General features: G+C 37.0%; 4 protein-coding genes and 1 non-coding gene across 16 annotated transcripts; 3 read left to right on the top strand and 2 right to left on the bottom strand.

Annotated features, from left to right (window-relative positions):
* Positions 1-11,943: 11,943 nt before the first annotated feature.
* On the bottom strand, positions 11,944-20,731 carry spata18 (spermatogenesis associated 18). Its single transcript, XM_067382959.1, has 12 exons — positions 20,645-20,731; positions 18,872-18,977; positions 18,638-18,753; positions 18,383-18,501; positions 17,768-17,863; positions 16,892-17,026; positions 16,577-16,808; positions 16,250-16,408; positions 15,268-15,443; positions 14,931-15,054; positions 14,667-14,732; positions 11,944-12,414 (listed from the first exon to the last, which is right to left on the bottom strand). Exons 1-12 carry the CDS (start codon positions 20,729-20,731, stop codon positions 12,358-12,360), a joined length of 1,473 nt encoding a protein of 490 aa, XP_067239060.1. The 3' UTR covers positions 11,944-12,357.
* Positions 20,732-22,911: 2,180 nt separating this feature from the next.
* Positions 22,912-28,945, top strand: sgcb (sarcoglycan, beta (dystrophin-associated glycoprotein)). The gene is made up of 6 exons (XM_067383689.1): positions 22,912-23,163; positions 24,503-24,712; positions 25,755-25,940; positions 26,043-26,234; positions 26,419-26,550; positions 27,438-28,945. The coding sequence occupies exons 1-6, from the start codon at positions 23,149-23,151 to the stop codon at positions 27,642-27,644; spliced, it is 942 nt and encodes a 313-aa protein (XP_067239790.1). The 5' UTR covers positions 22,912-23,148; the 3' UTR covers positions 27,645-28,945.
* Positions 28,946-29,289: 344 nt separating this feature from the next.
* On the top strand, positions 29,290-40,792 carry LOC137018894 (uncharacterized). Its single transcript, XM_067383688.1, has 5 exons — positions 29,290-29,512; positions 29,833-30,264; positions 32,751-32,920; positions 33,137-33,479; positions 33,637-40,792. The coding sequence occupies exons 2-5, from the start codon at positions 29,844-29,846 to the stop codon at positions 40,680-40,682; spliced, it is 7,980 nt and encodes a 2,659-aa protein (XP_067239789.1). The 5' UTR covers positions 29,290-29,512; positions 29,833-29,843; the 3' UTR covers positions 40,683-40,792.
* Positions 40,793-40,929: 137 nt separating this feature from the next.
* On the bottom strand, positions 40,930-56,759 carry dcun1d4 (DCN1, defective in cullin neddylation 1, domain containing 4 (S. cerevisiae)). 12 transcript variants are annotated; one of them, XM_067383696.1, is made up of 13 exons: positions 56,681-56,743; positions 53,813-54,013; positions 52,685-52,755; positions 51,543-51,656; positions 51,403-51,442; positions 46,635-46,722; positions 46,128-46,216; positions 45,395-45,465; positions 45,203-45,294; positions 44,993-45,101; positions 44,062-44,166; positions 43,450-43,552; positions 40,930-43,312 (listed from the first exon to the last, which is right to left on the bottom strand). In XM_067383696.1, the coding sequence occupies exons 4-13, from the start codon at positions 51,561-51,563 to the stop codon at positions 43,257-43,259; spliced, it is 774 nt and encodes a 257-aa protein (XP_067239797.1). In that variant the 5' UTR covers positions 51,564-51,656; positions 52,685-52,755; positions 53,813-54,013; positions 56,681-56,743; the 3' UTR covers positions 40,930-43,256. The 12 variants fall into 12 exon arrangements, with proteins under 12 accessions (XP_067239797.1, XP_067239795.1, XP_067239796.1 ...); XM_067383694.1 differs by lacking the exon at positions 56,681-56,743 and adding an exon at positions 56,376-56,674; XM_067383695.1 differs by lacking the exon at positions 56,681-56,743 and adding an exon at positions 56,549-56,673.
* A 3,028-nt stretch (positions 56,760-59,787) lies between these two features.
* LOC137019535 (U5 spliceosomal RNA) lies at positions 59,788-59,902 on the top strand. Its single transcript, XR_010895079.1, has one exon. It is a non-coding gene; the product is annotated as a U5 spliceosomal RNA (small nuclear RNA).
* The last annotated feature ends 1,046 nt before the right edge of the window (positions 59,903-60,948 follow it).

The following is a 60,948-nucleotide window of genomic DNA, read 5'->3' on the forward strand; positions in this document are numbered from 1 at the left end:
ACAGAACGACCGGTTGCAATCAAGGGAAAGATGAATGCGGCCAAGTACAGGGATATCCTGGACGAAAACCTTCTCCAGTGTGCTCAGGACTTCAGACTGGGCCGAAGGTTTACCTTCCAACAAAGCAATGACCCTAAGCACACAGCTAAAATAACGAAGGAGTGGCTTCACAACAACTCTGTGACTGTTCTTGAATGGCCCAGCCAGAGCCCTGACTTAAACCCAATTGAGCATCTCTGGAGAGACCTAAAATGGCTGTCCACCAACGTTTACCATCCAACCTGACAGAACTGGAGAGGATCTGCAAGGGGGAATGGCAGAGGATCCCCAAATCCAGGTGTGAAAAACTTGTTGCATCTTTTCCAAAAAGACTCATGGCTGTATTAGATCAAAAGGGTGCTTCTACTAAATACTGAGCAAAGGGTCTGAATACTTAGGACCATGTGATATTTCAGTTTTTCTTTTTTAATAAATCTGCAAAAATGTCAACAATTCTGTGTTTTTCTGTCAATATGGGGTGCTGTGTGTACATTAATGAGGAAAAAAAAATGAACTTAAATGATTTTAGCAAATATAACAAGGAGTGAAAAATTTAAGGGGGTCTGAATACTTTCCGTACCCACTGTACACACACATATATATATAAATACATATCTGACCTCTTATAGGTGAGTATAAACATCATGTTTATTAGCCTATATTATTGTCACTTAAGAAATTACCAACATGAAATCATAATTTAAAGATTCTTTTATTCCTTTAGTTATTGGATTTTTTCTTTTTGCCCTATAACATTCTGACTTTATCCCCTCTGTCCTCTCCTGCCTTCATGATTTTTATCCCTTCATGATTTTTATATCACTTGTGATTTATATTATGAGGTGCAGTCACCTGTAACTGTAGTGTGTAGTGATATATGAATGTGTTAAAGCTGGACAGTGGAGTTCAGCCAGTTTTCAGACTCCCATCATGGCCAGCCAGAACACAACTCACTCAACACAGCTCACAAAACACATCAAATGCCCCTTTGAGAGTTTGAGATAAAGTAGATAGAGAGGGAGTTAAGTGCTTGAGTGCTAACTTTTTTCGAGTTAAAGGGATAGTTCACCCAAAAGTGAAAATTATCCCATGATTTACTCACTCTCAAGCCATCCTAGGTGTATATGACTATCTTCTTTCAGGTGAACACAATCTTGAGATACATTTAAAAATATCCTTAGTCCTCCAAGGTTTATAATGGCAGTGAATGGGGGGCCGCCTTTTGAAGTCACGGTCGTCCACCAGAAGCTACACTGTAAACCCTAATGCTCAAAATACTTAATTCGTTTGAGTAGGACAAACTTAAATTAAACAAATTAGTTCAGTTAAATTAACTGTTATGAGTATTTAAAACTTCTTTTACTTTTGAGTTCACAGCACTGACATATTTCAAGTAAACTAAACTGTTTTAGTTGCAGCAGATTTCTAGTTCCCAGCATGCTTTGCATCAGACTGTCTAAATGTTGAAATAAAGTGTTATTTTGTGTGTTTTTGCATAAGATTAACATAGGGAGACATAAGTTAGTGTTTAATGTTGTGTTATGTTGGGATTGACAGGGGGTTCTGTTATGTTAGTTTTGTAAGGTTACCATTCTGGTGAAGAGTAGACCGTGTGGTTAGGTTGAGGATGGGCTGCAAAATTTTTAAGACCACATATACTTTTATGTTTAAAACATATATATGTTTTTTGATTACATACATGCAAGTGTATATTGACAGTCTCTTTTATAGTTATAATAGCATGTGTTTTTTGCTAACTAACTAATTTAACCAAGATTTGAATGTGATGTTTATGTAAATTAACTATATGTACTTGAGTAGGGCGAGGCTGAGAACTGTGGGAGTGAAGGAATGCCAGTGATGTGATTGTTAATGAGAGACACCTGTGCACCACACTAGCATTGCTCCACTTCCATGGCTCTCGGCCCCGCCCCACTTGTCACAAAAAAATTAAGTTCTACTAACTTAAAAAAAATAAGTTAGTTAACTTAAATGTTTCGAGGTAATAAGTTTCCTCAAATGTTTTGAGTATTCTGAACTTATTGAGTTTTACAGTGTAGTTATTTGAATTTATAAAGTTTTAAATATGGATATTTTTCTTACAAAAATGCATCACTTCACTTCAGAAGTTCTTTATTAACCCACTGGAGCCATATGGATTACTTTTTTTTTTAAAGTATGGATGCATTATTTTCGACTTCAAAATGCGGCCCCCCATTCACTACCATTATAAAGCTTGGAGGACTAAGGATATATGTAATGATAAATGTATATGATATATGTATATGATAAATGTATCTCTGATTGTGTTCGTCTGAAAGAAAATAGTCATATACACCTAGGATGGCTTGAGGGTGAGTAAATCATGAGATAATTTTCATTTTTGGGTGAACTATCCATTCAAGAATTAAACATTGAATGAGTTCAGAAAATGCTTTAATATGATATAATGTTATAATTACGGGAAATGAAAGGAAGTATCTATCGTAAGTGTATCAATGGATCATACATTTTATTCTCATGCTGGCCAGAGAGGCCCATCACATCAGAAAGAAGCATTGTCAAACCAAATCTGAGAGAAAATGTGTGTGGAAAAATGTGTAAAATGTTCTAGTGGCTGAGAGGCCACTCTAAAGGCAGGAATGGGTCTCAAGTGGCCGTTAGTTTGTGTTTTAAGAGGTGACTATAGATCTTTAAAGACTTTGAAGCTCTGAATGCTGCACTTGGCCTCAGGTCTGAATGGGTTTATCACATGCTGAACCACAAACATCCAACCCCCCAGCTTCAAACGCCATCCACTGTTAGTACCACACCACTGACCAGCCATTCACCACAACTAACCTGTAGCTTCAATCATGAGGTCATGATGACCTTTGAGCATCTCACAGAATCAAAAATTAAATGTTACATGCCTATTTTTGCATTATTTATATTTCAAATTATAATACGTTGTGGAAAACTGAATGAGTTCATATTATTGCTCTACAGCTTTTGTAAGGAAGGTTAAAATAACCAAAAAGAAAGAACAGATTGAATGTAATTTAAGCTGTTCTTGTTATTTTCGCTTAGTCGTTTTTGTTATTGGGATTTTGAGCTGCACGAATTTTATATATTTCAGACTCTCTAGAAAGACTAAGGTCATTTGTAACATATTGAACAATATTGATTTGAAAAACTATTGTCTGATAAATCTAAAAATGCGTCAGTGGAATCAGTCAACCGCTATTTTTCAGGCATTTGATTAAAGGCTGGTGCAGTGCTTTCATCTCTTTGGCAGGAAGAATAGATGAAAGGAGACCTGTAGATGGATGCCCGGTTGAACCGTTATTTGCAGGGTAGTGGAAGGACGTCCCTAAACACACTTATATACTTTCCCCCCCTCCTTCAATACAGTGTTGGGAAAGCAGAGTGAGTTACAGGCCCCTGCAGAGCGTACCTCCAGTGAACAAGCAGGAGGTCTCTGCGGTTACGTTCTCCTGTCTCTCAAACCACAGCACAACTGGATAAACATTCCACTGGATGTGTAACGGACCATCCAGGCCTGATAAGCCCAAGACACCACTGACCCACACCAAGCTTTTCCATCCGACCCCTATCAAAGCAGTTCACCCTAGTTCAACTCAGCAGACTATAGTTGGACTTTTGGGTGAAGGAATACTTTGGGCTGCGGTTTTCATCATGGAGATCCCAAACATTCCTCCTGGAAGGATATTTCTATGGATCCTCATGGAAAAGGCAGAAACACAAACAAAGAAGATAAAAGTGTCAGTTTCAGGCTAGCACATGCGTGAGTGTGATCACCTGAACAGCCCTCACCTAACTCCAGGGGAAGGATCATCTATCTATCTTACTATAAACACTGGATTGTGACATGTAACATTAAGAAATGTTCAACATTTTCAAACCATTCCAGAATAAACTGTGGTTTGAAGCATCTAACGGTCACACTTCCCCACATCTCTTTGGCTTGTAGACTAAAGTATTTAGCCAAATGCACGATCCAAAACCTACAGAAAACCTGCCAAGTTAAACAACATAACATAAAATCAATTTCTGCTGGTGTCACTATGCAAAATCCTAGTTAATGGGCATGTTTTGGACTTTTTTTTTTTTAAGCAATAGGCAAACACTGGATATAATGAATCTGTAAGACTAATGGTTCTGCACATGCCTGGAGACATAACTACTTAAATCGATCAACACAAGCCAGATGTGAGAGGATGATATGAACTCTGCCTCACTGAACCACTGGACTTCAATTTCCTTTTATTTTAAAATAATAAAATGTTTTTATCATTTATTATTATTATTATTATTATAAAACCTTTTGGCAGTCTGATTCCTTCAGTCTACTTTTTATGTACTCAGAAATATACTTAAAATTGCATTTAAGTATACTTGACTTATACTGACAGAAAAGTCTAAGTATATTTAGCCTATTGTACTCAATCTTTTGATCGAGATATACTTAAAAGTATAATTAAGTATTCTAAGTATACTTGGCTTGCAGTTGTGTTTACTCTTTTGATTGAGTAGCCAATTAATACTTTTTCCACATAGTTTTACATACTGTCAGATAAACTTAACATTGTTTGAAAATTGATTTATAAAGAAAACTTACAAGTACTTGCAGTAGGCCTATAAAATTTAAACTAGTAGTTTACTGAGAGTGGACTTCAAACTGTACTTAAAAAAATTGCTACAATTATTTAACTAGTAAACTATCAGTATACCTATAAGATGACTTGTAGTATAGTTGCAGTACAGATGAAAAACATAGTGTAAACTAGTTGTGTACTCAAAGTTTACTACTATTATACTTAAAGTATACTTAAAAGTATAGGCTACTTTTATACTCTAAAAAGTGGGCCAATTTTTCCAAAGTTGTATTGAAATAGTATGCTTACAAGTATAGTACTAGTACATTGATTTACTACATAAAGTATACTTTGAAGAGTTCATTTGCAAAAACCGATAAATGCCATTTAATTAAAAAAAAAAAAAATGAACTAAGTGTTGTGCATTATTCTCCATATATAGCACGTTCTGTACCCTAAATCCATTTTGTCAGAAAAGCCGGTTTTGCCTACTTTCAGGCATCGCAAGTTCACGTTTTACAGCAGAAGCCGACAAGCGCCCTTGTTTGTGTACAGACAGAAACCGATAAGTCCGTTTTAGCGAATCAGCGCGCAGTATTCAGGTCAGGTGACAAGGCTTCTAGTCACTTAAAAAAGACGCGCTAGCTGAGGGAAGTTTTATCAAAGCTTACTAAAAGTGATCGAGAATTTATGTTTTCGACTCCTGTAAGTCCTTGTACACCATACACGACTTACATGCTGAAAAAATGGTTGTCCTTTTGCTTGTGTGTGTGTGCGCGCGCGCACGTGCGTGTGTGGATGAGTGCGTGTGTGTGTACCGTGTGTACTTGTGTGCCGATCTGTGTGTGTGTGTGTGTTTGAGAGAGAGAGAGTGAGAGAGAGAGCGTGCGTGTGTGTGTGTGTGTGTGTGTGCGCGTGGGTGGGTGGGTGTGTGTGTGCGTTTGTGTGCACATGTGTGTTTGAGAGTGTTTTAAATGCAATTACTTGGGTTTTATTTAACTATGAAACATGAAATGTGGAGTTATCTGCTTTTTCTAAAAAACAAACTTTTAATATATATATAAAACATACTTTCAATGAATTTAAATTTTTTAATTTACCTGTATTTTTTAGAGTTATCATTACTTAATCAAAACAGCCCAACTACAGTTTGATTGTTATAACTTGGAATGCACAATAAAAAAAACATGATTTGTGAGAATTCATAAAAATGGAGTTATCTGTTTTTGCAAATAAACTCTTCAGATATACTTGATGAAAAGTATACTTAATAAAATGAATTTGGAATATATTATTTTTGTAAGGGTTAGTGAAACTTAAAATTTAACTAAAATGTTGACTAAGCTAACTCATAAAATTTGATATCATAAATATCATATTAATTCAAATATTTTACAATTAGCTACTAGCTAGCAATAGCACTTGCATGTGCTAATATAACTAACAAGAGACTATTACTTAAAGAAAAAATATATATTCTCCCTATATTAATGTCAAAAATGCAGAAAATAACACTTAAGGTGCTAAAGAGGATCTTTTCGTCGACTGAGAAACCAAAGTGAGTTTTTGAAATGAGCGCATGCGTAAGAACAGCCCCCCTCCTTCACAGCTCATTTCGACGGAACGCCTCCCAAAACTCGTGCAGGAGTATTGGAACACGAGTGTTTACCACCGGCATTCGCTGTGTCGTGTTAGTGGATTCATTATGTCGGACTCACCGCAGGTGACTCATAATCTGCAGTTGTTACTCCTGTCTCCTGACAAAAACATTGCATGCAGCGCCTGTGGAGTGTGGAAAGTTACTGGAGCGTGCAGCCGCGCTCGTCTCTCACAAGGAACGTCACGGCAGTGATTGACAAGCCAGAGGGCCAATCGTTTATGCGATGATCGCGTAAACGATTGGCTGATTTTTTTAAGGCCCTACCTCGTGCACAGATGATGTATATTAATATTATTCCTTTCAGTTCACCTAATAAATAGTCTTTTATCAGTTAGTAAAGACAGTTTCAAGTAATATTGCAAAAATGTATAAAACAAAAAATCCTCTTTAGCACCTTTAATTTAAACATATATTCTCTTATGCAGTCTGACACAAAGCATGCTGGGAACTATAACTCTGCTGCATTCATTCAGAGTAAGTTCAGCTTATATAATCAGTTATTGAGTTAACTTTTTCTATTAAGTACAATGAACTTTCAGTTATCTTTGAGTGAAATAAACTCATTTCATCTTTAGCCATACTGAATGCTAGTGTGCTATTTCAGACATACATGTAGGTCTATAAAATCATTGCTTAACCTAAAAGTGATTTTCTTGAGGTTAGATTGATAATGATGAAGGACTATTTACTATCTGCAGTAAACACGTTCTGTGCCCTGTTACTCACCCTGAAGCATTACTGCATCAGTCTTCATGCTATTCTCTTTCTCTAAGTCTCTCCTGGCAAAAGCCCAAGAGATGTTGCCAAGCTTGACCGAACAATTCTGCTCATTAGCATGTGGCGATTTCCTGTCTTAATTAGCAGTTGTGAATAATGATTCCACACTACTGCTGGCATCACCATCAAGATTTATTGAACTCAGGAAAGCAAGCAATGAAAACGGTCCAGCATTCTGAAACAGAACACTGCAATCAGCTACAATCTATTAATGTGCAGTGTTTCAAAGCAACACCACATATAGAGAAATGCAGAGAAACTAGAAGATATTATTCAAAAGATTTATGCTGTTTCTTCCTTGAAGTCTCCTGCTCTCTCTGTCATTCTCAGTCCGTTTGAGGATGAGCCTCTAATTCAATTACACACTCTCATACACATTCATGTGTAACTGACTGAAGGGCCTTGAACTTGGAGACTCAAGGAAAAGCCTCAAACATTCATTCCCTCTCCACCCTTCTATTTCTTGTTCTTTTACTTTACAGAGCACAACCTATTATTTATCATAATTCTGTGACTATTTCAGTCTCATTCTACAAACTTGACTCCCAAGGTTGATGCAGAGTTTCTCAGCCTTAAAGCAAGATCTCCACCTAGTGGCTTAAACTGATTTACTATAACCCATAGTGCATCAACACTCTAAATGATCTTAATAAAGCAAAAACAGAGTAGAATTATATATAGAATTATACTGTATTTATATTATAACACCAGACTAACCCAGTCTTTTTGTTTAAAGGGTTAGTTCACCCAAAAATTAAAATAATGTCATTTATTACTCACCCTCATGTTGTTCCACACCCATAAAACCTTTAAAATTAAGATATTTTTGCTGAAATACGATGGCACAGGGAGGCCTCCATTGACAGCAATGTTACCAAACCTCTCAAGATCCAGAAAGGTACTGAAAACATATTTACAGTGGTTCTACCTCAAAGCTGCAATTTTTGCATAAAAAGTATTCTTGTCGCTTTATAATATTAAAGGTACAATTTGTAATATTTTTACCGCTTGAGGTCGCTAGAAGCCTATTCAAAACAAAGGCGTAGTTAGATGACGCCAAGTTTTAGAGCGGAAACTTGGGACATGTGGTCTCCATCTCAACGGACGGTGCAAAAGAATAGGGATTGGAGTCTGGAAGAACTCATGTCCGTGGATGCGATTATTAACGTTACTGTAGTATGAAGGACCGAGTGTTGCGGGAGCTGAACCAGGAGCTGGAGCGATTGATCAACACACGAGCAGCGGGACTTTTATTATGACACAGTCGTCGGCGCCGCTTCCGCTTTTCCGGTCATGAGTTTATGGGAGCTGTCCTTGTCGACTGAACCAGCGGCAGATGGTAAACAGTAATTATGTTCCATAAATAAGTAACACAATCCACCATAAAACGTGCAAGAAGTAAATAAGGAACTGCTTGAAGCAAGCTAGTGGTTTGCTGGACACTAGACACTACTTCCGCATTTGTCCACGGCACTGTTGTCATGTGGTTTCTACGTCAGTAAAGGCGGTAACAAAGGTAACTGACGTCATTGACAGGCGACTGCACTGCCCCGTGTCACTGTTTACAATGGGAATTTCCTCATGATTTACAAGTAGTTGAAAACATTAGAGATATTGTTTGTAATCAGCTGGACAAAATATATAACACTAGCCTAGTGGCTTTTGGATATTTTACTGCAAAAATTTTACATATTGTACCTTTAAGGTTGAACCACTGTAGTCACATAAACTTTTAAAATATGTTTTGAATTTCTGGATCTTGATAGGTTCAGTGACATTGCTGACAATAGAGGCCTCACCGAGCCATCGGATTTCATCAAAAATATCTTAATGTGTGTTCTGAAGATGAACGAAGGTCTTACAGGTGTAGGGTGAGTAATAAATGACATAATTTTCATTTTTGGGTGAACTAACCCTTTAAACAAAAAAGATAGTTTTTGAAAACACAATTTACATGCGAACCCCATAAAGGTATCAGTGTTATTTTATGACCAGTTGCAGAAATCCAATAGGGTCACTTAGTTTTTCCTTGCTATTTTTATATTTATAATCGTCCAGTGTTTATTCAAACCAGTGATACTTTGAATGATGAAGAGCATTTTAGCATATACTGCTCTTTATGCATGCAGGCTTTAGATTTCTAACCTTGGTCAGCTGGAGGTCTCAGATCTCAGTCTGCTTTAATGCAACCAGAGAAACAGAGGAGAGTCCAGGCAGCAACTGTGCTCAAAATAACTCCAGGTATTTCCATGACACTGAGCAAAATACAGCATGTTTATTTCAGGAAAATGGTAAGTAGCCCCTGAGTATTCATGCTGCGCCTGCCCATATTACATGGTCCCTGCTTTATAATTTGCTGGTATGACTTGGCCTTGCAGTCATTCTGCAATTATATTGCTCGCCGTTCTCTCATCCTGTCTTACCCTATAACAGCAGGAGGTTATCCAATGCCATAGTAACTATAATGCAGCTTTTATTTGCAGTCAGCAAACGGCTGTGCAGTGTGTCTTGGTAGCTTGAACTCTCTCTCTCTCTCTATGTGTGTGTGTGTGTAGGTCTCACAATCCACTCTCATGTAACCAAATATGGCCTGCCTATTTATTTTACTCCTCTCTTGAAAATGTCCTGTTTTCCTATTTATTCCTATTTCCTATTTTCCTATTTATATTGCAGCTGAAAATACTTAAAGTATTTAGCCAAATGCATGATCCAAAACCCACAGAAAACCTGCCAAGTTAAACAACATAACATAAAATGCAAAATCCTAGGAATGAATTTTTTAAAGGTGCACTCAGTAATGTTTTGTTTATGTTGTGCCATCTTTTGAAATTACCTGGTAGTAAGTTTAGTGCACATATTATTGCCAGTGTAATTGCAGAAATGCACAGCCAGTCATAATTCATGTTATATATGTCAGTTATATAAGTTACTAAAATAAAAAATAAAAATAATAAAATATAAAAACAAAAGCTAATTCAGTAAAGTATTAATAAATACTTTAATAGTATATAATACTAAAATAACAGTGTTTAAATGTTTTACTAATATGGCTGGAGTCTCTGAGAGTGTACTTTTTTTAAAGTTTTTTAACTGATTTTCCAAAAGAACTATTCATTTAGGCCTACATGTAAATTATGGAGAGTGCGTCCAGAACCAAAACACGTGCTGAATTCAGAGCCCCATATTAACATACTCTAACTATTTATGCCAGAGAAAGATATGGTAAAAGTTAGTTTACTGGTATGGGGGTCGAATTCAGCACATTCATATTATCCGTATCCTCCTCAATTTAGTAGAATGTGAGTGTCCTCTAGTGGTGACACGTGGAAGAGGGTAGACAGAATAATGTGTTTGAACTACAGTAGGTGTCCTTTGTGCTCACATTACTCTCATCTTTCTTGTAACTTTGACTTCCATTATATAATCCATTATTAGTACTCAAGGAAAACTAAGTAATATTTTATTAATGGTTTGACAACTGCTTGAGTCATTTTTGTGTTTTATTTGAACACTCAGACAAATGATTTTACTGTATGAAAATAACTAAATTTTCACTTAAGCCATAAGTTAAATGTCTGGTTCCTGATGATTCATGCTCACACCTTTTTTGTTTGTTAAAACAAATTTAATAAATGATTTGAGTTAACAGAAAAAGTACTTTACTTGATACAGACCTCATAAACATGAGACAATTTGCAGACTGAGCACCTTAAAACTATGAAATTGAGGTTTTGAACAGCTTAGCATTCCACAAATTCAAAACGCTGCAGTTTGATACACCGGCCATTCTTCAGTATTGAAGAAAAACATTAGCACCAACATTAGGAAATAATAATTAAACTGACATTTACACTGGCCTTAAAGTGGAAATGCATTCAATAGTCTGTAAAAAATGATTTTAGAGTCTACAGATTACGTACTAGAAGAAACAAATCAATGACAGTTCAGCAGAAACACTTCACGAACAGCACTTAAGAGTGATGACAGAAATACAGTTATCAATACAATTAATTTTCTTAAAAGTGCTGGTGTGCAGGTGTGACTGAGAAGACAACAGATTTTCTCTTTGATCCTAATTCCTACTGTAGAGGTAAAAATCCAAATCACATAAATATATGAAAACGCATACAAAAAAATAGAAAGAATAGCACCTTAGTGGACCTAGAGCACCTTAACAAGTGTATTTTGCTTCAAACACTATCGTTCAAAAGTTTAGTGTCTGTAATTTTTCTAAAATGCTTTTAAAAGAATTCTCTTATGCTCACCAAGGCTGCATCCATGTGATAAAATATAGTAAAAACAGTAATATTGTCAAACTAAAATACAATTTAAAACAACTGTCTATTATAACTGTTTTCTATTTTAATGTATTTTAAAATGTAATTTATTTCTGTGATGGCAAAGCTGAATTTTCAGCATCATTACTCCAGTCTTCAGTGTCACATGATCCTTCAGAAATCATTCTAATATGATGATTTGCTGCTCAAGAAAAATGTCTTATTATTGTCAATGTTGATTGAACAGTTGAGCTGCTTAATATTTTTGTGGAATCTGTAATATTTTTTTAGAAATAGAACGATTTATTTGAAACAGAAATCTTTTGTAACATTATAAATGTCTTCACTGTCACTTTTGATCAATTTAATGCATCCTTGCTGAATAGAAATATTCATTAAAAAAATCTTACTGACCACAAACTTTTAAACGTGTAATGTGAAATGGTCCTATTAGACTCGGTGAGTGAAATATTAATGTTTAGAGAGCTGTTCTCTTCACAAATCATTATAATCAAAGTCCTTTTAAGGCAAGTCTGCAGTGACACAATGACTTTACCAATTGGCTATTGGCTCTTTTATTTAAAAGGCGGGACTTGTTCTGCCATATTGCGCGTTGCACTTTCTCCCATTCATGGTAATATGAGTGCACTGTCTTTCTATATATAATATCTTTGTTATAATGTATGCATGGGGCTGATCTAATACAATTAAGGTTTAACTGGTTAATCATATTGGGCCACTAGCTGTCAAGTGCAGTCCACACAGAAAATGTTAGTGTGGAGGTTTTTCTTTTGTAAATAGTGCTTTCTGTTTAAACATGACAAATGACTCCATTCTCAATAAGTATTGAGCCATTTGTAAAGGTAATTGTTTTTCACTTTAGTTTCTAGTTCATCCCACACATAGAAAAGATTATGTTAAAGCTGAAAAAAATATTTTTATGTTTTGATTATTCTGCTTTTGTTTGGTCCTGTATCCAGTGTGAAGTGAGGTCAGGTATCAAACTTTAAAGTCGACTACTTGAGAGACGTCCAGGGGAAGGGCTTCGACTACGACTGGGCATCTGACAAACAGACAGAGAGAGAAGAATGCAGCTTAAAATCACTCACACAATGACTCTTATTAAAAAGCAGAAATAATTTTTAGAGAAATCCACAGAGAACAATGGAAGAATTTGTAAAGAAATTGTACTAACCCTCAGACTCAGTGAGGAAGCGTGTGTAAGAGAGATATGAAGAAAACTTAATTCTTAAACTAATATACTACATTGTGGACCATATTGTTTTCCTTGTTTACTTTTGAGAATGTTAAAGAAATAGTTCACAATTCTGTCATCATTTACTCGAATTCCAAGCCTGTATGATTTACTTTGCTCTGAGATTTCAAAAGAAGTAGCAGAATGTCTGAGCTGTTCTCTTGCAAACAATGAAACTGCATGAGTACCAGCAGTTGTCAAGCTTCAAAGAGCAAAAACACACCATAAAAGTACTACAAAAATGGTTCATATACACTTAAAGGCCATTTTATTAGGCACAGCTGTTCAACTGCTCGTTAAAGCAAATATCTAATCAGCCAATCACATGGCAGCAACCATGTAAACATGAGCTGCGTCTGAGTGACTCTGTAGGCAGCATTTGCAAACAAAGGTACCTCATGAAAAGGAAAAGGAAAGGTTCTGAAGTAGCAAAATAGAGCAAAGTTTTAGTGATAACTAAGAAAATATTTAATTACTAGTAATTTATATGGTAATTTCTCACTAGAAATTACATCAAAAGTAGAAAACTTTGGTTAAAAACATACATATACACGCAAACTGACCCCCAACCGCAACTTTCAGACACCATATTTATTTTTTTGTCACAGAATGGGAAAAAAAAAAAAAATTAGCGAAGGATACATTTATGCTACCTTCAAAAATCAATTAGATGAAGGTATCTCAGGAGACAGAAAGCAAAGCTAACATTGGATTCGGATGTGCCTTGATGCCTTCCTACCTTGGAATGCATTCTCCGAAGGCAGCATTTTTAAGCTTTTGGACGATCTTCTGAAGTGCAAACTGGGAATCAGAATAGGGATGAAAGGCGATTTAAGTGATTTTGAACATGGTTGTTGGTGCCAGACGAGCTGGTCTTGGTATTCAGAAACTGATCTACTGGGATTTTCATGCACAACCATCTCTAGGGTTTACAGAGAATGGACCAAAAAAGAGAAAATATCCAGTGAGCGGGAGGTCTGTGGGTGGAAATGCCTCGTTGATGCCAGACTGGTTTGAGCTGATAAAAAGGCAACAGTAACTCAAATAGCCACTTTTACAACCAAGGTCTCAACCAAGGTCTACAGAAGAGCATCTCTGAACGCACAACATATCGAACCTTGAAGCAGATGGGCTACAGCATCAGAAGACCACACTGGTTGACACTCCTGTCAGATAAGAACAGGAAACTGAGGCTACAGTTCGCATGGGCTCACCAATATTGGAATAGATGATTGGAGAAATGTTGCCTGGTCTGACGAATCTTGATTTCTGCTGCGACATTCAGAAAGTAGACTCACAATTTAGCATAAAAGACATGAAAAAGCCTTGTATCAATGGTTCAGGCTAGGCCCCTTAGTACCAACTGAGCATTGTTTAAATGCCATTTGTCCATCTCTTTATGAGTGTACAATGTAGCCATCTTCTGATGGTACTTACAGCAGAATACCGCTCCATGTCACAAAACTCAAATCATCTCAAACTGGTTACTTGATCATGACAATGAGTTCACTAAACTCAAATGGCCTCCACAGTCATCAGATCTCAATCCAATAGAGCACCTTTGGGATGTGGTGGAATGGGAGATTTGCATCATGGATGTGCAGCCGACAAATCTGCAGCATCTGTATGATGCTATAGTGTCAATATGGACCAAAAATTCTGAGAAATGTTTCCAGCACCTTATTGAATATATGGAATTAAAGCCGTCCTGAAGGCAAAAGGGGGTCCAACACAGTACTAGCAAGGTGTACCCAATAAAGTGGCCGGTGAGTGTAATTTGTGCACTATATTTCAACTCTTCTGAAGCAATATGATAACTTTGTGTGAGGAACAGACTGACTTAAAACATTATTCAATATAAATATTTTCTGAAAGCTATGGCCACCATTCACTTTTATTGTATAGAAAACAGCAGCTTAGACATTCTGCTATAAACAACACCTTTTGTGTTCCACAGAAGAAAGAAAACCATACAGGTTTCAAACATGTGGGTGAGAAATGATGATAGAAATTCAATTTTTAGGTGAACTGGAAGACTCGAATGTTCAGTAGAAACTCACAAATGTGCGGCTGGGGCTTCCTGAACGAGAGCGAACAGGACTGGAACTACGACTCCTGCTTCTCCACTAGAGAAAAACATGTACATGCACACAAAATATCTATCTATATTCATCATATTTAAGAAATATTTTACAATCATTCATAAAACTTACAAAAAAACATTCATTTATACAAAAATATTCACAAAAACTTATGAGTATGAGTATGTCATGACTAGTATGAATGCTATTTTGCTTGATTTTCTCCAAATGGCCTCCACATACCAGAGCTCCTCTCCTAGTGACCGCCTCTCCTTTCAGTATGACAGTGTCTCCCTCCAACAGTGCAGGCCACACGTGATACGCCACCAGTGGAGCGGTGAACTCTGAGTCAAAACTGCGTCTGTACCTGAGAGGAAGAGAAATTGTGACGGCTAAGTCACTAGTTTAGATGTGTTTGTGTGTGTTTCTCAATATGTTTTGTTTTATTCTCATGAAGCACTGGTAAATGTCTCAGTGTAACATGCATCTTAAAAAATGTGCACTGCGAGTTCAACTTTTAAAGATGCATCTCAAGACCCTTGAGACATGTTGCTGTGTCTGATTTATGAGCTCCACTCACTTAACATCACTGTAGAGTTCACCATCTGAGCTGAAGGCCAGGTCCAGGGGTGGGTCCAGAGTTTGCATAGCAAATGCTATTCGACATGCTTCCCTAATGAAGCTGCTGATCAGAACAAAGTCCACCTCCGGAGGGAAAGAGATGCGTGGGTTTACGTTCATTGCGTTGATCACGTCCTAAATAGATGAAAATCGAACAATTACATTTATGTGTTATTTAACAACAGTAAAGAAAATGACATTCAAATGTACACAGCAGTGTTGTTTTCATTCATTGAAATAAAGCTGAAATAATAATATGAGATAAAAAACAAAAAACCTTACATTTAAAAAACAGAAATGTTGCTATTGCAGCTAACTTAAGTTGAGGAACTAAAATTACTGGAATTAAAACTGAATTAGATATATTTTTAAAATTACAAGATATAAAAAAATACTAAAATAATTACTCAAAATACACAGAAAAAGAGAAAAGTCATTTCTGACTTATGAAAGCGATAAGAAATTATAAAAAAAACTTTTGTGTGTTTGTGTTTATTAGGAATTTCAGGGTTGCCATACTCAAGGCCTTTAAAACTTTAAAGATAGCTATAACAATAATTATATTATCGATATAGTTATCACCACACTAGTGAACGATATCATTCTGTTTATTCTAAGTGCATGCTTGTCTGCCACTTTAAATGCTCAAGCTCATTATAGCAGGATTGATTCTGATTGGCTGTCAATGTTTTTATCCTTCATCAGCTGGGTAAAATTGTTCTGAAAGTGATTCCAACTGTATTGTTTCTCTGTGCCATTATCGTTATAGCTGTGGACTTTGCTATTCTTTAATATTGAGAATGATTGATTCTTAGAATGATAGAATAATTCTAATCATGATTCTTTATCTAGGATTTTTAGAACTATATCTTTATAGTTATCATCCTTGGTGTGATGGGTCTTTAATCACAAAAAGTGTTTGCATCCATGGTCAAACGTACATTAACGCTGATCTGCACATCATACAGATCCAGATTTCTCACAATGTAATCCACTACTGCATCCTCCAGACTCTCAGGACCAATATGACTAGAGGAAAGTGTCTTCCTCACACGTGCTTTAAACTGCCGATAGGCCATCTTAGCAGCCTGAAATGATTCCTGTTGGACAATACAGATTATTAATTACAATACAGCATCTTCCATGCTGTATAACTGATATGTTCTTTAATACATTCTATGGCTTTTTAAGGGACCCTAACATTATTAATATCCTACATTAGCAGTTATTGCAAGATAGTAATGGATAATAACCAGAGTTATTCTTACCACAACAGCAATGAAAAGGATCCTCTGGACTGTTTCCAGGTCGTCAATGTATCTGCGCAGGAGACTTTGGGAGTCCAGTCTCTCTGTGGCATACAGGTCTGAGAAACGCGAGACCAGCCGTGCATGCCGAGAGGAACTAGTGAGCTGGGCGCGTGTAGGAGACTCGCCCCTCACAGGGCTAACCGAGCGACTCCGCCTTGGAAGAGGACTAGGTGAACGGCTCCTGACCAATCTGGAGGTGAGTTAAAAGAGTAAGTAAGGCTTACTTAAGTCTCATTTGCACTAAGCAACAAGGTGTTTTCATGTCAACTGTACCTTTCCTGTAGAACAGATTTTTCAGCGGTGAGGAATGAGACCTCATCTCGTAGGATTCTGATCTGCCTCTCATAGTCATCAAGTGCATCCAGCTTTCTCTTATACAGATCAACCTGATCTTGAGCAACTCGCAGCCTGACACAGTTACAATATTTAAAGGGTTAGTTCACCCAAAAATGAAAATTCTGTCATTAATTACTAACCCTCACGTCGTTCCGAACCCATAAGACCTTCGTTCATCTTCAGAACACAAATTAAGATATGTTTGATGAAATCCGAGAGCTCTCTGACCCTTCCATAGACAGCAATTTAATTACCACTTTCAAGGTCCAGAAAGGTAGTAAAGACATCATTGAAATAATCCATGTGACTATTGTGAATAACAACTTTATTCAACAATATCTTCTCTTCTGTGTCATTCTCATACGCTGTTTACTTTGTAGCACTTCCAGATTCTACGTCAGAACGCCGACTCATTATTGCCCGGCTCCTGCGTCAGTATCACACGCATGCGTCGTGCTGCTCACGTGTACAGCGTCGGCCAATACTGAGCCGGCATTCTGATGTAGAACCTGGAAGTGCTGAACGTAAACATCATAGGAGAATAACAGGAGAGAGATGAAATTGTTGAATAAACTAGTTATTCTCATCGCTTCATAAAATTAAAGTTGAACCACTGCAGTCACTGTAGGACTATTTTAATGATGTCTGTACTACCTTTCTGGGCCTTGAAATTGGTAATTAAATTGCTGTCTATGAAAGGGTCAGAGAGCTCTCGGATTTCATCAAAAATATCTTAATTTGTGTTCTGAAGATGAAACTATAAATGGAAGATATAAATGGAAATTTCAGTAAAGTTCACCAACTCTGACTCACTCTGCCTTTAGATGTAGTATTTCATCCTCTGTGGCCAACAGGGTGGTTGCAGATTTATTCTTTGTGGAATCCAGTTCAATCTGGGTGTCAGCAAGCCTGGAAACAAAAAAAATAAAATAATAAATTATTTTTTTATTTATTTGTATGAAGTGTAAAATGTAACAATGCAACCTTTTTGTACTATGATATATTGTGTATTAAGAGAAATTAATAGAATTTCGTGTAATGGATAATTCATTGTATGCTATTTTTTCCCAGTGGAAATAAAGGATTTTTAAAGAAACTTCCATAAAATTAGTCTATTAGCTAAATTATGATGAAACAGAAGTAGCAATAGATCTTTCCTTCTGTATTGTGACGTTCATCCGAGTGTCACTGATCATTGGAATAGATAAAAGGGTAGGGTGAGGACAAGCTTGTAGTTTAAGTGCACAAGGTTTAAGTGCACTAGCTGATTAGAGAAGTCTAACATAGAGGTCTTGTTTTTGCTTGATTAAACATTACAAGGTCAAAAAAAATTAATTAAAAAATGTATGAATCATTCACAATGAGATCTATAACTTTCATTCCAATGCTTTAATCTAGATTAGACTTGTTACTAGAATTGATACTAACTCCTGTTTAACTGAATCCAACTCAATACGTGTAGAACACAGCCGATCTTCTATTGTCTGCATGTCGCTCTCATGAGCTGAGGACAGTTCACGAATCTTCCGATCTTTCTCCACAGATTCCTGATCGGCACATACAAAAGTATATAACACCGAGATACACATACAAATGGGCAAGAATAACGATTCAGGATCGTTATTTCACTCATGAAACATGACATGTGCAATTTTAAAGACAACAACTGGTTGTCCAGCTGACCTGAATGAGGCTAAGGCTGGTATCCGCAGAGACAGATGAAGCTGCAATGGTGAAGCAAGAGCCAAGCCATGGTAAAAGGCGAGATTTCAGTGTGTCAACCCCTGAATAATGTCCCCCTGAAGAAGAACGAGAACAGAGAATCTGCTTGAACATACTGTTGAACAGTCAGTTGAATGAGACTAAATATTAAACATAAATACTGAGAGTAAAGAGAAGAGCAAATCTGTTTGTTACCCTCTTGTGCTGTAAGGTTGAGTATGGTGAACAATTGACCCTGAATTTTAGAGGTGAGCTCCACCAGCTCACAGCACCTATTCAGGTTCTGGTCACAAGAGAACACCTAAGAGAAATATAACCAAAGGATGTTATGAGATAAGACATCCCAGGTGAAAAAAAAGTACATTTCTATAATGTACTTATAGTGCTCTATTTTCGTGCACTAATTTTGTACTTAATATACAAAAAATTTGTCTTTAGTACTTCTTAAGATCATTTTAAGAACATCTAAGTGTACTCAACTGTGCTATTTTGAAAATGAATTTAAATGTGCTTTTAATATACTATCTCTGTATTTAAAAAAATGTATTTAGATATCACTTATAGTACATTTGAGCCCTTAGTGTACTACAAATGGTAACTAAATACATTTTTTAAATACAGAGATATTATGTTAAAAGCACATTTTAGTTCATATTTCATGGTGTCTCAAAATAGCACACTTGAGTACACTTAAATGTTCTTAAGATTATCTTAAGAAGTACTAAAGAAGATTTTTTAGTATGTGCAAAATTAGCGCACGAAAATAGAGCACTTTAAGTACATTATTGAAATGTACTTTTTTTCACCTGGGATATCTAGGTAGTATGCAACATCAGGTATAACAGTGAGAAGTAAAGCAGCACCATTCCTCTGGAAATGCCCCTGAACTGTCTGCAACAATGTGCTGAATCAGATATTGCACTCCTCAGTTCTTACAATGCAAACATGGTTTTCAAATATTTTTAAGGTAAAAAAGAGGAAATTTTTAACCTATTTAACTTAACTTTAACTTATTTTTAACTTCCAAATGACAACAATGAATTTCTGCATGTTGCACCTGGTTTTGAACGTTTGTCACACTGATTTTAGCATAGTAAAAGTAAAATATTAGATTGTATAGTAAAAGATTGTCAAACTACTACATTTCTTTTTTTTCCAAAATTTTGACACACCAAACAGAATTTATTTTTGAAAAATATCTAAATTACTTTAATTCGGGAACTAAAAACATGTTTATCATAGAAAAGAATGAATTAATCTCTTCTTAAGATATTTCATTTGACTAATTTCTTAACGTATTTTTGAAAAGTAACTTGATAGATTAGAACACTGACCCATAAACGTGTGGTTCAAATAACATATAATTCCTATAATTTTACAGTAAATTTCACTACATATGAAAAAAAAAACTTGTAAGACCTTCACTACATAATGAATAAAAAAGCAAAATCTCCTAAAGTTCTTCCATTCATAAGTTCATAACACAAGCCTGTCGGGAGCGCGCACGTTTCCTCCCAGCCTATCAGAACTGCCCAGGAATGGAGTCGCCGTTGTCCTGACAACGAGCGTCCATAGAAACCAAACTTTGCTGCAAAAGCAATGCAATAAAGCAAATATTGCTCATGTCTGTTGCTGAATAAGAACAAAGCACCCTTGAGCACAAATTCAGGATGCTAAGCATGCTCCAGAAACTATGACCGTCTAACAACTGTAGGTTGCTGTGCATATTGAGTTATGCTAAACCCCACCGACAAAGCAGATACATTTAAATAGTTTATCTATTTATTTTTCTATTTATCTATCAATAGTTGAAAACAGAATCTAGACAGAATATTACAATCTGGAATCAGTAACTCCTGAATTTGTGCACGTGATATCACACACATAAATACCTAAACAATGTAAAGTCTATTGTAAAAAACTCTAGGGGTTGGTCACAGACTAGTGCAGTTTTAAGTAATGACTTACATGGTAGTCTTTGTACCAAGCTTCCAGTTTGTCCTGCAAAACACTGTACGAAGATGAGTTGACCAGTCTTCGTAAAGTGTCAGCCATCGCTGCAGATCTGTTGCTGTAATCCTGCTTGCTTCAGGACGTCCCAGTGCACTTAATCCAGCAGCGCGGGTGCGCGCTTTGTATTTATACTGCTAGTAAATGCCCACCATTCACACAATTGACTTTCACCGAAACCATGGACGCGCTTTTAGTTGTAGCAACGGTTCGCTACACATCTCAGTTTGAGGAAATATAACTGTATAAGCGCAATGTGGACAGCCCGAACCCTATGAGCTGTTTTTTTTGTTTGTTTGTTTTTAACACGGCCTCTTATTATGTTACTCAGTCTCTCTCTGAAGGTGCAGCTCAGTTCTCAGTGATGAAATCTCACACTGTAAAGTGCGTGTCAGATGTCAAGTGCAGGAAGATCTTTATTTACATTCTCTTGCAGGTGCCTTAATTGATTTTCCGTCATTTAACTTTATACCACGTGACACATATAGCTACATCATGCCATTGAACAGATCACAAATTAAATAAAAAGCAAATATCATTGCAGCTATTGCTTGAGTTATGCAGCAACTGTGACCTAGTAAAATAAGGGATAACACACAAAACCCTAAAAAAAAAAAAAAAAAAAGACATAATAGAAAAGTTATTGGTAACACTTTACAATACTGGTGCACTATGCACTAATTCATGCTTAACTAATGCACAGATAATCATGTGTTAATGACTCATGAAGAACTAAACCATTAAATAATGATTACTGCATCAGCAACTAATAAAGAGTCTATATGATTAATAGATTAATATAGGAATTGCTATTAATTAAATGTTTCATGATGTATTAATTCCTTAATAACATTTTTCATTAACTAATAGTGTAAGTTAATATGTTAACTATCAAAATGGGTTGAAGCCATTTATTTCAACTTCCAGGTGTCTGCTTTAATTAATCATTAAAGGGTTAGTTCACCCAAAAATGAAAATTCTGTCATTAATTACTCACGCTCATGTCATTCCACACCCGTAAGACCTTCGTTAATCTTCAGAACACAAATTAAGATATTTTTGTTGAAATCCGATGGCTTAGTGAGGCCTGCATAACCAGCAATGACATTTCCTCTCTCAAGATCCATAAAGGTACTAAAAACATATTTAAATCAGTTCATGTGAGTACAGTGGTTCAGTATTAGTATTATAAAGCGACGAAAATATTTTTGGTGCGCCAAAAAAAAAAAAAAAAAAGGCTTATGTAGTGATGGCCGATTTCAAAACACGGCTTCAGGAAGCTTCGGAGCATAATGAATCAGCGTGTTATATAGTGATGGCTGATTTCAAAACGTTATGAATATTTTGTGTTGAATCTTGATTCGGATCATGTGTCAAACCGCCAAACTGCTGAAATCACGTGACTTTGGCGCTCCGAACCGCTGATTCGACACATTTCTTAACGCTCCGAAGCTTCCCGAAGCAGTGTTTTGAAATCGGCCATCGCTATACAAGTTGTTATTTTGTTTTTGTTTTTGGCGCACCAAAAATATTCTTGACGCTTTATAATATTAATATTGAACCACTGTACTTACATGAACTGACTTAAATATGTTTTTAGTACATTAATGGATCTTGAGAGAGGAAATGTCATTGCTTCCTATGCAGGCCACACGGAGCCATCAGATTTCAACAAAAATATCTTTATCTTTAAATATCCAAAGAACAACGAAGCACTTACGGGTGTGGAACGGCATGAGGGTGAGTAATAAATGACATTATTTTCATTTTTTGGTGAAGCAGACAATTTGAAGTTGAAATACATGGCTTCAACCCATTGTGGTAGTTAACATATTAACTTACACTATTAGTTAATAAAATATGTAAAGGAATTCATACATCATGAAACATTTAACTAATAGCAATTCATATATTACTTAATCTATTAATCATATAGACTCTGTATTAGTTGCTGATCCAGTAATCATTAATTAATGGTTTAGTTCTTCATGAGTCATATTAACACATGTATGATTATCTGCGCCTTAGTTAAGCATGAATTAATGCATATTAGTGCACCAGTATTGTAAAGTGTTACCAAGTTATTATAACAGGCGTTTCTTTCTATTTTCATTTTTAATGATGTTATTCTATCTAGCGTTAACATGAACGGAGGAAAATGTCTTTATTTGTAGTTTCCTTATACGGCGTCTGTCTGAGATTCACAACTGGCTCTTTATAGCGGAGGAACAAACCATCTGACAACAGTTCGTACTCCCTTAAAAGTAACTCATTCCTTCTTCAACGCTGGTCTATATTTTTGGAATTATATTTTTCTGGATAGACATGTTTGAAGTGTATAATCTACGTGAGGGTTTCGCTCTTTGTGACTATTTTTTGGGTAACGGTTCTCCAGCAGTGGTTTCTCCTCAGGCTGTGTGAAGCTGTCAGTGCAGTCAGTGGTCTGGAGAGGGAGGGTCAACATGGCGTCGGAGCAGGTCTGTTTTCAATGTGAATTGTAAATGTTTTCTGCGTTGTGTTGCTTTTCAAGCGATATTCGGCGTTAACGCGAGTCATGTATAACAACTTAAAACTTCAAACGATGTCTATAGCGATGTATGTGAATGAAAAACGATCATGTGCGTGATTTATGTCCGGACCGTTTATGGAAAAATTGACTCATTATTGCAGGGTTACATTTGCTTCTAAGTTTGCTGTTGTTATTCTGCATGGTGTTACTTTGGAGCTTTAAAAATAATAATAATAAAAGAAAGCAAATAAAAAATAATCTGCCTTAATACATACGCTCTTATTATTTACAGAGGAAAGGGGTGTAACATTTATTTTTAGGCATACATGTAGACAGTCGGACTACTGCATTCCTGAGACAGCAACACTGGTTTCTTATTTAGCTATCACACTGTAATAGCAAATGTTTATTGTTAATTCATCCTAAAAGAAGATGTATTTGGCTGAAATATTGCAGAACCATATGCCACTTCATCTTGTATTATTCTATATATGCATGTAATTATTTGCATATTCCCAAATCAGACCACACAAGTAACTCTATTTAGTGCACTATTCAAAATGATATATCCTAAATAGTTCAAAAGGGAAGATTGAAATTAATATGGGCTTAATTATTCCACTGTATTATACATTGGTCCCAGAAGTATTTCAGCCGACATGCTTAAAATAACATTTCATTGCATTATTATATTACAAAAAAAATTAAATTATATTTATTAAAAAAGATAGCTTAATAAAAATAGAGTTGTTAGGTTTAAAATGTTAAAAATAGATATAATGTTATTATATAAGATATATAATGTTATGTAATAGATAAAAGTATTTTGATACTTTGTGGTTATCAAACATTAGTGAACATGTTAAAGGGATAGTTAATACAGTTAATATGATGAACTACATTCTGCTAAGATTCTGCTAAAACTGTGTGAACTTAAAGAGTTTATAAATCCACTAAAAATTAATCTTGAATTTAAACCAGTTAATTCCCGCTGGTAATTGGAAAAGGCCCAGAAAAATTAGGTTAGATTGTTTTAGATCCATTACATACATTTTAAGTGTGGCTAAAGTATTTTTGGTTCTACTATAATAAATATTACACCCAAACTCAGGAGCACTGACAGCAGAAGCCTGGAAAATATCTTGTTTGCAAATCATATAAGTAAAGCTGAATATTGCTATATTTTAAAGGGGTTCTTGTTGGTGTGACATTTAATGGCAGAGCACTTGTAGCAGTAATGGCTTGTCTATTAAATGTGCTGTAACATACAATAATTGTAACATCTTATCATCCTTTTATATCCACAGGAAATCTCAAATGCGCCAGTGAAGAAGTCTATGAGGGAGAAGGCTATCGAGCGCAGATCAGCTAATAAAGAGCACAACAGTAATTTTAAGGCCGGATATGTTCCAATTGAAGAGGAGCGACTCCACAAGACAGGACTGAGGGGTCGCAAGGGCATCATTGCCATTGGCATAGTCATCCTACTCTTTCTGCTTGCACTCATTAATCTCATTGTAAGTTTATCGGTTGTTTGTTGTGGCTGTGATATAATAAATGTGATAGGATATACTTAAAGGATTAGTTCACTTTCAAATAAAATTTTCCTGATAATTTACTCACCCCCAAGTTATCCAAGATGTCCATGTCCTTCTTTCTTCAGTCGAAAAGAAATTAATATTTTTGATGAAAACATTCCAGGATTATTCTCCTTATAGTGGACTTCAATGGCCTCCAAATGGTTCTACTTATGGAACAAATGTAACTGGCGCTGCGTTCGTTCCATAAGTAGAATAGGGAAGGCGTAGGACATACAGCGTAAGCTTTTTGAAGAATACGAAAGTGCGGTTTTGGTAGAACCACTTGGAAGGCGATCATTTGTTTATATAAAGCATATAAATGTACATTTGTTCGAAAATGACTGATCGTTTCACTAGATAAGACCCTTATTCCTCGTCTGGTATCGTTTAAAGCCCTTTGAAGCTGCACTGAAACTGTGATTTTGACCTTCAACAGTGGAGTCCATCAAAAACCATTTCATCAAAAACCTTAATTTCTTTTCGACTGAAGAAAGAAAGACATGAAAACTTGGATGACATGGGGTGAGTAAATTATCAGGAAATTTTTATTTAAAAAGTGAACTAATCCTTTAAAACCTAGAATGAAATCATTTTTAGCAAGGATGCAATAAATTGATTAAAAGTGACAGTAAATACATTTATGATGTTACAAAGTTTGTATTTCAAACAAATGCTGTTTTGAACTTTCTATTCATTAAAGAATCTGAGGAAAAAAATGATTCATAGTTTCCAAAAATCAGCATATTGAAATGATTTCTGAAGGATCATGTGACACTGAAGACTGGAGACCCAGGAATTAACTACAGTTTAAAATATATTAAAATTGTTGTAATATTCCACAATTTAAAATTTTCTCAGTTTCAAATAAATGCAGCCTTGGTGAGCACAAGAGACTTCTTTCAAAACCACTTCAGTTACATCTCTACTACTCACTTGAAAACAGAGACACTCATACATTATCACTCTCTGTCTTTTACAGATAACTCTAGTGATATGGACAGTGATACGGATAGGTCCGGGAGGTTGTGAAAGTATGGAGTTTCACGAGAGCGGCCTGCTGCGCTTCAAACAGAAGGCCGATATGGGTGTGGTTCACCCGCTGCACAAGAGCACAGTGGGCGGCAGGAAGGACCAGGACCTTGTCATTACTGGCAACAATAACCCAGTCAGTCAGCATAATATCTCACTTTCTGTGGACAAATCCATATGCTCTGAGTGATTATATGAGAAAGTGTATTAATTTAGGGGGGTTTTCTGTGTGTTATAGGTGGTGTTCCAGCAGGGCAACACCAAGCTGAGCGTAGAGGAGGATAAAACATCTATCGTCAGCGACTTGGGCATCTCCTTCACTGACCCCCGTACTCAGACGACTTTCTTTAGCACTGATTTTGACACCCATGAGTTCCACCTGCCCAAAGAGGTCAAGGTTCTCAACGTAAAAAAAGCTTCTACTGAAAGAGTAAGCAACTGTACTCACAGTCCTGACTCATAGTCTTATGAAACCTGAATAATTGAGTTAATTTGAAACAACTAGTAATACCTAATCACACTATATGTCAGGTCAAATCTTGATAATATGTCTTAGTCTTAATTAGTCACCCAAGAGGTGTGTTTGTACAGTGACTCAGTGCCATACTTTGCAGATCACCAGCAATGCATCATCTGACCTCACTATCAAAGGAGATGGTAAGGCCATTATTCGTGGCAACGAGGGAGTTTACATCATGGGCAAAACTGTGGAGTTCAGCATGGGTGGGGACATTGAGCTGAAAGCGGTAAGTAGTTAATGTTATTGAAGTTTTTCGAAATTTTAACTATGTTTTGGAAAAAAAATGTATACAAACAAACACACACACACACACACACACACACACACATATATATATATATATATATATATATATACAGCTATGGAAAAAATTAAGAGACCACTTAACATTGATTTCTGAACTTGGAGTGGTCTCTTAATTTTTTCTAGCTGTATATATAGGTGTGTGTGTGTGTGTGTGTGTGTGTGTGCTTTTGTTTATATTACATTGTGGGGACGAAATGTCCCCATGATGTAATATAAACCTGAGTTCACCTACATCGTGGGGACCAGCCAGCGGTCCCCACAATGTAAATGGGTTTATAAATCATATAGAATGAGTTTTTGTGAAAAAGTAAAAGTTTGCACAGTTTCCTGTGAGGGTTAGGTTTAGGGGTAGGGGCAGGGTAGGGGGATAGAATGTACAGTTTGTTCAGTGTAAAATGCATTGAAGTCTATGGAAAGTCCCCACAATTCACAAAAACAAACATGTGTGTGTGTGTGTGTTTGTATACATTTTTTTTTCTAAATTTAGAAAAACTTTTCTATCTATATATATATATATATAATACATACACACACACACACTACTGTTCAAATGTTTGGAAAGAAGTCTCTTATTCTCACCATAAGAGATAAAAAAAACAAAACATCAAAAAATGGGAAAATATTGTAAAATTGTAACAACTCAGTGTCACATGATCCTTCAAAAATCATTCTAATATGAAACATTTCCTTGTTTCCAATGTTGAAAACAGTTGTGTTGCTCACTGACCCCAAACTTTTGAACGGTAGTGTAAATATAAATCTGAACATATAAATATGGGTTATATGTTTTTTCTGTTTTGTGTGCAGGAAAACAGCATTATTCTAAATGGCTCAGTGATGTTCAGTCCTTCGCGTATACCAAACTCCTCTCTAGGGGGAGACTTGTACTTCAATGAGGGGTTAGAGAGGTATAAACTTTGCATGTGTGCAGACGGGACTCTATTCAGAGTGCAGGTCAAATACTCCAACATGGGCTGCCAAACATCTGACAATCCCTGTGGAGCAGCACACTAATGAAAGAGAGACGAATACCACTGGAATACACATGCTCATCAATGTTTTCAAGTGAAACATGGCATTTTGGGGGAACGGCCAAAAGATACAAATATGATAATGTGTTTTTTTTTTTTTTTGAAAAACTGGACAATAATTAGCCTATAATATTAGTGTACACATGCAATACACAAAAAATGCACACAATCTGTCCTTACACTCCCACCCACCAAAATAGTTTCTTCTACATGCTCACTCAACTTTATTGGAGGTCTAAGAACACACACACACACCTGATGATGATAATCACTCCCTTATAACCATAAATCTGGCCCAGCACAAACAGTACCCTTTTCTTTTATGGCTGAGAGCTCCCTGTGCATTATCATTGGCTCACCTCAGTGTTTTACAGTCTTTAAGCTGCCTACTTTCAGCCTTCACTGCATGTGCTTCATATATTGTATAGTAGCAGAGTAATTGAGTCCAGTGATTTTCTGAGCAGTACTGTTACACTCTTTTACAATCCCCTCCTGTCATTAATAACCATCAAATGGCCACATAAAAAGAGATATGTTGTTTGACTGATACAAATGCTAAAATATTGTCATAAACCTTCTGTATTTAGTCTGAAAGGCTAGTTCTACATGGTTATTGTGGCTTTAGAAGAGGGGATGTAAAGTGGCCAATAGTATTTAACATCTTGGATGTCATTAAGAGTTTTTCAGGGTTGGTTTTTATATCACAGATGTTTACTTGGTCATGATTTTAGCCTTTTTTATTTTCATTTCTTTGTAACAATCTCTATCTTCACTGAAGCAGGATCAGCACAGCCACATTTTTATGTAAGTAACACTGTAAGCCTGATCCTGAAAAAGTGGTTAGTGATGCATCAATTCTGGCACATATTTTCAAGGCTTGTATTATAGAGTGCCATGGACGAGTGACAAATTACCTGTCGTCTAATGACATGTTCAGAGGTGTGTACCAGTCCAATACCTTTTGATAAGATAAAAACAGGAAACTTCTATAATATATTCAAGCTATCTAAGTGTGATATTTTGTGCAATATAACCTTCTTGGCCTGGTTTATCTGGGTACATGTGTGGTATTTATTGTTGTTTTTAAATACAGTATTATTGTGATGTCCAAACTAAAAATCTTCTGTACTTGAGACTAATTGTCAGACGTTTCTTTCTTTTAAACCCTGCAATGAATTAGTCTGAAACAATCTGATCATGTCTGTGGATTTAGATTTTTTTCAACATTGTCAGAAAGGAAATCACAAATATTCTGGGTGAAGGTGAAAATCGATGCTTTCATATTGCAGTGTTTTTGTTAATAAATGCAAATGCAGGTTTTGATTGAAAAACGACGTGTATTGTGATTGTACTGTTAGATGATGGAAACATGAACATGATCTCAGCGCTAATATCAAGTATGGTTAACTATATAATGCAGCGACTAAGTTAAGAGATTAATTTACTTTTCAATTATTAATTTTGGTCAATGATCTGGTGGCAATTAAATTCACTAAAATATCAATTCATATACATATTTATGAAAACACCTCTTTATTCTTATTTATTCAACATTAAGAACTATTTGTATAGTTTTTGTTATATTTTATTTGATTTATTTAATGTCTTTAAAATGCTTGGGAGGGAGCAAACCTGAGTAAGACATTAACTCAGGCAAGTGAGTGATTGTAGAGCGATTGTTCTGTGTGTGTGTGTGTTTCTGGTGCAATAATGCTATTCAGACTTTGATCTCAGGGAAGTTGGAGTTAAAGTCGAAGAATTTCTCAGTCAAGTCTCAGTGTTTTGTTGGTAATTATCCAGCTAAAGTCAGAAGATTGCCCGAGCCGAGTGGAGCATTGCTATTCTAAAACGGTTAGTTTTAACAAACCTACTACACGTTTTTTTTCTACAGTGTATCTGTGTAAAAGTCTTACTTTAAATTCTCCTTAAGCTTAGGCAAGTAAAGTATTGGTGTTGAATAATTTAGACTTGAACTCTATATATGTGTGTGTACATATGATTGATTTTATTGATTCTGTGGTACAGCAATGGATTTCATGAGGAAGAATTTCTCAGCTTTCAACCTTTATCTTTTTTTTTGGTCTGTCTATATTGTACCATACAAATATAAGTATGCCATATCTGTCTGTCATCATTTTAAATCTCTCATTTGTTGTGTTTATATTTTTCAGGGCTGACTATAATGTCAGCGTACAGCTCAGTGCTTTGTGTGGCAGTGCTGCTCCTCCACCTCTGGGGGACACACTCCTTCCCCACCTCTGCCTGTCCTGTCCCCTGCCTGTGCCAGCGAGGTCCTCTCCTGAACTGTTCTTCTTTAGGCCTGACTACGATTCCCACACGCATCCCAGCAACTGCTGTTTCCTTGAACCTATCCAATAATGCCCTGCTTTCTCTGGCTCCTCTCAGCTTTGGTCATGTGAAATTGATGGGACTTTTGCACCTTTGGGTAGGACGTAATGCTCTGGAGAGCTTGTCTATGATTTTGAAGAAAGACCGGTCAGGCACTAGGACCCTGACAAGTGGAGAACAGGAATGCACATCCTGGGCATCTAACCTTCAGTTGCTGTCTGCAGAAAGAAACCATCTAAAACATCTTCCAAAGGGTACGTACATGCAGCAGTAGTATACATGTGATACACACAGTATTAGTAGTTTATGCAACACTTGTACTGTAAAAAAAACATCTCTGTCAAAAAACATATCCAAATTATAAAGGAAATAAAGGGAACTTAATTAGTCACATACCTGTAATTATGACCTTTCCATCCTTAGTGTTAATTCATGGAATGGATGGATGGATAGATTGAAACACTGAAATTCTAAAATGAATCATAACATTTGAAATCCTTGCTGTTAAAGGGATAGTTCACCCAAAAATGAAAATTACCCCATGATTTACTTAACCTCATCTTCTTTCAGACGAACTCAATTGGCCTTTTGAAGCGAAGGGATGCATTTTTGTAAGAAAAATATCAATATTTAAAACTTTATAAACTCAAATAACTAGCTTCCGGTGGATGACCATACACATTAAAAAAAAAAAAAAAACGTGGCCCCCCATTTACAACCATTATAAACCTTGGAGGACTAAGGATATTTTTAAATATATCTCAGATTGAGTTTGTCTGAAAGAAGATAGTCATATACAACTAGGATATCTTGAGGGTGAATAAATCAAGGGATAATTTTAATTTTTAGTTTAACTACCCCTTTAAGGAATCATTAGTTAATTCATTTTTAAAAAATAAATAATGAAATCTACTTCAAACAGTGAAATTAGTTCTAAAATCAATAAATCTCTGTATTATTTAAACTGTGACATTCATAAAACCCACATACACACTCCGCCCTGGTGTAAACGGCTGCATCATCAATGGAACTTTGATCTGTTGCGATTACACATTCTTCTGACCTGTTCGATTCCATTTAAACCAGTCCACCCTCAGGATGAAGTGAAAAGAAATCACCTGTCATATAGTCACAAGGGTTGGGCGCTGGCATTCCAGTGCCTCATAACAGGCTATATAAGGGTGATCATAGTCTAAACACATTCCAGAGAGTGAATTTTATTAAGGCCTTGTATTTTGACCAACCTTCACATAAACGTTAACATGGGGTTCTAGTCTGTCCAAAGGTCTTAAAGCCTTTACATAGTCTACATAGTGTGAAACATGGTTTCACACAGAAAAGTGCACTTCAAATACCTGGATAATTTAATTAAACAAAAAACAACGCATGTTCAACACTTCATGCACTCAACTGTCGCAGATTTCCTTATGTAGGGGCTATCAGACAGATGCTGGATGGCAAAATAATCATATAAAATTGATAAACTATAGGCAGTAACGTACAGTGTATAGTAAATAATTTGGTACACAACTATAATTTGCTACAGCCTATGTGCTGTAGTACATTTAATCAATCTTCCTTTTCAGTTTGGATTGCAATAAAAACAACCATTTTGTTAAAAGGTCTGAAGCATAGTCATTTAACTGGGGCTCTTAGAGAACGTTCATATTAAATTGGGGACCAGAAAGCCAATTCAAACACGTTTTAAATATTGTCTCTTTAGGTTTGTCTTCAATTTTGTATCCAGTGCTAGGGAATAGGGAATAAGGGAATAGCTAAATAATTCTTTTCATTTCTAAAATGCTGTTCCAGGATGTGATTATCAGTGCTGATAGCCACTTAGGCAATTTTAACAGGGTTTTGATGTTTCTCTGTCTGCTTTGAAACTTAGCTTTTGTTTGAAATCTAATTGGACTTGTTAATAAAGGCCAAGAATCAGGCTTCAAATTGTGGTCTTAGCCTCAGCAGATGCCAATCCAGGCAGCCTGTGAGCACTGTGAATTAGATGGTGGTGCGGTGCCTCAATGTTTTTCAGCTCTTTGTGATTCAGAGCACAGCCTCAATCTTTCTCTCTGATAAACTCCTGTCCAGCAGACCCTCTCTTCAGCTCAGTAGTCAACACAGTTCTTAAAATAGGCAAGAGAGTTCTCCATCTCTCTTCTCTGACAGACATACTTGAACCCTTGTAAGCTTTCCACTCTGAATGATCTCACACGTTTAAGGACATTTGGGATACTTGTTTCTCATACTGTACATCTAAATAAATTTAAAGATCTTCTAAGTACTATAGGTATATATTAAGACAAAAAAAATAGCCACTAAGATGCAAATACTATTAACTAATACTTAGCATACTATTACCAACAACTTGATGGTGACATCCTGAAGGCATTCAAGAAGCTCTTGTTACTGCAAGAGCCTCAACTAGAACAAGTGGTGATTCACATAGTGCTCACGTGGTATGCAGTACTATGTTAGGTGTTGTTATGGCCACAGATATTGGCACAAACAGGTGCTTGTGATTGTGAGGTCAAGGCCAGCTGAAACTATTTTTCTTTTAACTATTACAACAATTTTTGGCTTTATAACTCAAAACAACTGAAAAATGCCTGACTTTGCAATCTAATTAGAACACTCCTCTGTACCTCAAAGGACACATTGATATTTAACTAGAAAGTTTATCAGTGCATGGTTGTTAATCATTGCCTTTTGCACTTATGAATATACATTTCTCCTGCAGGGCTGGGCTGCATGAAGTCCCTGCAGATTCTTCAGCTGTCTTATAACCAGATATCCAAGATAGGTCTTACTGACCTGGACAATTGCAGTCATCTGAAAGAGATACATCTCCAGCATAACAACATTATAAGCATTCACCCACATGCCTTTATAGACCTAAAACAGCTACAGGTAACATGTCAAATATTTAGCTTATTTGCATTATATTTTAATAGTGGTCAGGTGAGATATATATATATATATCATGAGAGTGATTTTTCCATGTTTGGAAGTGTGCTCCCCCAGTAACTCTTTTGACAGACTCTGTAGTTAATGCATAAATCAACATATCTAGCCCAGTATGCATTAAAACTTAAACATTTTCACTGACTCACTAATTCCATCCAGGTCCTTGATCTGAGCTATAACCTGCTGGTCACCATTCCTGTCCCAGCCTACCAGTCCCTGCGGAATCTAAATGCCTTGGTCGATGTCTCCTTCAACAGATGGAAGTGTGACTGCAACTTGCAGACCTTGAGAAAATGGATAAGCTTTGATACTGAAATGGGTGATGCTTCCTGGCAAGTGGTGTGTGCCTCTCCACCTCTTCATGCTGGAAAAGATCTGCTTCACCTGAAGGACTCAGAGCTCACTTGTCCAACACATGAATACAGCACATCTGGTCACTATCATAATATGATTGTCTACGAGGGGATGAAGATATCCATTCCTTGCAGCAATGACAGTAAAGGTGCTACTTCTGTATCTTAAATTATAAAACCAGTCCAATTTACTATTTTTAATTCATAATTGTTTTGCAGTTATTTATGTAACTCTTAAAACCTGCATGTAGACTTTGTAAATGCAATGTACATTTAATGATAAATTCCCTTTTATTTTTATTCCAGATACCATGCAGGTTCACTGGTGGACTCCACAGGGCCAAGTCACAAATAACCAACCAGAACTTCTAATTAAGGACATCACAGAGCAACATGCAGGACTTTATGTATGCATTTCAGGTGTCCGAGGAGAGCACATATCAGTGTTTGATCTACGAGTCTACAAAAAAGGCAGTGGCTTAAGACCACGTAGGGAAGCAGAAATAATTTGGGATGAGCAAGAAAATTTTAACTTGCCAAGAAATGATCCAGTTGTACGGCAAGATACAAGAACCCATTCAGAATTTGTTCTTGCTGTCTGCCTGTCTGTCATCATTACATTCATTTTAGCCTTTATCCTTGGTGTAGTTTTGAGACCACTGTTAGACAAGTTATGGAGGAGAATACGATCCAAGAGACAATCTACACCACCACCACCAACAACAACCTCCTCCACTGAACCCCAGCCGTATGTGAATGAGGGGTATTGTGATGTAGAAGATCAAGAACAAGTGAGAGTGGGTTCAAGAGTTACATTTGGTGGAATCACGGTTCAAGATCAAATGCCTTACTATGTCACCGTAGAGGATGAACAAGCAGATGGCTCCTCTGAGAGCAACACAGAAGCGGATAATTTTTATGAGACACTTGAAAATAATAAATCCTCAATAGCTGATGGGAAACAGCAGGCCCTTGAGGTGGAGAATCATAGAGGAAGAGCAGACAGCAGCAGTAGCAGCTCAGTTCAGGAAGGTGAAGTAAATGCTTTAGTCATAAATGGTAAGAAACTGCCACCCAGCTCAACTGAAGGCATGCCAAAATCCATGGAATTTGAGCCAATTCCAGATGCAAATGATATCACCCAGATAAAAAGAAGGGGCAGTTCTTCAGCATCATCTCACTCAAGTCAGGAAGATAACGTCTCAAGAGAATTTAGGGAATCAAGTGTTGACCCTCCTCCTCCTGTCACTATACCTGCAAACAAAAATATAAAGGGTAGCAGTCCAGGATTTACTACAGAGCCATTTTCAGAATGGTCATCAAGACTGACAGAACAGAATGTTGATGATTTGGACCCAGAGATGTGGAATGACAGTGGAGAGAGCTTTTCTTTCACTGAAGGCTCTGAAAGGTCAAGCATCCAGGATCTCTCCAGCTCTGCTTTAGGACATCCATTGAAGGATGATGACACATGGAGGCAAGGCAAAGTAGAATCACCTTCAGATAAAATAAACATTGATTCAGAGGTTTTTGATTTTGAAAAACCATTTGGCAAAGAGGTTCTTGTTGATGATGTAAAGCAGTTTGAGCTCTCTGGCATAGCAAGCCACTCTAATTCAAGTGACAGTGGTGAAAGTGCAGGTGGACCAAACAATTATACTGTAAACTCAGAGTTAGAAGAAGAATCAGACACAGAAAACAGTGCACACTTGGTCACTTTAAATAGATTTGGCACTCTTGAAGATGTCACTTTCAATGAAAGAATGCCTAGTGCTGGCATTCTAATAAGACAAGAGACTATCACTTTGGAGCCTTCGGAAATAAATTTGACTTTGACTCATGAAGACAGTATTGATGAGGATATGCCTATTGATGATTCCCAAGGGAATAATGAGTATGTGAACATATCAGACAAATTTGCATTATGTGTAGATGTGGGTCTTGATACAGTGCCAAAGATTAAGAGATATGTTGAATTTAAACAGTCCAAACCACATTTTGGACTTCCAACTCTGCCAACATCAGAGATTGCGGTAAAATCTGAAGCTAACATTGATGCATCCTCTGGAGATAACAGATGCTTAAGTCAAATAGAGGTGTCTCCTGATACAATTAAAAAAGTGAAGCGATACATTCACTTCAAACAGCCTGAACCTCATTCCCCATCTCTGCCATCATCACCTTCCTCAATCAAAAAAGATGCTATGTTGGAAGCTAAAAGTTATAGTTCATCTTCAGAAGATGATGCTCAACTGACAACTCAGGATGACAATTCATTCAGGACAATTGGTGTATCATCTGAAGAAGTTTCAAAAGTAAAAAGATACATTTCATTTAAACAGTTTGACTCTTCTTCCCCAACTCTGTCAATATCCAGACCTTCAACTAATATTGAGACCACAACTGAGGCAACAATAAATTCTATGCAGCCCAGCACCTCACCAAAAGATTCAAGTCAAAGTGTGAAGAAATACATCCATTTTAAGCAGCATGAACGCCATTCCTCATCTCTTCCAGCGTCACCTACCTCAAGCAGGAAAGGTTTATCAGTAAAAAAGACTAAAAAACGATCTGATCAATCATACTATGGGAGTCATGAGAGCCTTCCACTATACCATGTCCATCCTGTCTATAGATCAAGTATAAACAGAATGAATAGAGGCTACGATACTGATAGATCAATTTCCAGTGAAGATGAAGATCAATTTATGGAGTACCCAAGAAAATTAGAGATTACAATACCATCTGAGATGAACAGAGGATCCATCACACCAGATAAAAATACAGACAAAGTCCTTAACATTGACTTTGATAACTCCTCTAGCAGCACAGATGTATTTGAGAAGAAACAAACTAAAGGTCTAATGAGACTAAGAGCATTAAGTGCACGACTGTTCAACAGACATGAAAATGAAACAGATGAGAGGAGGTCACCAACTGGTCTGGATGTTGGAAGAACCAGTGGTGTCTCTATTAAAAAGCAGCCAAAGTTAACTAAGGAATCAACCACTAATGAAGACAGTCTATTCGGAAGGAGTTTATCCCTTGATCACTTACCAAAAGTGAAGCGGTACCTTCAGTTCTCACACTCTGATTCCTATCTTCAAGTCCAATTACCATCACCTTCACCAACCACTGGGGTAGTCACACCTGACTTTATAGCGACAACTGAGTCCAGGAGATCCAGTTTCTCATCTGAGGATGATGTCAAACAAGCCACTGAAGATAAAAAAATTGTTGGACAAGTGAATGCATCTTATGAAGGACTTCCAAAGGTAAAAAGATACATTCAATTCTCACACACTGAACCTTACTCAACAACATTTCCCTTGAACAAACAAAGTATCTCAACTGGACTTGTGGCACAGCCTGAATCAAGGAGGTCAAGTACGTCATCTGAAGATGATATCAAACCTACATCTAATGAAGACAAGTTCTTCAGGAAGATAGGCGTATCTCTCGATACGGTGCCACATGTTAAGAGATACATTCAATTCAGTCAGCCTAAACCTTACTCTCCGACTCTAAAATCTTTACCTGTTACAAGCAAGAGACCTGTGGTGGCAGTGGAGACAAGTTCAAGCACATCTGACAAGTCAGATGACAAATCTAATGGTACAGGAACATTTTTTGGAGGGCAAATAGGTCTTAATGCAGTACCAAAAGTTAAGCGGTATGTTCAATTTACACAGTTCAAATCTCATTCTCCAACTCTGTCATCAGTTTCATCCTCCTCTACAAAAGTTACACCTAAGATAGATGTGAAAACTGAAGCTAAAATTGACAGATCCTCTGAAGACCAGGGTAACTTAACGCAAATAGAGTTATCTCCTGAAAGTATTAAAAAAGTAAAAAGATACATTCACTTCAAGCAGTCTGAACCTCATTCCCCATTATCACATTCTTTAACCAAGAAAGATGCTATACTGGAAACAAGGAGATATAGCTCAGCCTCAGAAGATGATGTTCAACTGACAACCAACAAAGACAGTTTCTTCAGGAAAATAGGTGCGTCTTTTGATGGAGTTTCAAAATTAAAAGGATACATCACATTTAAACAGTTTGATCCGTCTTCAGATACCACTTTAGATAAACTGCATGTCACAAATGAGGTGAAAACCAAATCCGAAGCAAGGAGATCAAGCACTTCTTCTGAGGATGATGTCAAACTAACTGCTGAGGAATACAATGTCTTTGGACAAACAGGAGCATCTCTTGATAGAGTGCCAAGAGTTAAGAGATACATTCAATTCACACATCCTGAAAGTCAATCTCCTGTGCAGACAACAACTGGTCTTTTATCTGAAAGATGGAGCACTTCATCTGAGGAAGAAGTTAAACCATCTATTAAAGAAGATAATATCATTGGGGAAACAGGTGAATACCTTGCCGAAATACCCAAAGTAAAGAGGTACATTAAGTTCACACAGTCCGAACCTTATTCCTCTGATCTGTCGCTATTTCCCCCAAGCACAGTAAAATCCATAAAGGTGTCAGAAACAGAATACAGAGAGAGCACTTCATCGGAGGATGATTTTCAAGAAGACAATAGCCTTGGGCAAATAGGAGCATCTCTTGAAAGAGTTCCAAGAGTTAAAAGATACATTGAATTCACACATCCTGAAAGTCAATTTCCTGCTCAAACAACTGCTCTTCCAGCTGAAAGAGCAAACGTATCTGTGATAGCTAAAGAACCAAGGAGAAGCAGCACTTCACCTGAAGAAGATGTTAAACCATCTACTAACAAAGATAACATCACTGAAGAAACAAGTGAATATTTGGCCAAAATCCCAAAAATAAAGAGGTACATTAAGTTCACACAAGCTGAACAGCCTTCCTTGGATCTTTCACCATTTCCTCCTTCAAGCGCAGTAAAATCCATTAAGGTGACAGAAACTGAACTGAGACAACCAGCCACCAGAGAGAGCAAGTCATTTGAGGATGATGTTCAGGAAGACATAGAGCTATCTCTTGATAGAGTACCAAGAGTTAAGAGATACATTCAATTCACACATCCTGAAAGTCAATCCCTTGCTCGGTCAACATCTGTTGTCTCAGCTGAAATAGTTGGAATATCGGGGGTAGATCAAGATACAAGGAGATCAATCACTTCATTTGAGGAAGATGTCACACTAACCGTTAAGGAAGACAATGTCTTTGGACATATTGGAGCATCTCTTGACAAAATACCAAAGGTTAAAAGATATATTCAATTCACAAAGCCTGAAAGTGAGCCTCTTGTTCAGACAACAACTGATCTCTTATCAGAAAGACTTGGAATATCTGGGGTTTTTCAAGAAACAAGATCAAGCACTTCATCTGAAGTTAATGTTAAGCCATCTACTCATGATAATAATGTAATTGTAGAAAGAGGTGAATTTTTTGACAAATTACCAAAAGTAAAGAGGTACATTAATTTCATACAATCTGAACCTTCCCAGGGTTTTGCACCATTTCCTCTTCCAAGCACTGAGAAGTCCATAAAGGTGACAGAAACAGAATCAAGAGGATCTAGTACCTTAGTTGAAGATAATGCACAACCATCTCATAAGAAGAAGGAAGACAATGTCTTAGGGCAAATAGAAGCACGTCTTGACAGTGTACCAAGAGTTAAGAGATACATTCAGTTCAAACAACAATCCCCTGAGCAGTCAAAAACTGGTTTATCAGCTGAAAGAGGCGGAATATCCGAGGTCATTACAGAAACAAGGAGATTAAACATTTCATCTGAGGATGATGTCACACGAACTGCAAAGGAAGACTATGTTGGTGGACATATAGGAGCTCCTTTTGATATACCAAAAGTTAAGCGATACATTCGCTTCACACATCCTGAAAGTCAATATCCTGTTCAGACAACAACTGCTCTCTCAGATGAAAGAGTCAGTGTATCTGTGGTAGCCAAAGAAACAAGGAGACCAAGCACTTCATCTGAAGAGGGTGTTAAACCATCTACTAATGATGCCAATATCGTTGGAGAAAAAGGTGAAACTCTTGACAATATCCCAAAAGTAAAGAGGTACATTGAGTTCACAAAATATGAACCTTATTCCTCAGCCCAGTCACAACTTCCTTCTGCAAATGTTGTTAAACCCATAAAGGTGACAACAACAGAATTAAGGGGATCCAGCACATCAGCTGTAGATGATGTACATCCAGCTACTAATGGAAACAAAACAGAAGCAAAGACACTTGGCACTTCATCTGATAATCTTGACAGAATACCAAGAGTTAAGAGATACATTCACTTCATACCTGCTGAAAGTCAATATCCTGCTCGTTCATCAACCTCTGTCTTAACTGAAAGTGTTGGAATATCTGGGGTAGCTCAAGAAACAAGGATATCTAACACTTCATCTAAATATGTCAAACCATCTTCAACTGATTATAATATCATTGGAGAAACAGACAAATCTTTTGCCAGTATCTCAAAAGTCAAGAAGTACATTCAGTTCACACAATCAGAACCTCATTCCACGACTGTGTCTTCATTTCTTAGTTCAAACACAATAAAACCCATAAATATAGGGGAAATGCAAGAAAACAAGAAATATAGAACTTCATATGATGATGTTAAACAAATAAATCATGATGACAGTTTCTTTCAAGAAATTGGTGTATCTCTTGACAAAATCCCAAAGGTAAAGAGGTATGTTACATTCACAAAGAATGAACCTTCTTCTTTAACCAAATTAATGAAAAAAGATTTAACACCTACAACGAATGCAGACCTAGAAGTCACATGGCCCGGTTTATCATCTGAGGTGTCACCTTCTGACTCTATGAAAAAAGGGTCTGCATTAATAATAAAGACTGAATCTGAATCACGGACATCTGGATTTAGTTTCAAGGACAACATTATTACAAGAGAATCCTTGGACAGTTCAGTGGAACACACTGGCCTTCAGTCAAGTTTAAGCTCCTTGTCCAGTTACAAACAACATGTAGGACATCAGGTTATGGATGTACAACCACCACAAGATGACCCACCAGCAGTTCCACAGACACCCCCACCTCCCCTGGAACAGAAAGATGCCAGAGAGTATCTCAGAGAAAATTCTGAAGTCCTTCAAAGGCTAGAACGCAGACGATTACTGCAGCAAAGAAGAATGGAAATGGACAAGTTCAACATTGCATCCCTATCCTCCATGCAACAAGAGGGCGACCAGCAGGACAAATCGCCTACAGATTATGGAGGAGCGACACAGTTACAAACAGAGCAACCTGACAGCAGTATCTCTGTAAGAAACACAACCACGTCCAGACACACAGAAGGAGCTGAAGCCCCAGTTTTACGGGGCCTCAAGACTAAGAATATCTCAACTCCAAAGTATAAGGAATTTTTAATTTAGATAAAGAGTTCATTTTTAATATCCAGACAAACAATGTTGTACAAATATGAGCTGATGCTTTCAAAACTGCAGCTTTGAGTATTGGGATTTGCTTTTTATAGACTATTGTAAATGCTGTAATATAATTATAAAAATAACCTTAACTTTCAGTTTTTCATAAAAGTTATATTCTCTTTTCATTGAAACAATGTATATAAGAATGTGTATTGTATAAGATCATAAACACGTGTTGATTTTATGAGTCATGATATGAAGTGGTAAAAAAAATCAAGAGGGTACTAATTGCACTCAGGGGGCGACCCCCAGGATGACCCCAGACGTTAGTCTTCTCTCTTTCAAAACATAAAATATAGAACTGATTAAAATGACTCCACATTTAGTTAATAAACCCCTTTATATATATATTGAATGTAGAGAGGTTACAGTGAAAACAAACACATATACACACATCCATACATATATACAGTCAGATGAGAATGCTCAACCCTCTGCATTACATACTCCCCCCACAAAAGCAACAGTCATAATGATACAGGGGAACTTGGAGCACAGGGAATTTTAAACCACAATTTCCCTCAGGCACAAACAGGTGGAGATTAATGGGATTATGACAAGTGTCTGTACACATTTTCCAAATGGATTCTGGCCAGCATGCACAGCATACATAGACTGTTGGCTTTTAAGTTGCTGAGTGAATATTTGATAAATAATTTATGGTTAACAATGTTCATCTTTCAGAGGGAAAAAAAAATAACTTTTGTTACCCAAAATATGATTTAATAAAGTTGATAATCATTTTGTCTCTGTACTCTAATTCCTTAACATATCACAAAATTAGTATGTTTTCGTGACATTGCAGATATACTGAAATGCTGCAGTCACTCATGAACATGGTTGTTTAGCACTTGGTGGAGATGGTGGAGGAGGCAATGCAGAGAAGAACATCTCAACAGATGAGGTTACAAGTGTGTTTAAGCTCTAAATACCATCACACAATCATGTTTTTCATAAAGCGTTAAGACTGCATGACCGCGGATACCCAAATTAAGCACAAAAAATCCACTTCTACAAATACCTGTACAAAAAAAAAAAAAAATTGAAAAAAAAAAAAAAAAAAAGCGAAAAAAATGTACAAAAAGGAAAAACCTCATTCATTCACAAAGACGGCTCTAACTGCAGAATGCATGCATGCTTTTTTTTCTTGTTCAAATGACAAGTTAGCTTCACGCCACAGCCATAGACAAAACTCGACAGTTTTACAAACATAACTAGAACGTTAAATATTTGCTAGGCATTGGTCACTATGGGTTAAGGTGATCATATTTGACCACAAGATCTGTGGACGAGGATGTGGCCAAAGGAGAGTCAGTGTTTAGGGCAGAATACCTGTTTTTATAATTTTTGTGGCAATTCATCACAGAAATCAAAAGTGCACTTTAACAGCTTTCTTACATCCTTTCTCTTTTCCATCACTTAGATTTATGTCTTGTCATTTTAATTACATGCACAGTATAGTTACATTGTAAAGGAATCAAATGATATAATTAATGCATTCTGCAGTCACTTTAAACCTGCTCACGCTCCTCTACAAGATGGCCATATCTGCCACTGCCAGTGTCTATGCACAATGGACATATGAGTCAGGAAAAAGATACTGGGCTCTATGTTCATGATAAGTATAGCCTCTGTTCTTCATGTTGCAAACAGTAAAGCTATTCTCATTGATCTTATAATCAATTTCAAAATTATAAGTGGTGAAAGGTATATTGATACCACAGGAAGTACTTACAGCAGAATGTGTATGACACTCTTGCTTGTGGTGTGCTTTATTAAATGGCAACCAAGTGCAGTGAGACTGGTAAAAATAAAACTTATGGCATGGGTTGCTATGTAACTATGGTAACATGCTCTGAATGTCATTCTCCTCCAACATAAAAACTGTAGTAAAACAGTGTTTGGACCACATCAGCAGAGTGACACTGTAAGCTATTTCCATTTTGAACCAAAAAGTCACTGATCTTCAGTAAAAAGTCAAGCAGGTGTTGTTCTTCCTTTCTCTGTCCTTCAAGGCCTAAATTACCTAAATGTCTTAAATCTTCAGACAGTATGGGAGTTTATACCTACCCTGCCTTGTGGAGAATCTGAATTCATCCTCCGTATAAGAGCCTATTCATTCACATTCACAGCAATATGAAACATCACAGTGGGGTGGGAAGGCGGCTCCGAGGCTGGCCGTGTGCTTACCCACAATGCATTGTGGGCTATGGGGGGCATTAGGTGGAGTCGGTGAGGTGCTGTTTCTCCAACACACAACCACCAGTGACCCTCCTATGGCCCCGGCTAAAAGGGCGACATACAAACATGTGCATTGATAATTACATTCTATGCAAACACTCACACACTCAAGCCCTCACTGCCAGGGGCCACCATCAGTCTTGTCCCAAACTCTTCAGTTTTGATTTGTACTTTGTTTTCTAGATGTTTGTTTCAAAGCCGTTTCTGTCGTCATTGTCATGGTGATTGTTGGCGATTAGTTTCTAGTTGGTGATGGTGGTAGGCGTTGGGAAGCTGTCGCTACGACATCTCTCGATCTTTATACCATTCCACAAACTCATCCAACAGCACTGGCCCTAAACAAAGAGAAAACTTAGTTAAAAGGCAAATCTGATGTACTTTCAGCTGCACTGTACAAAAGAATGATGGATGTCTTAATTGGGGTATAATTAGAAATATACAGGCATGTTAAAGTGTGGTTGCTTGTACTCACAGGCCCCGTCCTCATCATAGTTACTGAGATCAAGGTTGATAGTCCTACTGAATTCTAGAACATTGCACCATTGATCTTTATTTATAACCTTATACTTAGATTGCTGTGGAGGGATAAACATGTGAAGAAGAAAAAAAAAAATGTCACTGTTAAAAATGTTTTTCACATAGAATATGCACTGATTTGCAAATATACAAATAAATACCAGTCAAATGTTTGTACCGATTTAGTTTCCCTTTATTTACAGATTTATTCTAAAACTGTGTTTGCGTTGTTGCTACATATGAATGTGTACATGGAGCAATTTAAATGTAATTTTAATTAATTGTTTTGGAACATAGATGAGCTGAAACATAAAAGCAGCCAACAAAATGGCGAGTTTGTGAACACCTTCAATGCTGTTTAAAAAGTATTCCTAGATCCAAGAAGTTGACTGAGAGAACGTCAAATATAAGCCATTTAAGGTTTGTGATGCATGTTAGCATTATGACATTTATTATTCTAAAGTGTGGAAAGCAGTAATAAGGAATGCGCAAGCGTATACAAACATTTGACTGGTCTTTTAAAATTATTAAAGTGACACTGATCGACTGTAAAGATTAAAATATTTACTTCTAGAAACTGGTTAAACACTGGAAACAATGGCCAGGTCTTCCCAAGCAGAAGTCCCAGCATACACTTGGCAGTATTCAAGTCTAAACTCCTCTGATCCTTCTCCTGCAAAGGGGTGGAACCAAATAACATTTTAAACATTATGAATACAAGTTCACACATCACAATAAAAATACTAAGTTAGCAATTATGGTAGTGAGGTAACGGTCTATAAATGACCCATTATTGCCAAGGCACTTAAATCCAGATTGCTCCTGGAGGACCACTTCAGGAATTAGTGTACTGTGTACTCTATACTCTAAGCAGTCTGAGCTTGAACATTTGATAATCCAAGCACCTGAGGGCAAACATGATTATAGTCTCTACACCTTAACACCATAACAATGCTTCAGGATCTCTGTGCCCAGTATTTAAAAGCAATAATACTCTAAATCACTTCTCTAACAGCCATGAAATATGGTTTCACTGCAAGAGAATGGACCAAGTGCTGAGCTTAAAGATGAGCCTAGACATGAACATTTCGGTTTTATCTAGACAGGATGGATGTCATGTTATCCATTCAAGGTTGCCACAAGCTATTTATTTGTACTCATCCACTTTATTGGCCCTATCGAATGGCTCCTATAAGAGCTTCACTCAGCAAAGCTTCATTCACTTTACAATTCATACCAAGGGAGTGAAAAAAAAAAAAAAAAAAAAAATCAACTATCTGGACAAGAGATACTTCTGCTGAGCAGACAAAGAGGTGAAACAACCCAAAATAGCACCATCTCTCAGCAGTCTCAAGCCCTTGTCTGTTGTAACTGAAGAACTGTGATGAACCCAGCAAAAAAAGGATCCAGATACAGTCACAGGCAATCATTAATCCAAACAGACCTTTGAAGTGGACAATGATTAGTGTTCATCAATCACCTGTCCTACACACACTCACCCTGGCAAAGTCGAAGGCATATCGGTAAATGAGCTTGAAACTGGTGGCATCGTTGAGGACAGACCTCAGGTAGTCTAGAGAGTTCCTGAGTTTTTCAGTAGAGTCACACCTGCATATGACAGAAGAAGAGGAAAAGTGAAGTTTGGGAAAGGAAGAAGTGTAGTAGCATGGTAGTAGATGTATACAAGTTCCACGTTTAGCCAAACATACTGCAATGAGCCCATCCCCTTGAGCCACTCCTGTAAAGTGAAGTAACCCATACTCTGGGCATCAAGCTTCCAGGCCAATACCAGCATCACCACCTACGTACAAATATACATTAAAATTAGCACTGATTAGATGTTTTTTTGTTTTGTTTTTTAGAGGAAGATGTAAAACCACATCAGATTAATTTAGACTTACATTCTCTGGCTCCACTCCAATGTCTTCACAGAATTTCTCCATCCCTTCTGGTCCAACCACATCATCACACCCTATTTAAACAAGTTGCAGACACAATTACTTATATATACATTGGCCCCAAAAAGTATTTGGACACTTAAGCCACAAAAACAAAAAAAACCCAAAAAAAAAAAAACAGCATTTTAAAACTAGTGTCCTGTAAGCACACTTCAATCAAAAATTTTTGTTTGAAATCTAGGTTTGTTCAAATATGAAGCAACAGATATATTGTTCAAAATGAAGACAAAAAGTCTTGGACATTTTTGGTAGTCAAACTTTATTCTGCTATAGGACACTTTGTGAGCTAAAAAGTGAAGTATCTGAGAAAAGCATCATTTGCGCAGATGCCACTTGGTTTGATATTTTGTATTCATTTAAATTTACACATTTTTAAGTGTGACGTAAGTGCCCAAATACATTTTATTATTTTCTTATAGTCACTCTATTTACATCTTAACTTCATTTGGAAAGTCTCTGAAGTCACAAGGGTGGAATTCTGAATAAAAAAAAAAACTAGCGTAAATTTAGCTGACATTATTCACTGTCTTCTAGACATTTCAAGTCAAAATATACAAGCTTATCAGATTTTGATGTGATTATAGCATTTTAAAGACTTATCAATGATATTAAAAAGTCAGTTTATGACAGTTCATAACTTGATGACATAAAACTAAACATGATTTTGCACACATACCTGCATATTCATAAAACCACTCTAGACATCTCTTGCTAGAAAAAGCTTCAGCTTCCTGGATTTGCAAGGTCTCCTGTTTTCTGTAAACACTGAAATGAATAGACAGGACTGAGCGGATGCTATTTAAACACAGATTAACACACACTTGTATAAAAATTAAAGGACAAACGTGCTGCATCTGATACAAACAAGAAGAGACACATGCTCTGAGGGCAGAAATCCGCCCACACAAACACAGATTTGATGGTACAACTAACAATTATGATAGTTGTGCAACTTTCTTTTTACATTATTATAACAGTCAAATTCCTTCTGTGAATAAATACAGAATTTTCTTAACTGACATAATTTGACAGGTACCTAGTTTAGCTGTTAATCAAAAAGTTGGACAGATGAATAAGTGTGTATATGAGTGAATCAGAGGAAGGTCAACAAATAGATGGAATGGACAGAGATGGAGAGGCTGGTGAGATGGATGGATGAATGGAAAGGTGATTTTAAGCATACTTATCCTGCCGGCTCTTCTTAGCAGACAGGTCGTCTCCAGCAGTAGGTCTCCTCTTTTTCCTGGGGGGCATGGCTCTGGAGCAGCAGGCTGGAAAAGAGAGAGACAGAACACAAAGATGATGATTATTTTTTTGTTTCACTTTTTCAGTCATTCCCTCCCTCAAACCAGGGATATGTCCTAATATAATCTGCATTAGATGCAGTCCCAGAATCAAATCACTAAGCAACGGCTCCACCATTACACGAATAGCAATGTGCAGTCAGACATTCAAGAATTTCAAAAATATTGATATTTATTTGTCTGCATTTACATTGCTTAATGTTTATCTATTTTGACATGTCATATTTTTGTCCAATGCTATGGTTATTACTATGTCACTCATTGCAATTTCGAGAGTGAATCCCGCATTTATATGTAGAAGCCACATCTGAAACTTAGTAGCGTGTGTAATTGGCCGTCAGTCCTCAGAGGCATGAAAAGTGTGCAAAAACTAAAAAAAGCTGTCTCTCATCTCAGGCCCTGTTTACAGCTGGTATTAAGATGTGTTTTGGTCACAAGTAGACAAGGCAGACACATACCCGTTTACAACTGGTATTTTAATCCGTCTCTTTTGAACACTTTCAGCCACTTCTGTCCTGATTTCTTGAGGGTAGGGTCTATGGGTGGGTAAATATATGGGTTTTTTTCAGATCTTACAATGTAATGGACAAAATAAGCTTTATGAATGCGCCCAGATATGATGGAAAAACATACGGAGAGCATCAGCTTTTGTTTCTGCTCTGAAAGCTGCAAGACCACGACAAACTCTTTTGAGTGCGTGTTAGAAATCAGGAATGGTGAGAGAACATTGTGCTTGGTAATTTTACGTCTTCAAACCAAACTTGGGTCTCCAGCCAACAAAGTTTAAATCACATCTTGCTAGTTGGTCTTTTGTGGCTGTTTGAACACATTTGACCACATGAGCGTTTACACTACGAAAGCAATCCAGTCTAATGCGTTTTCGACTACCTCTGGAAGTGGAAAAAAAGTGGACAGGCTCAAAACGTTTTAGACACAGTTTACACTACAGCGTCGTTCACTTGTGATCCGATCAAACAAATCTCATCTTGATAACAGGTGTAAACAGGGCCTCAGTTCATCTTCATTCTGCTTAATATTTTTGTTGAAACCGCACCAATGCATTTTTAAAAAAATGTTAATGAATAGGAAGTTCAAAGGAATAGCATTTATTTGAAACATAAATATTGTGACATTTTTAGCGACATCTTTACTGTCACTTTTAATGCATCCTTTCTAAATAAAAGTATTCAATTCTTTTTGAAAAAAAAAATTCATATTGATAGTGTAGAACAGTTGCGTAGAAGAAAAAAATGTAACCCAGCAAAGTATAGTGTAGAAAAAAAGAAAAATCATACATACAGTATCTCACAAAAGTGAGTACACTCCTCACATTTCAGCAACCATTTTAGCATATCTTCTCAAGTGACAATACTATAGAAATGAAAATTGTATATATTTTAGAGTAGTCAATGTGCTGCTTGTATAGTAGTACAGATTTACTGTCCTCTAAAAATAACTTAACATACAGCCAATATTGTCTAAATATCTGGCAACAAAAGTGAGTACACCCTAAGTGAACATGTCAAAAACTGTGTCCAAAGTGTCAATATTTTGTGTGAGCACCACTGTTATCTAGCACCGCCTTAATCCTCCTGGGCATGGAATTCACCAGAGCTGCACAGGTTGTTGCTGGGATCTTCTTCCACACCTCCGTAATGACATCACGGAGCTGCTGGATGTAAGACACATGGCGATTCTCCACCTTCTGCATGAGGATGCCCCACAGGTGCTCAACAGGGTTCAGGTCTGGAGACATACTTTGCCACTCCATCACCTTCAGCTTCCTCAGCAAGGCAGTTGTCATCTTGGCGGTGTGTATAGGGTTGTTATCATGCTGGAAAATTGCCGTTTGGCCCAGTTTCTGAATGGAGAGCATCATGTTCTGCTTCAGAATGTCACAGTACATGTTGGAATCCATATTTCCCTCAATGAAGCACATCTTCTCAGTACCAGCAGCACTCATGCAGCCCCAGACCATGATACTACCACCACCATGCTTGACTGTAGGCAAGAGACAATTTTCTTGGTACTCCTCACCAGGGTGGGCACACATCCTGGACACCATCTGAGCCAAACAAGTTTATCATGGTCTCATCAGACCACAGGACATGTTTCTAGTAATTCATGCTCTTGGACAGGTTGTCTTCAGCAAACTGTTTGCGGGCTTTCTTGTGAGCCAGCTTCAAAAGAGGCTTCCTTGTGGACAGATGACGGCAGGCCTGGACTGGTAATCTGGCATACCGGGCAAATGCCCGGTGGGCCGACGCACTTGGGGGCGGGGCCGCGATATGATATGATATATATTTTTTTTTTAATAAACATAAAATTGGCCAAAGACCGGCCCATAAAGCAGGGACAGCGGCCCATTGGTTCATTTTCCATGCTGACACTGGGCTGGCCCAATCTCATCTCTCAACAGACTCCATCCCGTCCCCTGTGTTTCATGTGTCAGATGCACTGGCTCAGAGCCAAAACATTTGTGGATTAGGAGGATGGAGAAACAAAAGCGCAAGTGCAATGGGGGTGCAGAGACGTTGCGGGCAAAAAAATAAAAAAAATGTAGAGGTTGATGCCTCAACGTGCAAAAATGACTGACATGTTTAGTACGGTTACAGTAGCTTCAGTTTACAGTACCTGACGACGTGCAAGAATATAGAAGAACATGGAGGAGACACCTGTCAGGCAGAGGAGCAGCAGGTGTTTGACAGTGAAGCCAATGAGGGACAGAGTAAGCAGGAGAGTATAATAGAAGAGGTAAGCAGGGTAGATACATGATTAACAGGGAGGGAGGGAGCGAGGGACTCACGATGCGACAACGACGATGATGATGCTTTACCTAAATTAATGAATATTAGGCTATAAGACAACATAATCATCGTTGTTATTATAAAGTCAGACTTTCACCTACTGCACTGGTCACTCAGTCAGCTAAAGTCAAATAGCACAGCAAAAGCTATTTTGCACTGTTTTTTTGTAGCTAGCAGTGTGCCCTTGTAGCTATCAGAGTTCAGTTATGCAGTAACGCCCCTTCTCATTAACTACAAAAACCTGAAATGATGCAATTTGATTTTTCAAAAAAAAAATTCAGGTTATTATTTTAATGTAATATTACTGATGATGTGTTTATTTCACAACGAGACTATAGGTGTCTATTTATAGCCGTTAGTCGTGATGATGGTCTACTAGATCTCACTTTTCGGCTATAAAAAGTTATGTTTTGTAGCTCTTGTACCCTATTACTCTGGTATGAACACTTGGTTGTTTATGGCAAGTGAATAACATGTATATCATTTTATTAGGACGTTTTTTGCGAGTAATTTGGTAGTATAGTTTTCTTTTTCATTGTTTTTAATGGGGAGTATCTAAACAATAAGAGGTAAATGTTTGACACTTAAAGAGGGGTTTGTGCTCTTTAAAACAAAGTATATTTGTAATTGTAAATTATAGTTTTTCTTCTGTCTGTTTCGTTGAAAAAAAATGGAAAAAAATATTTCTTTATAGAATTATCAGTATACTACATCCATGTTCTAAGGGTTAACTAGCTTTTATAACATGGAGCACATTGTCCATCAAGATTATAATGCAAAGTTAAACACTTAAAATAAGAATTGTTTTCTGATCTTTGCTGTCCATTGGTGTGTAGGCCCTACTCCACTGCCACTTTTGATCACCAGGGAGTCAGTCAAGCGAGAGTGAGTACACTGGTCCACTTGCACTTACTACTCAGCTTTGTAGGGGCTTTGGGGAATGGAACAGTAGGTATGCATATTTACAGGTACTGCAAGGATGGTGTACTGGTGGGTGGTGTCCGACCGATTGTGGTGGGCCGGTCTGAGCAAAAATGCCAGGGCCATTTTTTTTGTCCCAGTCCAGCCCTGGACGACGGCCATGCAACCCGACTTGTTGCAGTGTGTGGTGTATGGTCTGAGCACTGACAAGCTGTCCTTCCACTTCTGCAACCTCTAAAGCAATGGTGGCAGCACTCATGCATCTGTTTTTTGAAGCCAGCTTCTGCACCTGACGCACAGTACAAGGACTCAACTACTTTGATCGACCCTTGTGAGGCCTGTTCCGAGTGGAACCTCTGTATGACCCCGGCCACTGTGCTGTAACTCAGTTTCAGGGTGTTACCGATCTTCTTATAGCCTAGGCCATCTTTGTGGAGAGCAACAATTCTAATTCTCAAATCCTCAGAGAGTTCTTTGCCATGAGGTGCCATGTTGAACATCCAGTGGTCAATATGAGAGAATTGTACTCAAAACACCACATTTTAATCACTCTAATACAATATACGCAAATTTGTATGGTCCTATCAAGCAGACAAAAACATGAATATGATGAATAGGACATGTGGCTTTGAATGATTAAACGACGTATTGCTGTTATAACTTAGGGTGTACTCACTTTTGTTACCAGCTATTTAGACAATAATGGCTGTATGTTGAGTTATTTTCAGAGGACAGTAAATCTATACTGCTATACAAGCAGCACATTGACTACTCTAAAATATATACAAGTTTCATTTCTATAGTATTGTCCCTTGAGATGATATACTAATATATATATATATATATATATTATTATTTTTTTTTATAATAGTTAGTTAAGTTATGAATAGATGCAAGGTCAGATGGGGAAGGTCACTACCTGTGCCGTGAGTCTCTGGGCCGACGTCTTCTGTCAGGTTCTACAGTGAGAAAGAAACTGCATTCAACAACCATTATCACTCTTTCACTCTCTCAACTCAAACAACATTCTGCAGCAGACTAGCACTATTAGCCCCGCACCAAAAAGAAGACAGTAAGCATGTGTGTGATGTAGATGGCTGATCATCTTATTTTCCTGTAACCTCTACAGATGCTGCTGGTGCAGCTTTCTCAAAGACATCGGGGAGGAGAGTTCTGGAAATAAGATAATGTAGAGCACAATTCTGTGTCAATCAGGGTTATGAGGGTAGTTATTTATGTAAATGGATTGATCAAAGGTTAATTTTGTAGTACGTAATAATGCTGTTGAGATTCCTGACATCTCATAAAGCCAAACGCCGCTATCCCACAATGCTAATCTACCAGTACGCTGGTCAGTACAGCACCAACAGCTCTTGCATTAATCTCAATACATGAACAACTGTCTATTAACCAGGGAACAGGGTTAAACATTTATGGCCTGATCTAATAATATTCACACAACAATATTGGCTCATATTTGCAAAATTCTGCATGTGATAATGTATATATAAACAGCCTACACAAAATCTCAGTGTGGAAAATCTCAAATGCCCATCATTCAAAGTTTTACCTGTCTGCTGTCCCTTGCCTGATTGCTCAGTGGATATTTAATCTGTTCAATGCATTTTACCATTTACCAAATCTAGCAGAGATGTGTATGGGAAAAAAAGTCTGCAGATTTCATCTAGCCCTGGTTATAGATCATCTATGATCTATTCTAGAGCCTCTTTAACATGTTTTCTATTTTAAACATCATGTTCGAAGCCAGTTTGAAGGCTGACAAATCAAACAAATTTCTGCCCAAGAGTTTTCACATCATAATCAAGCACAAACCTTTATTTGCTGGATTCAACTTCAGCAATAGCATACAGAGAACATATCTGGTATTCATCAATGTCTTTTCTATAGGTTCACTAAATAAACAGACTTAAACTACACAGAAATCAATGATACACTGGTAAACTTCGGTATAGGCCTTGAAAACTGAAAACTTTGTTGATTTTGTGTGGATTTAGTGGCCTACCTGCCAGAATCATATTGATACAAAAGAATCAATCATCTAGTGATAAACTAAACATGAAATGTGCACAAATTCCATTTGTATAAATGTTCTTGGTTTAAATCATTTAAAGGCATGAATGTTAAATCTGGCAATAAAGCTGATGAGTATTTAAGTGCAGGCAAATGGAGTCCATATTTACCAGCCTGTGCAGGGTGTGGTAGATCTTGTGGATACTGGCCAGTGTGGACAAATGAGAGTTCAGCTGGAAATCTTTGAGGGATATATAAAAATAAACATCTGTTACTCCTGGCAGTAATGTACAAGCATCTGGGCTGTAAATGGGTTTCTATGCATGTTTTTGTTTGTTCACACAGTGTCTTCCGTCTATATGTAGAAGTTACTGAGAATATGGGAAAGAAGCATCCTGTAGAGTGACGGAAAAATAATAGGCCATGTGAGATACTTCAGTGTTTCTAATGAGCTAATGCACACAGTATGCATTTAACTGCTTTATGTGCCTTCATTATGAGCATAGTTGACTACCAACAATGTCATCCATAACCTTTATATCAGTGGTTCACAAACTAGGGTACATATGACAGAAGGGGTATGCGAACAAAATGCTGAGTTTTGCCACTCAATTAACTCAACCCCACCTTAAATTAACATTAAAACTGAACATGTATGCTACCTTATCTAACTGTGATACATTACTGCTGTTCTTGACAATGTATTTTGTAAAAGCGGGGATTTAGCACTTACTAGCATGAAGAACATATATACCTAAAGACTGTGCACAGAGATCAATTTAAGACTCAAACTCTTTGACACAAAAACAACCTGTTTGAGTTCTTGTTTTTAATGTTGATATTATATTACAAAAATCCACTTTTTTCCAAATATCCACACAATTGCAAATGTAACTGATTTTATACAACAGTTCAACATACAAAAGGGTAATATTATTAACAGTATTGTTTGCTCTGTTTTGCAACTAAATAATAGTTCCAATGAAAGTAGTAGAACTGCAACACAGCGGTGTTTCGTGAACGAATCTGCAGCTTTAAACGAATCGTGGGAGTCACTGATTCAATGACCCATTCATAGCCACTTGCTTTGTTACTGACTGAATGAATGACTTGATGATTCACTAATTAAGACAGTCGGTGCGTCCGAAATCATGTACTGTCTTAGTAGGTGCTACATTTGAATTTAAACCTACTCTGGTACCGTTAAAAAAGTATGTTCTATATAGTATGAATGTGTGAAGTATGAATGTAATCCGGACGTACTACATCCGCCATGTTGTCATTATCATGTGACCTACCAGCGTCAGTTGCGTCGCTTCACCTCCATTGATAAATCCCCTCCCGTGGCCTCATGGGATAGTAAAGTGTCCATCGAATGCGCACTTCGGAATCTCGGCAGAAGTAGTAGGTCATCCGGGGACTTTTCGTTTACTGTTTTTCGAATACTATAGCTGCTTCTCATTTTGGAGGCTGCGTCCTCCAGAGGTCGTATTTGTAGGCTGCATACGTCTTATGTAAGAAAAGTAACTGTAATAAAATTGACTGTTATTCCTTGTGAGGTGTAAAATACTGTCATTTCTTCTTGCAATCTAACGGTTACTTTTCTTCAATGAGACCGCCACGATGACGGATGAGGCTGACAAATGCAACCTCCAGAGGATGCAGCCTCCAAAATGAAACACAGCTTATGTTTTCAGACATACTACTCTGTTGGCGTACTGTTTTTCGCATGCTGTTAAGTAGGTAAAGTAATTGATTTCGGACGCAGCGATAGACTTACCGCCACCTACTGGTGGTTTTAGTTTAATATTTAAATATTTAGTTTAAGTATTTTACCATCATTGCATATTTGTCTATTGAACTTTTTTTTTTTTTTCAAACATTATAAAAAGGTATTTATAAAGGTAAAAATGCACTGGAAAATCAATTTAACGGAGCAAAATATTGTCCATTAATGGAAAATGTGTGACTGCAGTCTAAGTGGAAGAGAGGGGTTACGCACGAAGCTGTTAAATTCCTCAGGGGGTACGCCACTCTAAAAAGTTTAGAAACCACTGCTTTATATTATAAAGTGTGGTTTCATCATTAAGAAAGTAAATGTCAATGTGGAGGTCATATTTCTCTAGCATCAGGTCCTAAAGAATATTAGATATCTCGAATAAATTTGTAAAACAAGACTTGGGATTTGATATAGATAATTAATAATAAATATGCACAGACCCAAATACAGATTGTTAATAGTCGATTGAAACTGCCTCAACTAACTCGAGTTAATCAAAATAAAATCCACAGCGATATTCCATAATGATACTTGTATTAAATCTAACCTAACATTTAAAAGGTGCATTGATTCACTGCATTTGATGTGATGAAATTCAGAAAGTAAAAAAATTTAAAAATAAATAAAAAAATAAAAATTATGAAGTCAGTCATGAAAGTCATGTGATATCACTATTGGTCTTTTTTAATTTATCCCTTAACCCTTGAATTCACAATTTTTCATTCAGGTTATTCTTCAAGATAATATTCAGATATGAACAGATGTGCATTTTTAAAGGTCAATCTTTTGAAAGGCCCAATATTAGTAACTAAGAATTCTCCTCATGAAGTGCAATGGAAAAGACGTATGTATTCTAAAGTATAAAGTTTATGGATCTCTTATTATCATTTATCATAGTGAAAATAACAACGTAGTGTATCAACACCAATGTGTACACTGTAAATGCTTGTTATGTTGGTTATATTTGCTGTAACCTTTCTTTGGTTTTATTATCTGGTATTTTGGTAACGTTACCCAGAATATGTAGCCCACTAATACCTAAATAAATACAATATGCGGACTATAAAACGTAATCGTGTTTTGGGCGCATGAAAACTAAGTATTATTCATTTATAAGGAAACTAAATACGACGTAGCGCCAAGAAAATGACGGAAGCGTATGATTAATTTTGTATAAACTTCCACGTTCTCGTTATTCGTATATATAAAAAAATGTATCGTACAGGCCTTTTCATATGAACGGTGTGCGAGCAGACAAGCCATCGAAACAACATTAAATTCAGATATAATGAAAGATATGTCATTTAAATAATGTCCGGTATCTAATCTATTGCACTATTAAAGCAAACTCGACATAAAATTAGACTATTTGTGAACCTGTGACGCAGTTGTCAGGAATGCCAGTAGATATGAAACACCCCAAACATGTAATAAACAGTATTAGTCGAATTCACAACAAAATGTTTCAAGCATTCACAGCTGTATATTGACTGGAGTTTAAAATAAAGAAGAAAATGATATTTTCTGCTACACTGTTAACACAGAGTGTGTATACACATAACTTGCAACGACTTTACAAAGTATCTGGAGAATCTGTGGACTTCTGGGGAATGTAGTCTAACGACAAACAACGCCTGCGTTTGCCAATGAAATGGTTCGGCTGAATAAACCACATTTCCCAGAATTCCCCAAATCATAATTTCAATCGGTACTCTCCCCAACTGATGAATGCGACCCAAATGCTGCAAAAAAAGATTTTGTATCTTTAATCAAAAACATTATTTCACAACGATATGCAATTAATCTTTCAGAGGGACGTACAGTAATGCGTCAGATCACATTCGACGTGTTTGTAAGCACTAAATTTTTACACAACTGCGTCACAATTTTCACCCCCTGTCATTTTTCCGCAGTTTTCTCGGAAAAATCTGACCCGTTTAGCTCCAAAACAACAAAATCTAACTTGCTCTTCGGTGGCTTTGCATTACTCATTCGAGTTGTAAATAGATGGCTCCCTTAAGGTTATATGGGTATTAAAGGTAATTAGTGTACAAGTGTATTGTGTAAATAGGATCAGATACCTTGCTCGGATTGCCGTATATACTCAAGCAAAGAAGGCTAAAATGCAACGATATTCCTTGCAAGGTCGTTGTCGCTTGCAAGCGCCCAAGACATCGGAGTAAAAACACAAAGAGAGCAGCTAGCAAGCTCAATCTGATGATTTGTATGCTCGGGTAACGGCTACTTTACTCACAAAATGCGTCAGTACAGCGAATCATACATCTTAAAAGAAGTCAAGGCAACTTGTCAGGGTGCAGCAAGTTCGCAATTGCCATCACAGGTCGACAGAATACGAATAGCAGTGAAAACGTACTATTGTACTTACTTGACGCATCTGAGTGCATTTTTATGAAACACACAACTGTATTTGTGTGAGTCTGCAGACCGGCCAGTGGGCGGGACACGTCAATATTACACCTGCCCACAAATGATTTAGATGGACCAAATTTTCAGTTACCACGCCCACTCGTGTCATTGATTGGTCGAGAGGAGTGTCAAATATATTGCGCAAGAAGCACTGTCTACATCCCGCCTCTAAACCAAGGTGATTGGTTAACGCGCTTTCACAGCCCCTCCTCTCAGCGCATGTTATTGGCTGAAAAGTATGTCTACACCCATCAGTTACGATAGTTTCCTCGTGCATAGAAGAAAGCCAGCCCACGATGACAGGCTATTGGCTCAGCTGTGCACCAACACAGAACCCACTTGGGTTAACAAAACAATGGTGAGGAAAAGAATACAGTGAAAAATGTTACTGAACGAGGCAACTGATTTTGCTTGTTTGTGCGCGATTGTCATCCACAACATCGAAAAGTTTCAAAAGTAAATGAAAAACATCTCAAGAAGAAGGACCGCAATTATGTTAGCCATTGTGTCAAAGCAGGGGCAGTTCACCCACCAAGATCATCATTTTCTCACCCTCATTTAAAACCATTATGACTTTTTTCTTTGGAGCATAAAATGATATGCTGGGCAAACTGGCAGCTTGAGTCAACATTTCTTGGTTTAGACAAAAGATACTATGTTGGTGAATGGTGACTAGCATCTACATTCGTGTATGCTGTACTCAAGGACAAGGTAAATCAGCAAAACATACCCCTTGCTTGGTCTTTGATCTACACAAAAGCTCACTACTGATACTGCTGTTACAAAATGCAGTGTTCTAAACTGAATTTGGTGTGGGATCAGCTATTCTCCAAGTCAGTTCTGCAATCTTTCCCAATCATTAATTCTCCTACATTTACTAGCGTTCAACAGGCATCATTTATTCTGTTTATAATGCACTGAAGATGTTAAATATCCCCTGCAGCAGCAAAGGCTCTGAATAATGTAAAAATTATTTAATTTTCCCATTTTGCACTTTCGCGTGGTTCAAATCAGTCATGGGTGTAATTAGTGTAATTAGTATAATATTTTAGCAACAGCAAAGTCATTCAAAGCAATCAAAGTCACAGAAAGTAAATGCTCTGTTAATTTAGATTTTTATATAGATGCCTCTTGTGCTCCAGTACTGACGTACAGTCTCTGACTGTACATACTTTTTTTTGATGCCCAGAGACATACTGTCTCTGAGCTTCATACTGATTAGTTGTTAAGTTAACTGGCAAGTTATAATATTACATACATTTAGAGTTCCTAGAATAATATTCAAAGTATAAATTCCCCAAACAAGGTCTGGTGTTCATCTCACACAACCCCAAGGACAGTTAGCTCAATGCCACCTTTGTAACATTGCCATGAGTACATTGAGGCCTTTAAAGGGGTTTTCGCAGCAATGCCATAGAACAATTTTGGCTTCTCCAGAGTATTCAATAAATGGTTCTGAAAAGAACATGTTTTCTTAGTGTGAAGAACCTTTTAATAATCAGAGAAACCTGTTTCCACTATAAAGAATATTTTGTGCAATGAGAAGGTTCCATGGATGTTTTTTTTTCATGAAACCAGGCCTTAGGGTAGACGCCATATTGAATTTTACAGGGATAAAAAAGAGGCTGTGAGGGAGAGAGGCATGTGCCGTATAAAGATCCTAGAACACATGTAATTTTCACAACTCACAACTTTCAGAACTGTTTTATGGAGTGTTTTTGCCTACTGAAATTCTTTTGGAAAGATATTTCGTCAGCTGAACAATCGGTATGCTGTTAAACAACAATCCATTGAACAATTCCATTGAACTTTATTGACATCTATAGATTAAGTTCTATAGATGTCAATAAAGAACCTTTATTTGTAAGAAGACTTTTTAAACTAAGGTTTTGTAATATATTTATAATATTTAAATTTATAATAAAGTGATATGCCAGTATGTTTTTTCAAAGTTGTGTTCCCTATTGCTATGGTTTCCTTTTAAGAAAACCAATTTCTGTTGACCAGCGTCTGTTGAGCGTCGGCTATCATTGGCCTTGATAAACTGCTTACTGAAAGTTTTAAAACACTGTAAAAGTGGAGAAGTAATAGAAATGTAAAGATAAAACGTTTCAGTTTTGACTACTTTGGGGGGATTTTCGACTATTATTTCTTTCTTTTTGTGGTATATGGTAGGTCAAACAGCGAAGACAAGTTTTTAGAGCATGTTAGTACTCATATTGATAAGCAAATTGCTTTATACAGCAAAAAAGACTGAATTAGCCATGTTGGCTGTCTTCGTGGACTTTTTTGATTGTGGTAATATATCATGGCAATCATATTTATTAGGCTAGTCTACTGCTGTTTTGCAAAAGACGACTGTAGTATTTTGTATTTTTATTATATTTAGCTAACTGGCCATTTTTGTTCCGTGTTATTGGTGATTCAATGCAGTTTATTAAGACATCAAATGACCATTAGGTGTCGCCAGATATTCTCACTGGCAGGACTTGCATTAGGTCACATAGACTGTGTGGTGTAGTGCACGTATGATTTGTGAAATATCACGTGGATAAACAAGCAGTGAACTCAAGGTATTCATTTTATTAGTTTGTCGTCATTACAGCTCTCTGAAAAAAAGACATTGTTTAAGCACAGTTTCCTTTGTTTATTTGCAGAAGCTGAGTGGAATAATGCATCGTTATGTAGTACAGTTTGTTTTATAGAATGTCAAGCATCGTGTTTTTGTCTTTTTAGTTCCGATCTTGAGAACAGCAGAAAACAAAACGGGAACACAAGAGAAAAATAAAGTGCAAAATGACTTTTAAAGAAAGTCACGTGACTAACTCGGGCATGCAGTTTGAGCTCCCATGATGCATTGCACGCTTAACTTTTAACATGTTAGTATCATATTTAACGCTTTACGTGCTCCTGTGCATCTTAAATATACATTCTAGTAGATTTGTTTGTTTATTGTAATGTACTGGTTTGGTTGGTGTTACTTGGTAATAATCAGAGTGAACTTACCGTCACTGATGTTTGTGTCGTCTTTGCTCTCATACTGAACCCTGAACGACAAACGTTCATACACTCATGTTTCACCTCAGATCGTATAAATCTTTCGCCTTTTACTAAAGATTTCCGTGGGGAGGAACACAATGAGTATAAATTAATTTTTTGATGCCCTGCTTCAGGCGGGGCTTGTCTACTGGTGAAAAAAAGAAATATTTAAATGACAATTATGTAACATGGTTTAATATAGCTTTATCTTAGTTAATTTAAATGTGTCAGGGAAATTGTGAGTGTCTATGTTGTTATTATACCCGTCTCTCAGATTCGTGTGTCCGGTGTTACAATATACCCACTTCCTGAAATATTTAGTTCCACTGCGTGGCGCTTACAAATGTATCTATTATTAATGATATATTGCACGCGACTCAAATCTCAATTTGTGGAATGATTATTTCGAAAACGCCATACCCCCGGTTTTACAAACAAAGCTTAAACCTGGTCTCAGACTTAAAATATGTCAGTGTGCTATTGTTATGTCTCAATGTTTTTTCTAAGGCGCTACTTAAATGTCCTAAATGAACTAAGGTCTAAGCCTGGCTTAATCTGTCAGTGAAAATAATTTTTCAGTTTTATGTATAAACTATATACATATATACATTGCAGTTTGTGTAATATGATAAATCTGAGCTGTTTTTCCTTTTAATGAGCCTATGCAGGCATTCAGATAAATGATAAGGATACAACTGAGCACGACTGAATAACCTATGTTAGTCTAGGATAATGCACTTTATTTTTTTCTCTTTGTGTTTAGCTTCTTTTTTGTGAGACTTTAAAATGTAGGCTTGAATAGCTCGATTTGTAGTCTACTACAGTAGGCTATAGCTAGTGTGCAACAATGCTTGAAATAAACCTCCACAAATTTATCTTTGGTCTAATAAAATGTATAGCCTGGTGTGATTATGTCATCCACACATTTATAAAATGGGAAAGAGCGGTGGGATTTATGTTTTATGTATTTTCCCGACGTAGAAATCATGTAGGATGCAAGGAGACACGATTCCTGGCCACATGTCAATTTCCATGGACCACTGGTTCTGTGGTGAGTTCAGTTGTGAGGATGACTGTCGAGTGTTAATTTTTTTACACCCGTTTTCCCTGTCATGATACAGGATGTTTTGATACTCAGTCCGTGTTCTGGCGGGAAAGTGTAGTCAACGCATACCGTCTTTTTCAGTA

The sequence above is a fragment of the Chanodichthys erythropterus genome, chromosome 4, assembly GCF_024489055.1.
Source record: "Chanodichthys erythropterus isolate Z2021 chromosome 4, ASM2448905v1, whole genome shotgun sequence".
Classification (NCBI taxonomy): domain Eukaryota; kingdom Metazoa; phylum Chordata; class Actinopteri; order Cypriniformes; family Xenocyprididae; genus Chanodichthys; species Chanodichthys erythropterus.

What these genes read in the sequence shown, in the direction of transcription:
- dcun1d4 (XM_067383690.1), bottom strand. Translation starts at nt 56,699, where the DNA reads ATGCACTCAGATGCGTCAAGTAAGTACAATA. An exon ending in ACCACACCCTGCACAGGCTG is followed by an intron (nt 51,443 to 52,684) that starts GTAAATATGGAC and finishes TTCTCACTGTAG; the next exon opens with AACCTGACAGAAGACGTCGG. An exon ending in ATGCCTTCGACTTTGCCAGG is followed by an intron (nt 44,167 to 44,992) that starts GTGAGTGTGTGT and finishes ACCCCTTTGCAG; the next exon opens with GAGAAGGATCAGAGGAGTTT.
- LOC137018894 (XM_067383688.1), top strand. Translation starts at nt 29,844, where the DNA reads ATGTCAGCGTACAGCTCAGTGCTTTGTGTGGCAGTGCTGCTCCTCCAC. An exon ending in TCTAAAACATCTTCCAAAGG is followed by an intron (nt 30,265 to 32,750) that starts GTACGTACATGC and finishes TTTCTCCTGCAG; the next exon opens with GGCTGGGCTGCATGAAGTCC. An exon ending in TTGCAGCAATGACAGTAAAG is followed by an intron (nt 33,480 to 33,636) that starts GTGCTACTTCTG and finishes TTTTTATTCCAG; the next exon opens with ATACCATGCAGGTTCACTGG.
- spata18 (XM_067382959.1), bottom strand. Translation starts at nt 20,731, where the DNA reads ATGGCTGACACTTTACGAAGACTGGTCAACTCATCTTCGTACAGTGTT. An exon ending in CAACCTTACAGCACAAGAGG is followed by an intron (nt 18,754 to 18,871) that starts GTAACAAACAGA and finishes GTTCTTCTTCAG; the next exon opens with GGGGACATTATTCAGGGGTT. An exon ending in TTGGATTCAGTTAAACAGGA is followed by an intron (nt 17,864 to 18,382) that starts GTTAGTATCAAT and finishes TTTTGTTTCCAG; the next exon opens with GCTTGCTGACACCCAGATTG.
- sgcb (XM_067383689.1), top strand. An exon ending in AAAAAGCTTCTACTGAAAGA is followed by an intron (nt 26,235 to 26,418) that starts GTAAGCAACTGT and finishes CATACTTTGCAG; the next exon opens with ATCACCAGCAATGCATCATC. An exon ending in GGGACATTGAGCTGAAAGCG is followed by an intron (nt 26,551 to 27,437) that starts GTAAGTAGTTAA and finishes TTTTGTGTGCAG; the next exon opens with GAAAACAGCATTATTCTAAA.